Source organism: Lotus japonicus, chromosome 6 (genome assembly GCF_012489685.1).
Source record: "Lotus japonicus ecotype B-129 chromosome 6, LjGifu_v1.2".
Lineage (NCBI taxonomy): Eukaryota > Viridiplantae > Streptophyta > Magnoliopsida > Fabales > Fabaceae > Lotus > Lotus japonicus.
Window position 1 is genome coordinate 47,652,150 of NC_080046.1, and position 69,400 is coordinate 47,721,549.

General features: G+C 37.5%; 8 protein-coding genes and 1 long non-coding RNA gene across 12 annotated transcripts; 5 read left to right on the forward strand and 4 right to left on the reverse strand.

Annotated features, from left to right (window-relative positions):
* Positions 1-1,981: 1,981 nt before the first annotated feature.
* Positions 1,982-10,165, forward strand: LOC130723051 (DEAD-box ATP-dependent RNA helicase 53, mitochondrial-like). Its single transcript, XM_057573975.1, has 7 exons — positions 1,982-2,490; positions 2,735-2,862; positions 3,017-3,428; positions 4,172-4,270; positions 4,407-4,631; positions 6,905-7,066; positions 9,325-10,165. The coding sequence occupies exons 1-7, from the start codon at positions 2,125-2,127 to the stop codon at positions 9,745-9,747; spliced, it is 1,815 nt and encodes a 604-aa protein (XP_057429958.1). The 5' UTR covers positions 1,982-2,124; the 3' UTR covers positions 9,748-10,165.
* Positions 10,166-10,467: 302 nt separating this feature from the next.
* On the reverse strand, positions 10,468-14,790 carry LOC130726781 (disease resistance protein RPV1-like). Of its 2 annotated transcripts, XM_057578086.1 has the most exons (5): positions 13,889-14,789; positions 12,417-13,521; positions 11,897-12,169; positions 11,277-11,783; positions 10,992-11,185 (listed from the first exon to the last, which is right to left on the reverse strand). In XM_057578086.1, the coding sequence occupies exons 1-5, from the start codon at positions 14,383-14,385 to the stop codon at positions 11,126-11,128; spliced, it is 2,442 nt and encodes an 813-aa protein (XP_057434069.1). In that variant the 5' UTR covers positions 14,386-14,789; the 3' UTR covers positions 10,992-11,125. The 2 variants fall into 2 exon arrangements, with proteins under 2 accessions (XP_057434068.1, XP_057434069.1); XM_057578085.1 differs by having other exon boundaries at positions 10,468-11,783; positions 13,889-14,790.
* Positions 14,791-23,349: 8,559 nt separating this feature from the next.
* On the reverse strand, positions 23,350-27,585 carry LOC130723401 (disease resistance protein RPV1-like). Of its 2 annotated transcripts, XM_057574441.1 has the most exons (5): positions 26,761-27,585; positions 25,346-26,450; positions 24,825-25,097; positions 24,205-24,711; positions 23,900-24,113 (listed from the first exon to the last, which is right to left on the reverse strand). In XM_057574441.1, exons 1-5 carry the CDS (start codon positions 27,255-27,257, stop codon positions 24,054-24,056), a joined length of 2,442 nt encoding a protein of 813 aa, XP_057430424.1. In that variant the 5' UTR covers positions 27,258-27,585; the 3' UTR covers positions 23,900-24,053. The 2 variants fall into 2 exon arrangements, with proteins under 2 accessions (XP_057430423.1, XP_057430424.1); XM_057574440.1 differs by having other exon boundaries at positions 23,350-24,711; positions 26,761-27,581.
* Positions 27,586-28,047: 462 nt separating this feature from the next.
* Positions 28,048-29,267, forward strand: LOC130724697 (uncharacterized protein At4g04775-like). The gene is made up of 2 exons (XM_057575981.1): positions 28,048-28,743; positions 28,826-29,267. Exons 1-2 carry the CDS (start codon positions 28,588-28,590, stop codon positions 29,147-29,149), a joined length of 480 nt encoding a protein of 159 aa, XP_057431964.1. The 5' UTR covers positions 28,048-28,587; the 3' UTR covers positions 29,150-29,267.
* Positions 29,268-29,694: 427 nt separating this feature from the next.
* Positions 29,695-32,196, reverse strand: LOC130725445 (uncharacterized). Its single transcript, XM_057576672.1, has 4 exons — positions 31,195-32,196; positions 30,587-31,103; positions 29,977-30,503; positions 29,695-29,883 (listed from the first exon to the last, which is right to left on the reverse strand). Exons 1-4 carry the CDS (start codon positions 32,194-32,196, stop codon positions 29,695-29,697), a joined length of 2,235 nt encoding a protein of 744 aa, XP_057432655.1.
* LOC130724105 (uncharacterized) lies at positions 32,022-33,028 on the forward strand. Its single transcript, XM_057575278.1, has 2 exons — positions 32,022-32,609; positions 32,691-33,028. Exons 1-2 carry the CDS (start codon positions 32,243-32,245, stop codon positions 32,945-32,947), a joined length of 624 nt encoding a protein of 207 aa, XP_057431261.1. The 5' UTR covers positions 32,022-32,242; the 3' UTR covers positions 32,948-33,028.
* Positions 33,029-35,491: 2,463 nt separating this feature from the next.
* Positions 35,492-38,800, forward strand: LOC130724106 (uncharacterized). The gene is made up of 7 exons (XM_057575279.1): positions 35,492-35,640; positions 35,905-36,008; positions 36,090-36,119; positions 36,285-36,386; positions 36,795-36,902; positions 37,508-37,562; positions 38,383-38,800. Exons 2-7 carry the CDS (start codon positions 35,917-35,919, stop codon positions 38,449-38,451), a joined length of 456 nt encoding a protein of 151 aa, XP_057431262.1. The 5' UTR covers positions 35,492-35,640; positions 35,905-35,916; the 3' UTR covers positions 38,452-38,800.
* Positions 38,801-42,929: 4,129 nt separating this feature from the next.
* LOC130722485 (probable polygalacturonase) lies at positions 42,930-47,495 on the reverse strand. Its single transcript, XM_057573228.1, has 5 exons — positions 46,958-47,495; positions 44,553-44,673; positions 44,216-44,390; positions 44,002-44,072; positions 42,930-43,703 (listed from the first exon to the last, which is right to left on the reverse strand). The coding sequence occupies exons 1-5, from the start codon at positions 47,267-47,269 to the stop codon at positions 43,060-43,062; spliced, it is 1,323 nt and encodes a 440-aa protein (XP_057429211.1). The 5' UTR covers positions 47,270-47,495; the 3' UTR covers positions 42,930-43,059.
* Positions 47,496-48,236: 741 nt separating this feature from the next.
* On the forward strand, positions 48,237-52,278 carry LOC130723479 (uncharacterized). 2 transcript variants are annotated; one of them, XR_009014292.1, is made up of 4 exons: positions 48,237-48,523; positions 49,275-49,469; positions 50,037-50,137; positions 51,383-52,278. It is a non-coding gene; the product is annotated as an uncharacterized LOC130723479 (long non-coding RNA). The 2 variants fall into 2 exon arrangements; XR_009014291.1 differs by having other exon boundaries at positions 48,240-48,523; positions 51,915-52,278.
* The last annotated feature ends 17,122 nt before the right edge of the window (positions 52,279-69,400 follow it).

The following is a 69,400-nucleotide window of genomic DNA, read 5'->3' on the forward strand; positions in this document are numbered from 1 at the left end:
ATAATGTTTCTTGATGTAAATAATTATTTTAGGGTTAAATATATTTTTGTCCCTGACTTGTACACCATAATCTAAAATATCCTTATATATTTCACAGTGGCAAGTTCATTCACGTGAAAAATCGACAATTCTGAAACTGATTTGAACCTGTCATGAATTGGTCTAAAACTAGTTCAGATCTGATGCTAAAATACGAATTGATCTGGACATTATTTTATTCTTAATTTTTAATTTTTTTACTACTTATATAGGATGGACAATTTTTAATAATTTATAATTTAATTAGTCTAAATTTTTGAAAATCTTGATCAAATATATTTCATATTATTGAAAATAATAATAATAATATAATTTAATTACTACCTGTTCATTTACGATTTGACCAAGTTAAACATTTGAACCTTGAACTAGTGTCTCGAGTGGACAATTCACTTTTCCTAAGACATTAGTTATCAATTATTGATAAATTCTCACACACCATATTACATTACTAACACAAATGATAATATTTCTTGATGTAAATAATTATTTTAGGGTTAAATATATTTTTGTCCCTGACTTGTACACCATAATCTAAAATATCCTTATAAAAAATTTCATAATTTTTAGTTGTTGAAAAAATGTGATTGATTGAATATAGTCCTTAAAACGTTTTAAAATATTTTTGAAATGTTTTTTACCCACTCACCGATCAACTTAACAATCTTAGATTCTTAGTCAGATATATGTGCCAACGTGTAACTTTCACATCAATTCTAGTCCTTCAAAATTCTCTTTTATCAAATCTATTTCTCTTTTTTCTCCTTTCCTCTTCCTCCTTCCACTCATCACCCATTCTCCCACCATTTTTTTCAATGACCCACCGCACTCAAACTATGAGGGTTCAGTTGGCCTAACTCACAATATTTAATTCTAACTTTCGTTTATAATTAGAAAGGGTTAAGCTGACGCTACTATGGCTATGTTTGGCATGTTTAGCTGATAAGCTAGCTGAAAGCTGAAAAGCTAGCTGAAAGCTTATAAGCTAGCTGATAGCTGAAAGCTGATAAGCTAGCTGAAAGCTGATAGCTGAAAGCTGAAAAGCTACGTGATTGAAACAAAAGTGTTTGGTAGAACTAGCTGTTAAACAAGCTGAAATTGTAAAATGACATAAAAGGACATACTTGTATAATTATTTTTATATTTAACATTACTTTATTTTCACATTAATACCAATATGATATTAATATTAAAATTATTATCACTTTAAATATTTTTATTAGCTACAGTTATATATCATCTTAAAAATATAATATTTATTTTTATTAATATAATATTTATAATACTTGTGGTGCGCAGCGGTGTGGCAGGAATGGTGGCGGAAACTGCATACGTAAGTGTGAGGGGAAAATAAGTTTAGTGTTTTATAAATATATAAGGGTAATGGTAGAATTTTAATAAAATAATAAGGATAAAAATGAGAATAAATTTAATAAGCTATAAGCTTTAAGCTATAAGCTACCTGAGATAGCTTATAGCTTAAAGCTTTAAGCTACTAAAATAAGCTCCTTCACCAAACACTTTTGAAGAGCTTTTAAGCTAGTCAAATAAGCTTTAAGCTAGTCAAATAAGCTATAAGCTAGCTGAAATGACATGCCAAACATAGCCTATGTTTCCGTAGAGTAGCTCAAGTAGTAGGAGTTGGAGATATGTGGGTTAGGTAGGGGAGATCCAATGATCGATTCCTGACGAGTGTAATTTATCTTTCCGATGTAAAAAAAAAAAGTTGCGCTACCATTGAATCATTAGTTCATTCAAAATTATAGTGAATCAACCCAACACTACATTTTTTGTGTGCTTCTGCAAATATAGCCCAACAGTTTCGAGAGGACAAATACATAGCCCAACTACTTTACCTCTTAAAAGTATTTTTTTAATATTACTTTCAAAATATAAAAACCTCTTGTTTTTTATTTTATTGTTTGCATGCAATTTCCTCATCGACACGAAACACATTTCCAAATTGAGTAGACTTGCCCACACAGGATCCAAACCCCTAAAACCCTCTGAAATTTCAGGGTTTATCACACAGTCTCGTTCCTCAAACCTTGGAACCAAGAAAACCAAACCCTCCCATTTCTCACCATGACGACCACGATCCTCAGAAGATCCTCTTCCATCTTCTCACGCCGCTTCTTCGCCGCCTTCACCTCCGTCGAGGCGCTCCACCTCCACCACCGCCGCAGCCTCATCGCCGCCGTCACTCGCATTAACGGGCTCTCCGACCTAGGAGCCAGAGCATTTCACGCGAAACCCGGACTGTTGAACTTCCACTCCTCGCTGGTTTCTCCTTCTGCGCAGCCTGCCTTGGATCACGATTACGCGCACGAGAACGATGGCTTCACTGCGAACAGCAGCGATGAAGGACTGGAGATTGCGAAGCTCGGGATCTCGCAGGAGATCGTTGATGCTCTCGCGAAGAAAGGGATCGCCAAACTCTTTCCCATTCAGGTAAGGTCATTGTGACTAGCATCATGAAATCAGTTTGTATATATATATATATATATTTATGTTTTTGAATTTTTGTTTGAAGTATTTTGGGGTGAGAAAGAAGGCAAAAAAGTGTTTGTTTCGCAGAATTTCTGGAAAATCAATCCATGCTTCATGTTAATCAAATTTAGTAACTCTGTTTGAGGCCCTTATTATTATTATTGTTACAATGTTAATTTTATTATCATCATAATTGTTGTTGTAGAGAGCTGTGCTGGAACCTGCGATGAAAGGGCAGGATATGGTCGGTCGAGCTAGAACAGGAACTGGGAAGACTCTTGCTTTTGGGATACCCATCTTGGATAAGATTATTCAATCTAATGCTAAGCATGGGTTTGTTATTTTTGTTCCACTCATCTTACTTTTACAGTTTTGTTTATTTAGTAGCCTTATTTCACTGCCTGAAGGTAGATCTGATCAGGTAAGGGGTAGTATGCAATATTGATTTTTGTCTAACTATGCATATTTGTGTGGCTGATTATGGCAGGCAAGGAAGGGACCCTTTGGCTTTGGTTTTGGCACCAACCAGAGAACTTGCGCGACAGGTTGAAAATGAGTTCAAGGATGCCGCACCTAACTTGAGCACAATCTGTCTTTATGGGGGTACGCCCATCAGCAATCAAATGAGGGAGCTTGATTATGGTGTAGATATTGCAGTTGGCACGCCTGGTCGAATTATTGATCTTCTTAACCGAGGTTCATTGAATTTGAATGCTGTTCAGTTTGTTGTTCTCGATGAAGCTGATCAGATGCTTCAAGTAGGATTTCAAGAAGACGTGGAGAAGATCTTGTCGAGGTTGCCTCCACAACGTCAGACTCTCATGTTCTCAGCGACAATGCCACCTGAGATAAAGAATATCATCCGCAATTACCTAAACAGCCCCCTAACCATTGATCTTGTGAGTATACAAGTCTGTTAAGGCACCAGGAGGAGAAAAGAAAGTATAATGCAGTTTTCAAATGTTACTTTTTTTTGGGATTGTGCTTATCTGGTATGATATGTGTGGGCCAAAATCTGTTTTGAGGATAATTGAAAAATACCTAACATAAAGTCATAAATGTAAGGTTCGGGCTCAAACAGGAAATGGATTTTAATTAACAAACCTTCTTGAAGAGAACTTGTATTGCAGAGTCTCCAAATTGAGGTAAAAGTTTAGTGTATGAACTTGGAAAGCTCATGTAAGACTCAAGAAAAGTCCTATTAAAAGACATTGAACTATTATGATGAAATACAAATAAATATGTGGGTTTTGATGGCTGTGTTCTCAACTTAAAAAAATGTAGGTTTACAGTTTTGTGGCTGTTTGGATAAATATCTTACTGGTTTTTACTCAATGGGGATTCTCTAAAAATGATTATCAGGGTATATATAATTTAGGTATTTTACTACTGCATGAGACCTTCATTCTCTTACTAGTTAGATGTTTAGGTAAATCTGATGGAAATTAATGGTTTCTTTTCTTGACATATGGTACAGGGAGTTGAGTGTTATCCTCTACATGATTTTGAATGCTTTTTATTTTATAGGAATGAATATGAAGTAGTAATGTTTGAGATGGGAAGTAAATCTGTTTGAGATTGATGTGCACAATTCATATTGTTGATTGTTATTAAGTTAATTGGGAACTTATTGGTACTATAGGTTGGAGATTCTAATCAGAAATTGGCAGATGGAATTTCGCTGTACTCTATTGCATCCAGTGCATATACTAAAGCGGGAATTCTTGCGCCCCTGATAACAGTATGTCTTCTTATTTGTACTTTCTAACGATTTTTGTCTTACCTATAGTTAATGATTGTTACAAGAATTGCTATTCAAGTAATCTAGTGAGTAGACATGCTTTTGTTTCCTTTCCTAAAGTTATGCCCTTTGATAGGAACATGCAAATGGAGGAAAGTGTATTGTTTTCACTCAAACCAAACGTGATGCTGATCGATTATCATATATGATGTCAAAAAGCCTTAAATGCGAGGCCTTGCATGGAGATATTTCGCAAGCACAGAGGGAAAGAACTCTTGCTGGCTTCAGAAACAACTACTTTAATGTTCTAGTGGCAACTGATGTTGCTTCACGTGGGCTTGATATTCCAAATGTTGATCTTGTGAGTTCTGTTTGTGAAGCTTTTTATTTGAAAGAGTGCGTTATAATATCATATTCTATTCATTGTTTATTGATAGATGATTTAGGTTCAAGAAAACCTTACTTTCTACATGATGGTTCCTCCCCTGTTATTACCTTTTTGTTCTTAATATATTTGAGATATTTGTCAACTCTATATTGGCATGGTGTGTATGAAGGGGTGGGGGGAGCCATAAAAAAAATAAAAAATACTCCTATATTTGGGATATTATTTTAATAACTGCATTTTCCAAAAATTGGTATGAAAAGAGAAATCTTTGGGTTATGTTTCCTTTAGATTTACTTCTCTTCACTATGATGATTCTTTGTTGTATTTCTTATTCATAATTCTTGGTGAATTTGAGATTTCAATTTCTCTCAGAATCTACATTTTTCTATGAACCAAATAGACAGAGAGACTAATGAGCAAGAATCCCTGGTGCTTTTACTTGATTCTATCTCTTCTCCTGCAATCTGACTTGTAGAATTTGGAGTTGTGACTAGTTCATATTTTCTTCTTCTAACCACAACGGTTGCTTTTGCTTTCCCTTCACACTTGGTAAAACTGTTAGATATCCTTAATTCAGAATATATACCTTTGGATACATAAAGTGCTTCCACTTGGATGAAATCAATAATTTTTTATCCCTGGAGTTTAGTCATTAGTGAACATGGTGTGTTTCAATACCAAACTATTTTTGTGTGTTTTGGAAAGCATGGAGATTGAAATGAAATTGCATGATATTTTTTTAAAAACAAGTTCTTTGAAATTAAGATGTGTAAGTATATATTGGGCGCATTGTGTTCTATTACTTGCGACTTTGAGGAAATGAAAATATTGAAAGTGTCCCATAGCAAATGGTGAGGGAATTGCTATTAGATTTTTTTTATTGAATGAACCCTCAATTTGGTCTTTAAGGTGTCATTCAGAATAGTTATCCAGAGATTTTTCTTATCAAATTAGTCCTTTAAAGATTAAAGTATCACCATATTACTCAACCAAATACTTTTCACAATATTAATCCTTCATAAAATATTTGAAGAATTAATGTGATGACCCCCTAATGTTTATAGGACCATATTGAGGGTTACTCATTTTTTATTTGGTGTACAGTCTCGCTGTATGTTTTCGTTATGAAGGGACCAATGTAAAGATTAGTAGACAATAAAGAAAGAGGTCTGTAACTTATGTCTTAGTAAAGCATCATCAAATCTATACCAGATGGTTCAGTTGTGAAGATATTTAAAATATATGCTCCATTGTGAAATGAGCTGGTGGGTAAAAGAAATTGATCTCCACTGGAACTTAAGTCGGAACGTAGTATTATTAGAGCCTGATTCAGAACATATATGGCAGAGGAGATGAGGTTGGTGGCCACATGATGACTGGATTATCTCTGATAGTCTGATTGATTAACTATTTAGAATGTTTTGAGTTTTTATTGACTTCTTACTGGATTCTTTACATTATCCTCTTGGATTCATTTTCGTATGGATTTCAAGGCTGTCATGGAAGAAATCATTAAATTGACTTATAACAAATATTTTGTGTTTCCTCATAATTTTTATAAGTTTGCTTTACAAAATGAATGGTGCATCTTCAACAAAAAAACTGTGCTCTGCCTGCTCAATGACAACTGTTAGAAAATACTGTTTTGATTTGTATTTGTAATCAGGCTGTAATTGGTAATTACCCACCCTTTTTCTTATATTATTTGTTGTATATATACCATCTTACACGTGTGTAATTACAACACGATTTCTGCATTGATCCTTAATGAAATTATTGGGTGTCTTCAGTAACCAAATTGATAGCACAAAATCTTCAAAAAAATAGATCCTTCTTTATGGTATTAAATGAAAAAAGAAAAGGAAAGTAATAGATGCTTGATCTCAGTTTTTTAGTTATTTACTTTTTATTTTATAGAATGTGCGAATTGGCATCTTGGATGCAAAGGGAATCATTGAATTTAAAGAACATGCATCATAAATGGTCTACGAGAATTTTTCACATTTTGGCGTAAATTTATTGCATATTATTTTATGGATTCTGTTTATGGTGTTATAAATTACCAAAGTACAGAACATATGCAGCTTCTGATTTGCTGCACGCTGTCGGAGGCTTTCTAATGTATCTTATCCACTTTAATCTTTCATGTCTTCAGTTAATATATTCTATGTATGTGCAAACACATCGACATCCATTGTTATTTGATTTGTTGGCATGCAAATTTTTGACCCAGTTTCCTCATATAGGTAATACATTATGATCCTCCGAATAATTCTGAGATATTTGTTCATCGATCTGGACGAACTGGGCGGGCTGGTAAGAAAGGAGCTGCTATTCTTGTTTATACAGAAGTTCAGTCCAGGGCTATAAGTACTATTGAGCGTGATGTTGGATGTAAATTTACCGAGGTGATCCCTTGCTTCCTTTACATATTCATCCTTCTATCTTTTTTGTTTGAAGTTGTTTATGACTTCTTGTTATTATTTTCCTAGTTTATTACTGCAGAGATATGCGTTAGAAAAAATATCTGCCATAAATCCCATCTCTGAACAGGAAATGAACATGCAACATTACATATGTTAGAAAACTGAGCTGAACATTCATATTTTCTTATTAGTTTGGATGGAATCACAGAAGATAGTTTTTATTTTGGCCAAGGTTTTCCACTAGCGACCACTACCACTTTTATAATTTTTGATATAAGTCAAGTTGCTAGCCTAAAATTCTCAATCTGAATCTAGTACTCCTCTATATCTGTCAAGCTAGCAAACTGCTGTCTGTCTGTCCCTAAAGTGAGGAATTCAGTTGATCAGTTCAATAATCTTTGGTATTGTAGCTTATGTTGGATGTTATCTTGATTGGTTCAAAGGATTTATGTACATGTGAATCCGAAGTCAATTGGTACTTTTCCTTTAGCGTGCATAACATAAATAGGGAGGGGGAGGGGCAGAGCTGCAAAATTCATAGTAAAACTTTGTTTTAAGATATGGCAGATTTTCGGTAAAGAACTAGGTTTCGGTTTCTTTTCCGGTAAAGAACTAAGATTTGGGGACCCGATATTACTCCAATGCAGAGTGCACATTTCCTTATCAAAATCTGTGAACTGAAATCTAAATTATACAATGTAAACTTCTTTAGCTTTAGGTTTTATTTTAAGTATTAAAGAGTTTAAAATATACATTGAAACTTGCTTTAAACCAGTGTTGTCAAATAGCGGCTATAGCGGCCGCGACCCGCTATAGCGTAGCGGAAATTTGGCCCGCCGCAATCGCTACGCCGCGACATCGCGGCCACCGCGACAAACGCGATTGCGGCGCAACTCGCAATAACGCCGCGATGGGCAAAGCGGAAATATCGGGTGGGAGTTAATTTCATGCGTGATTTGAGGGAATTTTCAATAATGGCACCGCTTGGAGAATGTAATACCACCGACTGATTTAATTGGATGCCAATTAGTGGAAGAAAATGGCACCGCTTGGAGAATGATGCCACCAACTGATTTTTCTAAAATGGCACCGCTTGGAGAATGTAATGCCACTTCTTTTTTTCACACTCTATTTTCTTTTCTTTCCTTTTCTTTTTTCCTTCCTTCTTTCTTCAAATTTCCAGACTGTTTTCTTTCTTTTTCTTTTTTCATTTGTTCGCTATTCACAATTCAAACTTTCAGAATTCAGAATCTGTTTTTATGTTTTTTCACTCTGCTTTCTTTCCTTATCTCTTTCACATTTTCTTTCTCTTTCTCTTTTCACTTGTTCGTTATTCACAATTATCTGTTTTTTTTTTTCACTCTGCTCTCTTTCCTTATCTCTTTCACTTCGTTTTTTCTCCACAGTTCCGGTTTCTGTTTTTCATTTATTCACCCTCTGTTTTCTGCTTTTTATTCTGTCTCTGTATTTTATTTCGTTCTTCTTTTGTGACAAGCTATTTTTGTATAATATTTTACTTATTTTAACCGCTATGCGGTTACCGCTATTTGCCCGCGACGCTATCCGCTAAATGAAATAGCGGATTTTGGCCTCGCCGCGATTTTCCGCGATCGCGATTTGACAACACTGCTTTAAACCTAGTAGTTGTAGCCGAGGTTATTCTTGGAATCTGAAGAGCAAACAGTTGACAGAGATATTTGTTGTAATATATTAAAGTCATGCCCGAAGTACGGATTAGTTGGAAGTGATCTTAAAAGAGCTGATGTTCTCTATGTTTGCTGCGTAATTATTAACTGGAAGGTGAATTGGTATCTCAGTTTGTAGGCAGTGGAAATAGCTTTTATGCACATCTCTAAAGGAGCAGCAGGACTTCTGAATTCTGATTAAATAAATAAAAAATTGAACCATTTTAACAAGTATGATGATGGCTAGATTTATATGTAGTGAATTCTCATTTTAACCAAATTCGATTACCAGAGAAATGGGTCTTTATCAAACCTGATAATACATAGAGGTATATTACTTGCCTTTGATGTTGAGCATGTTGTTTTAATTTTATTCCACATGTTCACGTATACATTCTTTTTTTAAGCATGTGAAAGTTGAATTCTTACCTGCTACTATAATTATTTTTCTTGGTTTTGTGAGTTACTTTTCCCATCCACGTGCTTACATTCTGTCACTGTTTTATTTTGTATAATGATCAATTGCTTGCATCTTTTTCCAAATCTTTTTGTCAGCTACCAAAGATTGATGTTCCAAGTGGATCTGTAGACATGTTAAGTGGCATGGGTGGTGGTCGATTCGGCCCTTCAGGAGGTATGAGGTCTGGTGGTCCAGGTTATGGTGGTGGTTCTGGATTTAGCCGTTCTGGAAGTTATAGTAACCCTGGATTTAGCCGACCTGGCTATGGAAATTCAGGTGGGACGGGAAGATCTGGTGGTAGTGGTACAGGCTTTGGTGGCAGTTCTGGATTTGACCGCTCTGGGAGTTCTAGTAACCCTGGATTTAACCGAACTGGTTATGGGAATTCAGGTAACACGGGAAGATTTGGGGGATTTTCTGATAACTCTTCTGCTAAACCAACATTTGGTGGACCTAGCTCTGGTAGTTATGGTTCAAGCCAAAATCGCTACAGTGGTTTTGGTACTTTTGATGACTGACTCAAACAATGACAGTTACGATAGTGGAAGGCCATTTTAACTTCTGGCAAATGTACAATGTTGGCTTCTTCCATTGTTTAGTTTACTGTCTTCGTCTATAATTTCCGGCATTTTGTGTCGTACCTGTATCACTTGATGTCGAGAAAGTTTTAGCATAAGATTATAGGAGATTCTATTTTGTGGGGCATTAGATTTTTCAGCTCAACTGGAACTCTAGTGTTACTCATTCCGTCCATGTAAAAAGTATCCTCTGCGTGTTCAACCTCTGCCATGAATTTTTTTGGCTCTTTTAATGCCTTCATTCTCTTTTAAGCAGCTTAGTAGACTGTGATTCTGAACTTGTGTATGTCTTGGCAATTTTAAAGAGCCAGCTTTATAAAGCAGTGGTGTTCTAATTTATTTATTAGCCGTTCCTGGATATACTTGATGGGCAAAGATTGAAAATTTAAATAGGTACCGTGTTCTGCTGTTCATATTATAGTTGTTACATTTTACTATATAGTGAAATTCTCTTCTAACTGATATGTAATATTATCTTTTAAGTTATTCACTTATTTGTAATGTTATCAACAATTTGTTTTTTGGCCACACATTGGGTTACTTTCAGTAATTAGTTAATTAAATGTTCATCAACCATCCGGGTGACTTTGTTGGTTTAGACACATTCATAGTCATTGGATCATAAGGATCTCTTGATTAATAAAATGGGGCTGGTAGAAATTGATGTTCAACAATAACATGATGGTATTATTTTAACATTTTCTATTTTCGATTGAATTGCTCTGAAGTTTGTCAAGGATTTGAATCACTGCTTCCATGGACTTTTTTCAAAATCAAAACCCAATCCAATTTAATCCGCGACGCTTGAGCATGGAGTGAAAGCCGAATAGTGTGTCCTTTCTCCTCTGCATCTCTTTACATTCCTGAAACTCATACATAAATTTGAAATCCTCCTTGTATTCTTCAAAGACATAAATGAGGGACCAACTTGGAACTCCCATTGTGGTCCTGTCTTCGGCACCCATTACCCTTTCAGAGCCACATGGCATGGGGTACTTCAACTCACATAAAATCTCTACTTGATTCCATTCATGTTCTGGAAATGCTGTCTCCTTTTTGCATAACAGATCACACAAAAACATTTGTTCTGTCATTCTTTCTGCAGAAAATATGTAGTTACATGAAGAACTTAACTGCTTGGTGCCATTGATGAGTACACTGAACTTGAAATCCAATATCATATTGTCTTTATACACACTTGGCTCTCCAGCACAACATAGAGCTATATCGGGAAATTTCTTTATGAACCAGAAACACATGGATGATTCCTTGCTTCTGAGTCCATACAAATTTACGGTCCCATCTAGAATCCCTTTAATCATGAATCCAAGAACACTACCCGCAGGTCCATGGGGACTCCACAAAGGTCTTCGTAATTCTATGAAATTATTATGAGACATGTTAAGAGAATATACATCAAGTAACACCTCTTTGCCTTCATTATAAACAAGCATTGATTTTGAAAATACCTGTGTCCTTACTTTTTCTTCACCCTCGAACAACTGAAATCCCCCACAATCATAACTCATTATTACCTCAAGTTTAGGCAATGTATGGACATTGCTTGGTAACTGAATTAGATTCTTGCATTCCCTCAAGAACAATCGTCGGAGTCCAACAAGATTTCCAATTGAGCATGGCAATTTATCTATGGCAGTCTGGTCTAAATAAACATCTTCAATGTTCTCCATCACTCCCAATACTTCTGGGAAGCTCTTAAGACGCGAGCAGCCTCTCAAATCCAGAGTCTCTAGAGATGGCAAATTGATGAAGGGCACCAACATTTCTAGTTGGGTGCATCCTTGAGCACTCAATAACATGAGTCTATTAAGAAACCCCACTGAGCCATGAATCTTAATTAAATTAGAACAATAGTCAAGACACAATGCCCCCAAATTTGGTAGCCCAGACAAGTTAGGTAGTTCAGTTAAGAATTTGCAGCCTTCAAAATCAATAAAGTTCAAGGACTCAAACACCTACAAAACAAAAATTAGTGACTCATTATGAGCTTTCAATTGGACATCCATATTTTTCTTTATTAGAACCATGGAATGTGTTCAATATATAAAAGGACTTTGAAAATAGATACCTTAGGTGATTTGAACGATTGAAGACAACTTTCAGGGAGGCTAAGTATCACAAGATTCTTGGGATTAAAATCAGCTGGTAAAGATAGTGATGGATATGCACTCCAGTCTAAAACTCTAAGACTATTTGGTAGATTTTGAGGGCCTCTAGAGAAACATGCATTTGTAACAATGAGAATTCTTAGATTTTTCATTTTCTTGAAGGCTTTTCCATTCCACTGCACTTCTTTGTCTTTGCATAGGTTGATGACCACAACTTCAACTGTATCAGTCCCCTTCAAATCCAAATCATAATTTAAACAGAATGTAAAGTTTAGCAATTACATCTACATACTTCAATTAATTGCTAATTCTAAACCAGAATGTCCTTTTCTGCTATAGTGGTAAAATTTCATCAAATATTTCAAATTGAATACAGAGAAATAAGAATCTAGTCATTTAATATATACTAGTCAAAATGTGTATTATAAAGGAAGGCAAAGAGAATAAATGACATTGATATTTTTTTAAGTTCCAACATACCGTATTTTCTTCCAAAACATTAACTATGTCCTCGGTAAGCCATAATCTACTGCGTTTTCCAGGCTCCATTGTTGATTCCAGCCTTACGATTTCTCTGCCCATGTCTTGAATTAAGTCATGCATTTTTACACAACCACTTCCATCAATTTTTATGAGAGATTTGTCATTCAGCACTTGCATTCCATTTTCCGCATTGAAACCATGTAAGTTCAGTATTTCTTTGATATATCCCATTTGGTAAGAGTTGAAGAAACAAGCTATGTCAAGAAAAATGCCCTTCTCATCTTCCTCCAAAACATCATAGCTAACTTTAAGTATTTCATGGATGTCTTTGTGAAGAATCGTTTCATATTTATCCAGTGCAGATTTCCATACACTTAAACTTTTGCCAAACAAGTAAGAGCCTATCACCTCCAAAGCCAATGGAAGGCCTTGAGCATAAGAAACTGCTCGTTTTGAAATATCAGCATAATCTGGAGAAATTTCTTTATGTTTGAAGGTATGCCAATTGAACAACTCAAGTGCTGTTTCATCATTTAATTGTTTCACCTCATATAATTTCACTACCCCATGAGTGGCCAGCAAATGCTTGTTTCTTGTTGTGATTATGATCTTGCTGTCAGAGCCAAACCAATCATGTCCAGCAAGTGCTTGTAACTGCTTCTGGTTGTCAACATCATCAAGAATCATAAGAACCTTCTTTCGATGAAGCCTCTTTTTTATCATTGATATTCCTCTGTAAACATCTCCCACTTTGATATCCTTCTCCCCCAATACTTCAGAAAGTAGTGTCTCTTGAAGTTGTGCAAGACCATGATTAATAGCCCTTTGTCTTATGTCTGCAAGAAAACACAAACCTTCAAACTGATCAGCAATCATGTTGTAAACCGCACGAGCAATTGTCGATTTACCGATTCCACCTATTCCATGAATGCCAACCATGTTGACCTCCTCATCAGAGCCAAGTCCTAGGAGAGAAGACACCACTGCTAGCACCGGAGACTCCAGCGCAACCGGTTTATCAGCAACATGTAAAGGAGTGCGATTAATCTTTTCTGAGACCTCTTCCACAATCTTTCCAATAAACTTGTATTCTGATTGAGACCTGCACATTATAGAAACACTTTTAAATACATATAAATTGAAATTGAAGATTTAAATGAGTTTACTTCATTGATAATCATAGACATATACAAGTTATTGTACTTAACACTAATAGCGTGTTTAGATTCATGGTAACGCATAATTCAAAGTACGGTAACTCCACAAAGTTACACTTTATAGCCCTTTTCCCTATAAGTGATTATGAGACTACTTTTTTGCATAACCAAACACGCAAAGTGTTTGCTACATCTAAACTCTCACCTATTTCTTTTGCCTTGTATATTGATATGGATTTCATTAGGCAAACAACAATAAAGGGGGTACTAAAAAGATATGTCTATAAAAAGGGTGGTGTGAGAGCTACGTACCCTTGTTGGAAGTGCCAACCAGACACATTAGCAGCTTGACATAAAGCATCCCTCCATTTTTGAACCTTTCCCTTGTCATCTTGAAACCTCTCCTTATGTTTTGCCAAAGCATCTTTGTAAGCCCCACTTTGGTGGCGAACTTGTGAAGGATCCACACCATAAAACACCGGCAAAAACAACCGTCCTTGTGCCTTGGAGCAGTCCATGATCATAACAAGTTCATCCAAGCAATGAGTTGAGGATGCATAGTTCTCAGAGAAAACAGAAATGAAAATCCTAGACTCTTTAATGGCATGGAGAAGGGATGGTGTGATTTCTTCTCCTTTGTTTAGCCTTTCATCATCTATGAAGGTATGTATACCCTTTTGGTGCAGAGAATTGTAGAGATTGCCTGTGAAACCGTGGCGGGTTTCGCTGCCTCTGAAGTTGAGGAAGACATCATAAGTCCAATCACAGGTGAAGGTAGATGGAGAAGGTAGTGTTGTTGGGTGTGTCATTGAATAACTAATTAGGAGGAACAGAACACCCTTTTGCCTCTGCTTTTTCTCAAGTTTTAGGTGATAGATGAAATGATGAAAGTTGAGCTCATAAATAGCTTAAGCTGCTGAATTGACACTGCAGTGGTGTGGCCAATGATTGGTTGTGTCTTTCATCACCATCCTTGCTTACTTTGTGAATTGGCATCACAATCTCCGCGTTCACTTGGCGCTTAGTAGTAGATAGCGGTCTCCTCGTTGCCGCGGCATGTCCTGTTCTATAAGTAAGCTGTTGGACTATTTTTCTTCGAGCTAATATTCAATTACACTTGAAAAATAGTAGTGATACATACTAGAGACAAATGAGTGGTATGATAAGTGATTTAATAGAAATAGAGAACATAAATAGGAAAAAAAGTTAGATCAGATGATATGTAAAAGAAACAAGAGTGTGAACATATCAAAGTTCGCTTATTTGGTTTTCTTATTTCCGGTTTTCATTTTTAAAAAAAAAAAGCGAAAACCCAGTTGAAAACACGTTTGGTTGATATTTAGAAAATGTTTTCTTCAAAAATATTTGGTAAAATATGACCGAAATAGAAAATAAATAAAAAATCGTTTTTCATTTTCAGCGAAAATGAAAATGAGTTGTCACGACCGCGACCATCACTGCCTCCACTTTCATCGTCGTCATTGTCACCGCTGCCATCATCGTCATCTGCCACCACCACCATTGCTACTACCACCATCATCGTCGCCTCCACCACCACCGCTGCCATGACCACCAACTAGTGAGATGAAAAGTGGTGACGACGGAGGTTGGTGCTGGTGGTAGTGGCGGTGGTGATGGTAGTGTAGCGATGACACTGGTAGTGAAAGTGACGACGATGGTTGGGTAGAGGCGGTGGCGGTAAAGGTGGTGGCAACGAAGGCGGAGGAGGTGGTGGGTGAGGAGACGGAGGAGGTTGTTGTGGTGGTGGCGGCGACAAATACAGTGGTGGTAGCGGCGGTGGTGGTGGCAGCGACGACGATGAATGTGGTGGTGGCAGCTAGGACTGTCCATGAGGGTCGGAACCGAACCAAACCTGAGCTAACCAACGGTTTTTTACTGAATGGGCTAGTTCGGTTCGGCTGCGGGTTTGGTCGGTTCGTTTTATTGGTTCACTTGGGTTTGATTGGTCGGCTTCAGTTTGGGCTCCAGCCCGATCGAACCGACCGAAGTAACAATGTAAAAAAAAGGTCCAACCCAATAACTCAATGAGGGAGACTTAAAAAAAACCTCTCATATATAACCCTAGGCTTAACTGCTTAAGAGATTCATCCAGAAAAGACACTCTTCTCCAATCTCTCTCAACGTCGCAAGCCTCCACAACGCCGTCTCTCCATGTCGCCGCCCTTTCTTTCTCGAACCCAGCCTCCACACTATCGTCTCTCCACACCACAATCGCACACTTATCTTCTCCTTCTCCCACCACTCAACAACCCTAGCCTTCTTCTCTAAAATACACCATCGCAAACTCTAAGATCCACCGCACTACCACCTCATTCTCCGTCTACGCGGTCCAGCATCGTCTCCTCGACCAATGGAGATCCAGCGACGCCACAACCTTTTCTTTTTCTCAGGTTCAGCGCCGCCACCACGACATGAAGATCCAACGCCGCCACAGAGACCGTTCGATCTCCTCCTCTTTTGATGAATCAAAACCCCAACTTTTTCCCTCCATCCACGAAGTTCGTCATCCCAACACTAGATCTGCATCGCAGTGACGTTGCCAGCGCCTCAGATTTCTCTATTGAAGATGATGATTCTCAAGATCCGTTTCACTTGCATAGGGTTCTTCCATCTTTTTTCTTTTGCTTTTTCTTTTTGAAATATATGTTGATTAACTCCAGATCTGTATTTTTTTCAAATCCTCATCTTACATTATTTTTTTAAATTTTTTTCTGGATCTTGAACCCGCACGAACCCACCTGCCGAAACCATAAACTATCAAAACTGAACTCAATTTACCCGTGGTAACTGGGCGGTCGGTGCCGGACCTGGTTGTTGGGTGATTTTAACCCGCTGAAACCGATGTTATTGGCCCGAACCCGTCCGATGGACAAGCCTAGTGGCAGTGATGGCGAAAAATAAAAATGAAAACAAAAAGTCAAAACAAACATGTTTTCTAAATTTGAAAATTTGAAAATAAAAACTATTTTCAGAAAATGAAAATGGAAATGTTTTCCCAAACCAAATAGGTTTACACTTTTACTTCATTTCCAATTTTACTTTCTATTTATCTCTCTTTTCTTTTGATCATATCATTCATCAAATCTCTTTTTATTTTTTTTTATCTTTTATCTTTTCTTCCTATCTTTTTCTTGTCTCAATTATTATACTCTTTTACTATTTAAGCATACATTATCCATTCTTATTATATTGAGGACATTGCACCGACCTCCCTTGAGATTTATTGATATTGTGTTGACCTCTCCTAGAATTTATAATTATAACACTATTCCTCCATTATTCTAAATTGTGTATAAAGAAGGGGAGATTAATGTATTTTTGTAGTTATTTGAATTTAAAGAAAGCAAAGGGAAAATAAAAGGAATCAAAAGATGCCCTCACCAAGCTCGCTGTTAATGAGAGTTGGGATTTGAAGCTCTGGTCTCAACCACCAACAACAGTGATATCCCTGCTCTGTCAAAGCGTTATTAGCTAGTTTGTTTGTTATTGTCTTTCTTTCCTACTGTAACAAAAAAAAGAGTAAACTTTTCTCTTCACTTGTTTGGACGGATGGAAAATAATGAGGATAAGAGTGCGTATAATATATTATGACAATTTTACCCGTAGTTACCATTTAAATTATTTTTTTGTGTATTCAAAATGAAATGTTAAGAAAAAAAACTAAATAAATAAAATGGGCAGTGGCACTAGACCTACTGGTAACTTTTTTTGGGGTGTTAAATTTCTCACCCTACCCAACCAAATTCCCACCTAACCTAATAAATTAAATCCCCAAAATACCCTCCTTCATTTTAAACCCACACCCCTTCCCTTTTACTTTTCCGGCTTTTTCCGATAATTAGAACCTGAAAGCCATAAAATAGATTCCGGGAATTAGATCCTGGAATGTTTCAAAAGCTAGATTATGTAGTACTCTATGTATTAGAACCCGGAAGACATAAATTAGGTTCCGGGAATTAGATCCCAGAACGTTTCGTAAGTTCGATTATGCATATTATTCTGGGTTTTAGAATCCCGGAATCCATGTTCATTGTGCTCCGGGTTTTAAATTCCCAGGAGTTAAAACTCGAAATCTTTGATGGATGGTTTCCAGGATTTAAATTCCTAGAATGCAGTTCGATAGGGGTTCCGGGATTTCAAATCCCATAATGTACTAAATTTCAGGGGTATTTTAGACAATCTCCACTTTATAGTGGGGTGTTAAATTGGTTGCTTGGGGTGCCAAATTTAACACCCTTTTCTTTATGAATAAAAAGCTCAAAACCCACAAAAGTGAATGTTCTTCAAAGCCCCATTACTTCACGACAGAGCACCTTGCTTCACGACGAAGCTCTGAACTACGGTGTGAAGGGTATAGGGTCGGCCCAACACTAAATGAGGCATAAAGCAAACTTTAAAGTGAGATATTTTTACCTAAAAAATAATTCTTTATCAAACTGATGTAGGAGTATAAAATGATTTAGGAGTACTTTTTTTCTTTCCATGGAGACTATTGGGCTTGGTTTTTTGAACTGATGCGTTGATTTTTATTTGAGACATTCTTTACAAAAAGACTATTAGACTTATCACATGAATGAGAAACCTTTTTTACTTAGTAATTTTTTTGGGGCCCTAAAGCCCTTTCTTGGGCCACATGGGCCTTGGGCCGTCCCTGGAAGGGTAAGCCGTTAGTAAGAAACATCAAGGAGAACAGAGTGTTGACATAGTGAATAACATGGAGGAAGAGTTTCTGTATATTATGTTTTTCATACCCTAAGCTATAGCAGCTACATACACATATAACAGTAAAAATAGTCAATTAAGGACTCTATTTTAGGAAATATACTATCTAAGGTAAATATTGTTTTTCCCTTAAAACAGTGGATATAAATTGATTCTAGAAAATCTCTAATTATGCCTTAATTGAAGCTCACGCCAACACTCCCCCTCCAGATGGTGTATATTATCTTTGATGCCCATCTTGTCAAGTGAGTTGTGGAATATCTTGCTGGAAACTGTCTTTGTAAGTATATCAGCTAGTTGGTCTTCAGATTTCATAAAAGAAAATCGAACTATCTTGGTTTCAAGGTTCTATTTGATGAAGTTTCGATCCACCTCAACATGTTTGGTTCGATAATGTTGAACTGGATTATGAGAGATATCAATTGTTGCCTTGTTATCACATAATAAGTTCATCTCTATACTAGGTGGAAAACACATCTCAGTTAGCAATCTCTTAAGCCATAGAAGTTCACAAAGTCCTTTTGCCATTCCTCTGAATTCGGCTTCAGCACTAGATAAAGCCACAACCTTTTGCTTCTTGCTCCTCCATGTCACCTGATTTCCTCCTACAAAAGTAAGATAGCCTGATGTAGACTTCCTATCTGTGACTTGCCTAATCAGCATATGTGTAACCATCAATATTTAAGTGCTTATTCTTAGACAACACAAGCCGTTTTCTAGGAGAGGACTTTAGATAACATAGAATCTGAATTACGGCTCCCATATGATCTTCACTAGGACAATGCATAAATTGACTTACAATACTAACAACATAAGCAATGTCAGGTCTAGTATGAGACAAATAAATCAACTTACCAACCAATTTTTGGTATCTTTCTTTATTACTCCCTCCGTTCCTTTTTATTTGTCTTTCTAGTACAAAGCTCTTCCACCAAGGTATTGCACTTTTAGAGCTAATTTTCCCATTTTACCCTAATTCAATTCAATATTTACTTTATCTTCATTCATAGATTTTTTCTCTCCAATAATTAATTTCCTAATTTTCCCACAACACTCTCTCTCATATCATTAAACTATTTCAGGTTTCAACAACATTAATTTTACATTGTCTCATGCACTCCTCAAAGAAAGACTAAAAGACTTCAAAAAAAAAAAGGAAACGCAGAATTGTGCACTTGATAAACAATGAGTCTTCAAATATTGCAATGAGACCAATGAGTCTTCCACTCTTGCTTTTTCCATCAGATTTTTTTAATTGTGCACTTGATAATTCACCATGTGTTTTCTTTTTATAGAATTTTAAGTCTTCAAATGAATTTTTTTTCCTATGACAGAATTTAATGCTACACTCTTTTTTTTTGTGTAACATTGGAATTTAAAACTATATTGGGAATATTATTTGAATTCATTTATTTTTTAAATTGAAAGGCTAGTTTCCATTCAATCAAATTCTACTGCAGTTTTTTTTGAACCACTAAGTATCATGCAATTTTATGATGTGATTATATGAAATGTACTCCATAATTAACCGCAAAGTAACATTGGAGTATGTATTTATAGTCAAGTTGAATAGTCATATGAATAATTAAAGCTAAAATCAGATTGGACAATGAAATTTTGAAGCAAGAAAGACAACACAGTTTTCAGGAAGCTCATTAAATTCAATTTTCCACTACTAAACTTTGAATGGAATAAATGAGATTGTGTTAGGGGTATAATTGGTACAATGTAACCTTAAATCACCAAATGACAAATAAAAGGAAACAAAAAAATTGTGCTAGAAAGACAAATAAAGAGGAACGGAGGGAGTACCTGGCACCTGATTTGCATACACTCCAAGCTTGTGATTTTGGACCATTGGTGTATCAGCTGGCTTGCAGTTCAATAGTTCTACCTCTAAAAGTAATTCCAACACATATTTTCTTTGAGCGAGGAATATACCTTTCCTTGACCTAGCCACCTCAATTCCTAGGAAGTACTTGTGTCTCCCAAGATTCTTCATCTCAAATTTTGTGGCCAACTGCTCTTGGAGTCTAGAAATCTCCTCCACATTATCTCCTGTAATAATCATGTCATCAACATAAATTATCAAAGTCGTTACTTTCCCCAATCGGTGTTTCAAGAAAAGAGTATGATCCGAGTTGCATTGATGGAAGCCATATTTTCTCATGGCCAAGCTAAATCGACCAAACCATGCACGTGGTGATTGCTTTAGTGCATACAATGCTCGTTGCAACTTACACACAATTCCAGTCTTTGAAGATGTGGTGTAACCTGGTGGAATATTGATGTAAACCTCCTCCTCAAGGGATAAAGAAAAGCATTCTTCACATCAAATTGGTGCAATGGCCAGTCTAAGTTTGCAGCAAGGGACAACAAAACTCTAACTATATTTAATTTAGACACCGGTGAGAATGTTTCTTGATAATCAATTCCATATGTTTGTGTATATCCCTTTGCCACAAGCCTCGCCTTGTACCTTTCAATTGATCTGTCTGTTTTGTGTTTTATGGAAAAGACCCACTTACATTCCACTGTCTTCTTCCCTTTTGGCAATGAAACGAGAGTCCAAGTTCTATTCTTTTGCAAGGCTTCCATTTCATATCATGTGGCTAGAACCCAGTTTGGATCCGTTAGAGCTTCTTCTATTTTGTTGGGGATGTGATGTGAAGATAGGTTGTGTGCAAATTCTTTGAGAGGCTGTGATAATTTTTTAGTAGACCCATACTTTGAGATGAGATATCTTGACCTTTTCCTTCAAAATCATGTGAGTACCGATTTGGTGGCTTACAACGATTTTATCTGAAAGTTGAATATAACTCGCAGAAGTATCCAAGTTAGGAATATGAGAAATTATAGTAGGAGAGGTACAGAAACTTACCTCAGTCATATTCCCAGGAGAAGGGTGATCTGGTACAGAGAAGTGGGGGGTTTCAACTTCAGATTGTTCAGCCTCTTGAGTAATACAGATTCAGCCTCTTGAATTATACCAATATTTTGTCTTTCCTCCAAATTAAGGTTGCGTTCCCTTCCCTGATCTTCATCGGTTCCAATTTTCTCACAAATCATCTCTTCATCACGACTTTTTTCCAAATATTCTTTTCATCTTGCATCTCCCCCTGAAAAGAAGAATTGGAGTCTGCCGGAGGAAAGAAAGCTTCAGATTCCAAGAAAGTAACATCCATAGTGACATAGGTGCGTTTTGTGGTAGGATCATAACAACGATATCCCTTTCTGTGTGTCCCATAACCCACAAAAATACAACGAACTGCACATGGATCAAGTTTTGTGCGTTGATTTTGGTGAAGATGAACAAATGCAACACACCCAAATACCCAAGGATGAATCAATAGAATAGTAGGCGAGGGAACATACATAGAAAGAACTTCTAATGGTGTTTTAAAGCTCAACACCTTTGAAGGCATAAGGTTCAACAAATGCACTGATGTGACAACAGTATCTTCTCAGTACCTACAAGGCATATGTGCTCCAATTAGAAGAGCATGAGTTGTTTCTAAGATGTGCCTGTTCTTTCGTTCTGCAATTCCATTTTGTTGAGGTGTTTGGGAGCAGGAGGTTTCATGGATTAGACCATTGTTTCTGAAGTACTCTTGAAACTCCCTATTGACGTATTCTCCACCATTATTAGAGCGGAGAATCTGAATTTTAGCTGAAAATTGCGTCTGAACCATCACATTGAAGGACTGAAAAACACCAAACACATCATTTTTATGTTTCAGCAAGTACAACCAAGTCATTCGGGTGCAGTCATCGAAAAAAGTAACAAACCAACGAACACCAGAGGTAGTTGTAATAGGAGAGGGTCCCCACACATCAGAATGAACCAAGGCAAAAGGAATTTCACTTTTATTCTAACTAATTGGATACGATACACGATGACTATTAGAAGTCCCACATTGGCTAGAAATAGAGCATAGATAGCCTTTATAAGGGTAGTGCAAACCTTAACTCTTGAGCTAGCTTTTGTGGTTGAGTATAGGTCTCCCAATTTCTAATATGGTATCAGAGTCTATCCTAGATCCATTTGTTGTTTGTTGTGGAGACCTCCCATTATTGGGCCACCCGTTAGTTGTTGATCCCATGTTCCAGGTTGTTCAGTCCTGGACGTGAGGGGGTGTGTTAGAAGTCCCACATTTGCTAGAGATAGAGCATAGATAGCCTTTATAAGGGTAGTGCAAACATCAACTCTTGAGCTAGCTTTTGTGGTTGAGTATAGGCCTCCCAATTTCTAATAATGACTTTTGGCTAACATGTAAGTTTGACATTTAAAATCTGAATCAAGTAAGTTTGACACGGGAGGAACACTACACTGTGGTCATTCACCACCGAGGTATCTTATCTATCTCACTGTCTTTCTTCAATTTTTTCAAAACATTATGCGTTTTGTTTTCTCTTCAAATGAATTCAAGTAGCTACAATAGAAGCAAATCATTGCTTCCTGTCCTGTGTGATCATCATGTAAAGAAAGTTATAGCATAAGAATATAGTACATTCTATTTTGTGGGGCATTAGATTTTTCAGCTCAACTGGAACTCTAGTGTTACTCATTCCATCCATGTAAAATGTATCCTCTGCGTGTTCAACCTCTGCCATGCATTTGTTTGGCTCTTTTTAATCCTTTATTCTCTTTTAAGCAGCTTAGTAGACTGTGATTCTGAAGTTGTGTATGTTTTGGCAATTTTGAAGAGCCAGCTTTATAAAGCAGGTCTGTTCTAATTTATTTATCAGCTGTTCCTCGATATACTTGATAGGCAAAGATGGAAAATTTAACTAGGTAGGGCGTTCTGCTCTTTATATTATAATTGTTACATTTTACTACATTGTGAAATTATCTTCTAACTGATATGCAATATTATCTTCTTAGTTATATGTAATGTTATCAACAGTTTATTTTTTGGCCATACATTGGGTTACTTTCAGTAATTAGTTAATGAAATGTTCTTCAATGTAGTTCGATTAAAGATCACCTTTCCGGGTGACTATTGGTTTAGACACATTCATAGTATGCATTGGATCATAAGGAACTCTTGATTAATAAAATGGAGCTGGTAGAAATTGATGCTCAACTATAACATGATGGTATTATTTTAACATTTTCTATTTTCGATTGAGTTGCTCTAAAGTTTGTCAAGGATATGAATCTCTGCTTCCATGGACTTTATTCAAAATCAAAAGCCAATCCAATTTAATCCGTGACGCTTGAGCATGGAGTGAAAGCCAAATAGTGTGTCCTTTCTCCTCTGCATCTCTTTACATTCCTGAAACTCAGGCATAAATTTGACATCCTCCTTGTATTCTTCATAGACATAAATGAGGGACCAACTTGGAATTCCCATTGTAGTCCTGTCTTGGGCACCCATTACCCGTTCAGAGCCACATGGCATGGGGTACTTCAACTCACATAAAATCTCTACTTGATTCCATTCATGTTCTGAAAATGCTGTCTCCTCTTTGCATAACAGATCACACAAAAGCATTTGTTCTGTCATTCTTTCTGCAGAAAATATGTAGTTACATGAAGAACTTAAGTGCTTGGTGCCATTGATGAGTACACTGAACTTGAAATCCAATATCATATTGTCTTTATACACACACGGCTCTCCAGCACAACATAGACTTATATGGGGGAATTTCTTTCTGAACCAGAAACACATGGATGATTCTTTGCTTCTGAGTCCATGCCAATTTACAGTCCCTTCTAGAACCCCTTTAATCATGAATCCAAGATCACTACCCACAGGTCCATGGGGACTCCACAATGGTCTACGTAATTCTATGACATTATTAGGAGACATGTTAAGAGAATATACATCAAGTAACACTCCTTTGCCTTCATTATAAACAAGCATTGATTTTGAAAATACCTGTGTGCTCACTTTTTCTTCAGCCTGGAACAACTGAAATCCCCCACAATCATAACTCATTATTACCTCAAGTTTAGGCAATGCATGGACACTGTTTGGTAACTGAATTAGATTCTTGCATTCCCTCAAGAACAATCGTCGGAGTCCAACAAGATTTCCAATTGAGCATGGCAATTTATCTATGGCAGTCTGGTCTAAATAAACATCTTCAGTGTTCTCCATCACTCCCAACACTTTTGGGAAGCTCTTAAGACGCGAGCAGCCTCTCAAATCCAGAGTCTCTAGAGATGGCAAATTGATGAAGGGCACCAACATTTCTAGCTGGGTGCATCCTTGAACACTCAATAACATGAGTTTATTAAGAAACCCCACTGAGCCATGAATCTTAATTAAATTAGAACAATTGTCAAGACACAATGCCCCCAAATTTGGTAGCCCAGTCAAGTTAGGTAGTTCAGTTAAGAATTTGCACCCATCAAAATCCATAAAGTTCAAGGACTCAAACACCTACAAAACAAAAATTAGTGACACATTATGAGCTTTCAATTGGACATCCATATTTTTCTTTATTAGAACCAAGCAATGTGTTCAATATATAAAAGGAATTTGAAAATAGATACCTTGGATGATTTGAACGACTGAAGACAACTTTCAGGGAGGCTAAGTATCACAAGATTCTTGGGATTGAAATCAGCTGGTAAAGATAGTGATGGATATGCACTCCAGTCTAAAACTCTAAGACTATTTGGTAGATTTTGAGGGCCTCTAGAGAAACATGCATTTGTAACAATGAGAATTCTTAGATTTTTCATTTTCTTGAAGGCTTTTCCATTCCACTGCACTTCTTTGTCTTTGCATAGGTTGATGACCATAACTTCAACTGTATCAGTCCCCTTCAAATCCAAATCATAATTTAAACAGAATGTAAAGTTTAGCAGTTACATCTACATACTTCAATAAATTGCTAATTCTAAACCAGAGTGTCCTTTTCTGCTAAGAGTGGTAAAATTTCATCAAATATTTCAAATCGAATACAGAGAAATAAGAATCTAGTCTTTTAATATATACTAGTTAAAATGTGTATTATAAAGGAAGGCAAAGAGAATAAATGGCATTGAGATTTTTTTAAGTTCTAACATACCGTATTTTCTTCCAAAACATGAACTATGTCCTCGGTAAGCCATAATCTACTGCGTTTTCCAGGCTCCATTGTTGATTCCAGCCTTACGATTTCTCTGCCCATGTCTTGAATTAAGTCATGCATTTTTACACAACCACTTCCATCAATTTTTATGAGAGATTTGTCATTCAGCACTTGCATTCCATTTTCCGCATTGAAACCATGTAAGTATAGTATTTCTTTGACATATCCCATTTGGTAAGAGTTGAAGAAACAAGCTATGTCAAGAAAAATGCCCTTCTCATCTTCCTCCAAATCATCATAGCTAACTTTAAGTATTTCATGGATGTCTTTGTGAAGAATTGTTTCATACTTATCCAGTGCAGATTTCCATACACTTAAACTTTTGCCAAACAAGTAAGAGCCTATCACCTCCAAAGCCAATGGAAGGCCTTGAGCATAAGAAACTGCTCGTTTTGAAATATCAGCATAATCTGGAGAAATTTCTTTATGTTTGAAGGCATGCCAATTGAACAATTCAAGTGCTGTTTCATCATTTAATTGTTTCACCTCATATAATTTCACTACCCCATGAGTAGCCAGCAGATGCTTGTTTCTTGTTGTGATTATGATCTTGCTGCCAGAGCCAAACCAATCATGTCCAGAAAGTGCTTGTAACTGCTTCTGGCTGTCAACATCATCAAGAATCAAAAGAATCTTCTTTCGATGAAGCCTCTTTTTTATTATTGACATTCCTCTGTAAACATCTCCCACTTTGAAATCCTTCTCCCCCAATACTTCAGAAAGTAGTGTCTCTTGGAGTTGTGCAAGACCATGATTAATAGCCCTTTGTCTTATGTCTGCAAGAAAACACAAACCTTCAAACTGATCAGCAATCATGTTGTAAACCGCACGAGCAATTGTCGATTTACCGATTCCACCTATTCCATGAATGCCAACCATGTTGACCTCCTCATCAGACCCAAGTCCTAGGAGAGAAGACACCACTGCTAGCACCGGAGACTCCAGCCCAACCGGCTTATAAGCAACATGTAAAGGAGTGCGATTAATCTTTTCAGAGACCTCTTCCACAATCTTTCCAATAAACATGTATTCTGATTGAGACCTGCACATTATAGAAACACTTTTAAATACATATAAATTGAAATTGAAGATTTAAATGTGTTTACTTCAAATTATTATACTTAACACTATTAGTGTGTTTAGATTCGTGGTAACACATAATTCAAAGTACGGTAACTCCACAAGCTACACTTTATAACCTTTCCCTATAAGTGATTATGAGACTACTTACTGCAGAACCAAACAGGCTAAGTGTTTGCTGCATCTAAACTCTCACCTATTTCTTTTGCCTTGTATATTGATATGAAAAAGATATATATGTCTATAAAAAGGATGGTGTGAGAGCTACGTACCCTTGTTGGAAGTGCCAGCCAGACACATTTGCAGCTTGACATAAAGCATCCTTCCATTTTTGAACCTTTCCCTTGTCATCTTGAAACCTCTCCTCATGTTTTGCCAAAGCATCTTTATAAGCCCCACTTTGGTGGCGAACTTGTGAAGGATCCACACCAAAAAAAACCGGCCAAAACAACCGTCCTTGCGCCTTGGAACACTCAAGGATCATGACAAGTTCATCCAAGCAATGCGTCGAGGAGGCATAGTTCTCAGAGAAAACAGAAATGAAAATCCTGGACTCTTTGATAGCATGGAGAAGAGCTGGTGTGATTTCTTCTCCTTTGTTGAGCCTTTCATCATCAATGAAGGTGTGGATACCCTTTTGGTGCAGAGAATTGTAGATATTGCCAGTGAAACCGTGGCGTGTGTCGATGCCTCTGAAGTTGAGGAAGACATCATAAGTCCAATCACAGGTGAAGGAAGATGGAGAAGGTAGTATTGTTGGGTGTTCCATTGATGTGAGAGCAAGAAAAACTAATTAAGGAGGAAGAGAACACCCTTTTGCCTCTGCTTTTTTCAAGCTTTTGGTTGAAGATAAATGAGATGATGATGAAAGTTGAGTTCATAAATAGCTGAACTGACACTGCAGGTTGTGTCTTGCATCACCATACTTGCTTACTTTGTTCGTTGAAGATTCTGCGAAGGTGGTGGGAACTGGGAATTGAATTGGCATCACAGGTTACGCGCGTGTTGACTTGATGCTTAGAGTAGTACATCGCGATCCTGCATGAGTTGACTTCACTTGAGTTAACACAACTTCTGTGTTCACTCTTGGAGACATTGCAGTTGCAGTGAACTTTCTCTTGAGATTTAATAATATTACATTGATTTTTCATAAGATTTATAAGGGTCGTCTAGACGATCATGATAAATTTTAGGTTAAATAACTCATCATTTAATTATATTGAGAATAAGTAAGTTGAAATTTTTATATTTTATTTATTAATTTATCTCATACTCATTTATCTCTAATGTGATTGGATGGTGAGTTATTTAAGCCAAACTTTTTCTTGGGTCATGTAGACAACCCTGATTTGTAATTACACCATTAAACATCCATTTATTATTCTAAATGGTGTACGAATTTGATGCTTTTAGCTCTTCACTATTTGATTTAAAAATATTAAAGCTTAAGAGTTTACCATGAATGTATTCATATCTAATGGTAATGGTAAGCAAGTTAAACTTTTATATGGAAGTGAATACAAGTTCAAATTTGGAAGAGACATATAATATAGGGTTAAATGTGTTCACCGTCCCTGAACTTTGAGCGAGATCTGGTTTCCGTCCCTCGCCGGAAAATCTTCCTAACCCCATCCTCAGACTCAAGTGTTTGTACGGAAACCGTCCTTGCCGCCGGTATAGCTCCGGCAGCCGTGCACGTGGCCGTGCCACGTCATTTAATGAAATGACATGGCATTTAAATAAAAAAAAAATCTTTTAAAAATTATAATTAAGCCCTCTGATTTAACCATAACTAAACTAAATAATCCTAAAACTAATTAACCCTAAAACCTAATTAAACTTTACTCCTTCAAAATCCCCAAATCCAAATTAGGGTTCACCATCTTCTTTCCCTTTCCCTCTTCCCTTCTCCATTGAACTGAGGCTGCACCTGCACCATCGATTTCTTCCCTTCTTCATCTTCTCTGTCGATTTCTTCCTATCTTTCCTTCTTGTCCATCGAATCCTCTTCTCCTTTCACACGATTTCCTATCTTCTCCGTCGAATCCTCTTCTTCTTTCACGCGATTTCCTGGGTTTTCTGGTTCGTGTCCTTCAACCATGAGAAGACCGTGTTCATCTGGTTCTTGTGCATCCTCGAGCACTTACTCCATGCCTCCAAGCGGAATCTGTGCTTGTGGGGAACTAATTGTGTACCTGACATCTCACACTCCTGAAAATCCAGGAAGACATTTCTGGAGATGCAGGAATTTCAAGGTAAATTATCGCCTCTCTTTTTCCTTTAATCTGTCAATTTGAACTGCTATGTTAATCTGTCTCATTTTCATTGTAATTAAAGACCCCCAGGGACTGTGGTTTCTTCCTGTGGGATGAGGATGCAGGAGTCCAAAGTTCAGGAACACAACGTGTTGTTGATATGTTGAGGACAGAGTTGGAAGATTCAAAGGACAAATTGGATGAATTGAAGAAGAAATTGGAGGATACAAAGATGAAATTTGAGGACACAAAGATGAAATTGGAGGAAAGCAAGAACAAAATTAGCAAGCTTCAAAGGAAGCTTGACTGTGAGCTGCTGAATAAGAAAATGGCCTTTGCAGCCATATTGATTGTTGTGTTAGCTTGGGTTGTTAGCTTTTGCTTCCTTTATGGAAGAAAAATGTAATCTGAGAAGGGAATGGAGGTTATGTTGATGTTTTGGAAGTTATTTGGGTAGGTTGGTTGAGTTTAAGTAGAATCATGTAATGGAGTTTTTATTGTAACAAGTTCCTGAATTCAGAAGAAATGGCAATGAAATTGTTTCTTTTTTCAACATTGTTTTGATGTATATAATGTCTCATTTGTAATTGAAAGGTAAAAAGAACTAGAAGACACATAAAGTAAAGTGAAAGAGAGAATCTTTGACTAATGTAATGCCAACAACATCAAGCTTCATAATTCAATGTCAAGTGGTCCACACATCCACACATTCAGAATACAAAATGGTTCTAAACAAAGCTTAAGTGGTCCAAATTACATAAAAAACAACAGCAAACACTTCAACCCATGTGCTTCCTAAACGATATCAAAATGTGCACCCATGTGGTGTCAAAAGTAATGCCAACAAACCACAAAATATTCCCACTTGGTCTGTTCACATTAAATATCTTTCAGCCCTCCATTATTGCTCCACAACCGAGCCCTTACTAACCACAACAACCTTCAACCCTCTCATTTAGCAACTTGAGATTGGAGTGCCTGCACAACTTGAGATGGCTCCTCTTGAACAGCAGCAGATCCACCAGCAGATCCACTTCCACCACCAACATTAGATGGCCCTGCTCCATGAACATAGTGCAATCTTGCCATGTCTTGATCCCATTGTTCCCTTAGCATGGCAGGTATTTCATCAAACTGGATCTGATGTTGAACAATATGAATATTAATCATTATTTTTGATGAGAAACTTGTAGATCTGTTTAAAATAAGACCACATGTTATAAGTTTACTTACATTTGCATCTTGTGTGGCATTGATGACCTGAGATGCATCCTCTTGTGTTTCAACTGGCTGAGATCCTTGTCCTGCTGCAACTGGATCTTGTCCTGGTTCAGACCCTTGTCCTGCTTCTGGTTCTTGACTCTCCACTGGATTTGGGCATCTCCTTGAATTATGGCCATGCTGACCACACCTACTGCATTTGTGTTTAGCAACAGTCCTGCTGAGTCTTGTGCTACCTAAATCTTCAAAGGGGTCCCTTCTTCTCAGCTTCTTAGGCCTTCCAGGCCCTCTCTTCTTTATGGGAGGAAGTATCTCAGGGTCATTTGTAGGCTGCCATAACTCTTGGCCATTGATAGGAGTGATCTCATGCCCATATGTAGCTTCATATGCAGCTCTCTTATAGTATGGATGCACAAAATCTTCTGGTTTCATCCTTTTACATGCTATGGCAGCCACTGCATGCCTGCATGGTATGCCAACCAAATCAAACAGATTGCATGTGCATGAACTTTTGCTCAAGTCCACCACAAATCCCTCACCTGTTTGCAACATATTGCAGGATTAGGACAGCCATTATCCATGAAAGTAAACAATGTGTATAAATTCTTATTGGAAACCATACCTGATACAATGTGCTTCACTTCAAACCTCCATTCTGAGGACATTGTTGGAAACCAATGAGAAGCCTTATCAGTCTCCCATGCTAACCTCCTCAAAGGCTTAGGCATTACCTCCCCTCTATACTTGTGAAACTTCTCCCTCAAGGTTGCAAACCTTCCCATCAAGTATGTTCTGATCCAGTCCATCATGGTCAGAATTGGCTTGTCCCTTGCCAATAGAATTGTGGAGTTGAATGACTCTGACAAGTTGTTCATGAGCACATCACACTTGGGGTAGAAGGTGAAGTCATGCTTGCACCAAGTCCTGGTAGGTATTCCCATCATCCACTCCCATGCTGCATTATTTTGTTCCCTCAGCTCCAACATTTTTGCTTCCCACTGCTGGCGATAAGTAGCCTTTGCTGCTGCCATCATAATGTTTCTAATTACAACCCCACCTCCAAACCTCTTTTTGAAGTTTGCATAAAGATGCCTCAAACAAAACCTGTGTTCAAATCCCTCCAAACAGCTCAGTAGCCCCTATTAGCATGTACGCAAGCAGAAATTCATAATCATGTAGTATAATGAAATAAGGATGAACATGATAACAAAGAAAGATAAATTACTTTACCTTCTGTTGGTCAGATATGAAGATCCACCTTCTATCTGGACCAATATCAAGCAGTAGCAGATCAAGGAACCACTGCCAGCTTTCCTTGCACTCTGACTCCACTACAGCAAAAGCCAAGGGAAAGTTTTGGTCATTAGGATCCCTTGCTACAGCACATAAGAGAATACCTCCATACATTGTCTTTAGATGACAACCATCTAATCCAATAAAGGGTCTACAACCCTGAAGAAATCCCCTCTTACAACCTTCTAGACACATATAGAATCTGCCAAACCTAGGTTGTATGCTTCCAGCAGGATTCTCCAACTGCATTTTGCATGTATTTCCTGCACAAACCCTCCTCAGTTCAGCACTGAATTTATATAGCAATGTGTATTGTTTGCTTGCATCTCCCTCAACTATCTGCAAAGCAAGCTGTCTTCCCTTCCAAGCTCTATACCTTGTGATGCCAGTGGAAAAACCCAACCTCATCTCATCAACAACATCATTGAGCCTCATTGTCCTTGAACCCCTCAGTTTCTCCACCAATTTCTTAGCAACAAATTTGGAAGTAGCATTCTTATTGTTGAATACTCTGGCACAAGTATGAGGGCCACTCAATGTCTTAATTGCAAAATTTTGTCTCCCACCCACTTTGCTACACATCATAACCCATTTACAATCCTTCTTGCAAGCAGCCCTAACCCTGGTTGTGTCATTTTTGGGGAAATAAATGTCCCTTCCCGTGAGAACAGCATGGTCCTTAGCAGCAACCTTAAACTCTTCCAATGAAATAAATTCCATACCTACTCTAAAGTTAAATTCTGCCCTCATATCCTCATCATGAAACCTCATACTCCTGTTCCTCACAATAACATCATCATCATCACCTTCAGACATACTATGTAACTCTTCATCTTCCCAAGTAGCCTCCATTTCATGGTCACCATCAAAAGCATCATCATATTGAGGAAGCACATTTTCTGCCCCACCACCATGTACTTCATAGGTACCTTCTTCCATTTGCCTTATCTGCTCATTTAACAAAGCTTCAGCAACACCAACTGGTATGCCTTCAAATCCGTCATCATTAACCTTTGCAGCTCTTTCCTCTTCACTATCACTGAAATGTACAGAAGCTGTGGAATCCTCAGTGTCACTTGATGGATTGAAAGAATCATCATCTTCATATACATCATCAAATGTAGGATGTTTTCCATTCTTCTTTCCAGTAACAACCACATGCACATTGCCAACAGTTGGATCATTGGCAGCAACTCCATCAGCAATGGGATCATTGGCAGCAACTTCATTTACATCTCCATTTGCAATGGCATCATTGTCACCACTAGCATCTACATTTGCAGCAGCATCTACATTACCATTATCAACAACGGTCTCCCTTTCATCATCACTATCTAGAAGCAACAATACAGGTAACCTCTTATTGGACTTTGACTTGAGAACATTGCTTCTTATCCTATCAGACTTCCTCACTGGCAACTTGAATTTGGCAGGCCTCTTTGTTGGAGAAAATTTTTCAACACAAAAATTATCAAGACCAGGTAACTTCAGTGGTGCATCCACTTGCTTCTTGGATGGAGGTTTAAATGGCTGGTTTTTCTTCTTTGGAGGCTCCACAGCCACTTGCTTCCCCTTGTTCTTTGGTTCTTTTGCTTCTCCTTTCTTCTTTGTAGCCTCCACAGCCACTTGCTTCCCTCTCTTCTTTGAACCATCCAACTGCTTGTCCTTATTCTTTGGATCACCTGATTGAACTTTCTTGGCTTTCTTCTTTGAACCATCAAGTACCCTGAGGAGATCAATTGGAGTAGTTGGCAGTTCATCAGGAGCATGCTTAACAAAGAGATGTACTTCCCCCCTCTTTACAGCATATTTACCCAACTCTATTGCCTCTTTATCAGTGGACAAAGGCCTGAAATTGTGAATTGCAAAATCCTCGTCTTTCATCCAAAACACCTGGAACTTTCCTTTTGTATACCCCAGCTCAGCAACTACATCAAGACTCTCAAAATAACTCCACCTATCACTATCAGCATCCACAGTGTTTTCTTTGACATCTACGTAGTGCAACCTTGGCTCCTCAACAAATTGTCCAGAGTGATGAATAATGGCTTTGAAAGCCATCCTGATAGAAATGCAGATTAATTACATGCAACATCATGATAGAAATAGAAAGGACAAAGGAACATAATGCTAACATTGGAGTCTACAAATTGATGAACAACAACCCAATGCAAGAATGCATGACCCGACACAACCAAAGCCATACACCCTACCAAAATCGTAAGAACAGAGAGATAGGCAGAAATAGAAACCAAGGTAGAAATAGAAACCATGTTGAGCTACAAAAGAGATAGGCAGAGCAGAGGACACACTAACCTTCGTCTCCGTCAATTCCAGTCGCCTTCCTCGCTGTCGCCGCTGTCAAAGTTCGTCGTCGCCGCCGTCAAAGTTCTTCGCTCTTCGCCTGGGATAGAAAGCTAGGTTTCAACTGAGAGAGATTGAAGGGTGGGTCGAGAGATGGGTGAATAGTAAGGGGTAAATGTCAAGTTTAGATTAGGTTTTAGGGTTAATTAGTTTTAGGATTATTTAGTTTAGTTAGGGTTAAATCAGAGGGCTTAATTATAATTTTTAAAAGAATTTTTTTTTTATTTAAATGCCATGTCATTTCATTAAATGACGTGGCACGGCCACGTGCACGGCTGCCGGAGCTATACCGGCGGCAAGGACGGTTTCCGTACAAACACTTGAGTCTGAGGATGGGGTTAGGAAGATTTTCCGGCGAGGGACGGAAACCAGATCTCGCTCAAAGTTCAGGGACGGTGAACACATTTAACCCTATAATATAACTGTTCCAAAGCGAGTGACAACGATATCTACAAAGAAAAAAAAAATGTTTGTTGTATAACTTGGAGTTGCCGTGTTTATATGACATCTTTCTTATTTAATTTGTAGTATTTGACTGACTTCTAAAAATTGTTAGGGACCAGGGAGGAAAGAATGGTGAGGTATGGTTACACATGGATACAAGACTGGTTTAAATTTTCCTTTAATAACATTATACTCTTTCCGTTCTTTTTTAACTGTTATTTTAGAAGAAATTTTTTGTTTCTATTTAACTGGCGTATTGATGTTTTAAGATCTATTTTGTCAATTATACCCTTACTAGTAAGTGAAAATTAAATTCTTATTACATCAATTCAAAGTCTTGTCTAATAAGTGGAAATTAAATTACAATGGAAGTACCCAAAAGAGCTTTCAAAGTTACATAAAAAAATGTGTTGACGTCATTCATAATTGAAGAGTTAAAATTCTATAAAAAGGATTAGTAACAAACATTAGAATTAACAAGTTCTAAATAAAAAAATGGGAGGGAAGTGAATTGTTTATTTCATTGGAATTGGAGGGAGGTTATAAATGTTTATTGCTACTAGGGAGAGAAAAATGATAAATGGTTTAATGATATGAGAGAGTGGAAAAAATATTAATTATCCACTATCTTGATTGGAAAACCATATAACTTCATGATTAGAATGTGAGATGGTAGAATGGAAAGAAAAAAAACTCAAATAACTCACTATCTTGGTTGGAGAACTTTTTACTAGAATGACACTTCAAAATGAACGGAATAAGTAATGATTTTATACAAAAGGGTAAAATGGTAATTAAACATATACTCATTCTTATCACTATTACTTTTCCTTTTATTATCTATTCTTTTTCTTTTAATTCAAATAACTTAAAAACACCTCATTTTTATCTTATATTCTTTTCTCTCATATTATTTCCATTCATATTCTTTCTTCTCATTTTTTTCTCTTCATATGAAAGTGAACATGTATTTTAACTGAAAATGAGTTCACAATACAACAAGAATTTGAAATTAGCAAATAAAAACTTTCAACACTAGTTTCACTTAAAGTAAAATACATGTTCACATATAGAGTTTTAAGCTTTTATTTTCCGATGCATTATAAAAAGAGTTTTAAGCTTTGGATGTGAAACAGAAATGATAGGGAAGAAAATAAGAAAATTAAATAAAAGGAAGACAAAATGAATAGAAATTAAGTGAATTTAAGGAAAAGGAAGGGAAAATAAAAGGAAATCAGAGTAAAAATTTCTCTTCACTTGTTTGGATTGATGAAAAAAAGAAATGAGGATAAAAGTGCATATAATATATTATGACAATTTTACCCCTAGATACCATTTAAATTATTTATTTTGTGCATTCAAAATGAAAGGTTAAGAAAAAAAAAACTAAATAAATAAAATGGGTAGTGGCACTGGACCTACTGGTTACTTTTTCTTTTCTCCAAAACCCCATTACTTGACGACGGAGCACGGTGCTTCACGACGGAGCTCCGCTGTAGAAGAAGGTTAACTGCGGTGTGAAGGGAACAAGGAGAACGAAGGAGGAACACTACACTGTCGTCATTCACCACCGTGGTATCTTTATCTATCTCACTGTCTTTCCTCAAATTTTTCGAAACATTATATGTGTTATTATCTTCCAATGAATTCAAGTAGCTAAAATAGAAGCAATTCATTGTTTCATGTCCTGTGTGATCATCATGTTCCAGAAACTTGCTCTGTGTGTTTATTTGAATTATGAAGCAAATGGTTTTTTGTGATTCATTATATACATATATATACATATACAAGTATAACTGATGGATGATTCATAATTGGCTTGGCTTATGCTTTTACTAGGACCCTTTTCAAATGGGTACCTTACGCCACGAAAAAGTTCAAAAATTTGAAGAATTTGTTGATAAGCGCTTGAAACCTGATATTCTTCATGCTATTGCTCAGAGGTAAACTGTTCACTCCTCTGGATTTTACATCAGGTTTCACAATCTTTACATATTTATTTTTCTAATCTCTTTATATTGCAGGGACAAGGTCTTTGAACAACAGAAAACTTTGTATCCTTTTTCACTCTTTTATCATATAGACTTATATTTTTTTTTAAAGAACACATTTCAAAATATATCTGATTCATGTGAAACATGGTATGTTACTTAAAGTCCGCTTTATCGATATTGCATTCAATGAAGGACCATTGTTATGCTTGACTTGTACCCCCTCAGTGCGGATTTGCGAAAAAACATTGAAAACCTAGAGAAGAATAGTGTAACCAGTCTAAGAACTTTGGTCAATCTTGGGTCTGAGGTATACCTGCAGGCAGAAGTGTAAGTAATCAACCATTCTTCATGATTTCTTTTGATTGTTTTAAAGCACATTTGGATAATGTATATTATCAGTTTATCACCAGTATGTGTGAACCATGTTGTTCCTTCATCATATGATCACTTTTATAATCATTAATCACCACCATTTTATACAAATAATCTTTTAGCATCCTTCTTCACCATGTTATCTAACTAAGATTTGTGCTATATGGCTCTAATGTATACTCTCCCCTCGTCCCCCCTCCAGGATACAATTGGTATATTGAAGTTTAACCCTAGATCCTCCGACAAATTAATTGCTAGTGCTTTTCATCCATAGACTTATTATTAGATCTTCCTTGTTTGGCCTTTAGTTCTGTGATATATACATCTCTTTCATATTTTTTCTACTTCATCAAAACTTTACAGGCCCAATACAGAACACATATTTGTGGATGTAGGATTGGGATTCCATGTGGAGTTTACTTGGTCTGAAGCTTTGAAATACATAGAAAAAAGGGAAGAAAAGATAGCCAGGTATAAGCTTTTCATTTAACATATCTTGCTTACTTTAAACTTGAAAGATTAGTCTGTTTATTATGGCCTTCCAGGTCTTCTATTTTGAAGTTTATGCAACAGTATGACTTGCTTCAATTATTCAAATGACATCGAAATTGACTTTTAAATCGATTGCAGTCCAAGATTGTCATGTTTTTTGTCAAGCATACTCTAAAATAACCACCATGAGTTTGGTTATCCATCTACATGGAGCACAATGCTAAAAATGGTTTTCTATTGTTGAACCAATCGTGAAGTTCCGGATTTTTTTTTGTGCGGATTAAATTGAACCAGTTAATAGTTATGCTGAAAATTGAACTGGTTCTTCCAGTTCATGATTGGTTGGTTCAACAGTTTATCATCCAATTCTTAGATTACCAGTCTGATAGGCATGAGCAAACAAAGTTACGGCCTTGAAATTGTTCCAGTTATGGTTTCTGTGTTGGTAAATTTCTCATGACCATTGTGGGCTAGTTTATCTCCATTATTCTCTCTTTTTTATGCCTTAAAATACTCAATTAATTTTCTTTTGGTTGAAAATGTTGTTGTATATTTAAACTTAAGGCATGGCTTCTATCATGCAGGCAGATAGAGGAGTACACCCAGTTAATTGCATCAATTAAAGCCCAAATTAAGCTGGTATGTTCACGGTTTTCTTCAACTCTTTGGCTTCCTAATGCTTGCTACTTCATGCAATGCTTCTCATGTAAGGCATGTTGTTTGTCAAATAGATATTACATAATAGTCCATATGAGCCAGCCTACTTGGCTATCTCTAGTTCACATGAGATAGGGAAAATGCTCATGAACCCTAGCTTAGGTGGGTTGGGGAAAATGCTCTCAAAGTGCCAAAAGCTATCGGGGTTAAAAGCAGATATGTCGGGTTAGGGCCAACCCATGGGTCAGCCCATTAAATTTTAAAAAATTAATACTCCTCTCAAAGGAGCTGGCCTTATGCATTAACAGTAAGCCTGCAGATGTGCTATGCATGCCAATTATCAAGAGCAATAACTATGGATATTAAAATATGATCTAATTATTGTTGTATTTCTATTTGTATTGATATAAAAAAAAAGTATAGCTACTATTTTTGAAGTATCCACGCTTCTTTGGTCGTTGCTATTGTTGATTGGTTAGCATTTTAGCATATACATAGACTAGTTGCTAATCAGAGGGACAGCTCATATAAGTGATGTGCTAAATTTATTATTTAGTGGTTGGTCCTAACCCACTTCTCTTAGCTTTTCGGCCCTATGGGTTTTTTACCTTGACCAATATGGGCTAGGGCTTAGTGGGTGTGCAGGCCCATAATTATCGCTCTACTTCTGAGAGTATCAAGGTAAATGTTGGGTAATGTTTGACATAATTCTAAGATAATATATGAAAGTTGTAATCTGTTTTATCCAAATAATAATGATTTTACTTGGGAGTTTCAAGAACTTTTCACTGTTTCAATGCAGGTTTGCGAAGGGATTAGAGAACTACTTGAATTTCCAGCAGAAAAACCCTTACCCGAGCGGATATTTTGATAGTTACTGTCTTACTGAGTATATACCAAATTGCTTAATCTTTGCAGTCACAAGTGCTATGGATAAGTGCAAATATGTGTGAATCCTGACAGAGATTGATATTTCGCCAGTCTGGAAGACTGCATCTCTTTTGTGGCTTAAGTTGTCTTTCTAAATTCTAATTAATTCTTGTTGGTCATGTTGATTGTAAAGGATATGCATTTGCAATCACAAGAATTTGAATGACTAACCGTGAATAGTAGTAACATGCAAGGCATCCAAGTCCTCACATCTATGATTTTCTGTACTCAAAACTTGGAACTAAGTTTCTGCAAATGCTTATCTACAGAACGAAGTGTGTGTTTGCAAACACATTCCAACTGATGATAACGTCCGTTTTTCTAATTCAACAATTTCTTCCGTCTCACAAATGTGGCTTTGGAATGCCCAAGTGGCTAATTTTCTGGAATTTCAAAAGTACGTGTAGATATACCAATTGTTGTTGAACTGTGTTTAATAGTCCTGGTGATTTCCTGTGTTTGGTATAGTGCCATCACTCACGCCTCAGCTTCCTTCATGAGATATTCTACGATGATTTTAATTATGATTAGTTGATTACAATACTAAATTTTCTACGTTACTTCTATTCCTCATTATTTTTATTGGAAATTTGTGTATTTAAAAGTTCAAAACACACTTTACATGTGTTCACTGTCGAAAATAAATGCTACCATCTAACCTAGATTGTATCATCCTTGTTTAGTGTGTTACCCCCTTTGATTAAAAGCTTGCCGTCCATTATTTAATTTCTGGCGCCCACATTTATGTTATCCACTATTTTGTTATTCACAAAGTCTTTGCCTATAAATACAAAGTCTATTTCTCATATGAAAAAAACACATATCAGCAACATTTCCTCACCTTTCTCTCCCTTCTACTTCCTTTACTCCTTGGGCATAATAAGAATAAGAAGTTAATCTCGCTAATTCTATCACCCGATTTATCGGAAGAGGTTGTTTAATCCTAGGGGACCCGTATAAAACTCTCAATGACAGCGAATTGATTTTCGCGACTCAACTTGTTTTATTGCAGGTTCTGGTTCGTAAAGGTGTATTGTTTGTGTTGTTGCTGTGATCATATTAATAGATCGCCACTATATAACTTGTTGAACATTTTAGTATTTTAAACTATTAAAATCAGCCCCATGATCACCCCTCATAGTCGCGTTCTATTTCTAAAATGTCCTTTTAAGTAAGAGTCTCAAATATTATCTACTTAGATTTAAAGTGTAGACAATATATAAATTCACACACTAAAATTTAACATCTTTGATTATGTTTTAAAAAAAATATATTTTATTGTAAAAATTAAGAATGAATCTAGACCCCGTAGAGCTTATTTGGTTTTCAGTTGGGTGAATGGTGATCTCGTATTTCGATGTTTCAAATGGACTTCCTAACTGAAAACCAAATAGTCGCCGGGACTTTGATTTGATATGTGAAGTAACAAAACGTAAACGTAGTTGGATATTTTTATAAATTGTGTAAATTGTAGTTATAATTGCAATAAATAAAATGAAAGGGTAGAAACGTGTTTTAGGTTACAAATATAAGTGATTAGTCTCAACACCAAATTCCACACTTGAAGGAGAGTTGGGTTTGGCACCCCACCTATGGGGCTTGGCACCCCACTTTATTAAATACGGAATTTAAAATTCCGTATTCTCCCTATTGAATACGGAACTTAAAATTCCGTACTGTATTTAAGCATGCGTGTCACATTTTCAACCACTCATTATATACTAAAACAGATACGGAATTTTATTTTCCGTATTGATAAGGAACTTTAAATTCCGTATTTAATAAGGTGGGGTGCAAAGCCTAAGGGGTGGGGCACCAAACTCAATTCCCCACTTGAAGCCATGGAGGACAAAGTTGCTGTTTCCTTCATTGTTTTCATCTTCCTCTTCACCATCATCTCCCACGCCCGCTATCAACTCGACCGCCTTGCCGAACTCAAACCTCTACCACTCACTCACGGCCTCCCTCACCGTCCGTTGCGGCCATCCCCCTGCGACCGCAACGACGCCATCTGGCTTAGAGGCGCCGCTCGCCCACCGTGTATGAGGTCTCACGGTGGGGTCCCGAGGCTCCCGGAGATGATCGTTCGCTACAATGCCCACAGTTCACAGACATCATCATCATCATCAACATCGTGAACCTGTTCTGGTTTTGATGCCAATGATTCGATGATAGTGAAGTTTTTTATGTTTTTGTTAGTATAAGTATAACCTAATGGAATAATACTTTGTTGCTGTTGCTGCTACTACAAACTATTATACTGGTTGTTGATGATAAATGAGTATATGTTGGACTTGGATTACCTTCACCTTGTGATTGTGGTTTGCTTGTAGTTATTAGCTAATAAACACAGAAAAATCAATGATTATCCCCTAATGGTGAGTGATCGCACTAAACGGTAAACGATTGACTGCAAAATGCGCTTTATTCCTATTAGTGAGAACCCTCACCTTATGGTTAAGAGACGAAGTGAGCTAGTCACTATGGTTGGTGATTTTTTGATTTTGAAAGCTTACTTCGCATACTTTGTAGTGAGGGATATCTCATTTTTAATTGAATATGTTATAGTGCTGGACTTTATTTGCTTACAAAAAATGGCACATTTTAATGCAAACTCATGTGTTATTGGTACTACTACCACCAATGACTTATTTAAAGACCTGCTTTCCGAAACTCTTCCATTTATCCACCCAGAAGAATGCGTTCATAAGTGATATGGGAATCTGGCTCAATGGTAGAAAACAGTGGGATTTCAGATGGCGTAGAGCGTTGAGTGCACGAGAACAAATTTTAGTAGAAGGACTTCACCAAGTAATTGAAGGAGTGACACTACAGGAAGGTTCACTTGATAAGAGGATCTGGATTGCAGAACCAGATGGTGCTTTTACAGTGCAGACCGCCTACAAGATACTTCAAGCACCAACAGTGGGGGAAGTTGAACCTGTGTTTAATGAAGTCTGGAACTCGAAGGCACCCTCAAACGTATGTGCTATCATCTGGAAAGTGATGTGGGATAGGATACCAATGAGGATAAATCTGCTGAAACGAAAGGTAATTCGCTCTATTATCGAAGCACGCTGCCCTTTATGTCTTGAGAAAGATGAAACGAGTGATCACCTCCTAATTTCATGCCCCTTTGCTGACAAAGTCTGGATAAATTGCTATCGATGATTTGGTGTGAATACTGCATTACCAGGATCCTGTAGACTTCATCTCTTACAGCACTACTTTGTTGGCTTCAATGCGAAACAGAATGTGTTGTTCAAAATCATCTGGTTTGCTGTGACTTGGTCTCTATGGCTGATCAGAAATCAGATTATTTTCAGAGGAGGGATGGCTAAGGAGGATGCGGTTTTAGAAGGAGCAATTACCAGAGCCTGGCACTGGGCAACAGGTAGAATGAAAGGATTTCAGTTCTCCATTTATGAATGGATATCCCAACCAGAACTGTGCATAAGGATGGTGGGTTAATCCCTGATACAGGAATTGAATTTCAATTCAATTTGGGTGCACTGGTATTTTGTTATTTCCCTTGACTAGTTTTGAATGGGCTGGTACTGATTTAAGCCAATCTTGGCTTTTGGAATGGTGCCTTTGGGACATAATTAGCCGTTGACAGGGTACTTGGTTGATTGAAGAAAGTGCTAGTGTGTGTTTCTCTTCTCTGGAGGTGTTCTTCTGTTAATTTCGCCCTGCCTATGCTCTGCTTTCGATGGGTCTTTGCTGCTGTACCCCTTGATTGTAGGCACTTTGTTAGCTTCTATGTATTTACTGTTTTAGCAATTGTTCTTTCCCCTCTTTTCTGTTTGCTGTCTGCTCTTTCTTTCTCTGTAACCGGGTGGCACCCCTTGTGCCTTTTAATTCAATTTTGGCTTATCTAAAAGAAAACCAATGACTTATGCTTTGATTTGGCTAATTTTCTCAACCATACTGAATCTGCATGAAGAACAGGATTGCTCCTCCATGCCCATTAGTGCTTATTACAAAATTTACAACAACTTAAGTCTATAATGCATCCTAGTGGGATCCATGGATGGTGCATGTAGTGAAGCCTGATTGAGGGTGCTTACAATTAGGGTTAGCACACATTTGCACCCTAAATTATTCTTAACCAATATTAAAATAAATAAATAAATGGATAAAATGGACAAAGGTTGGGTACATATAAAACATTACACATGTGCTAAATCTGGGCTTAGAAATCGCATTCTTGTGAGTTGTGACCATGTTTCATGACTTTGATTTTACAAAGAACTCTTGTGATTAGTGAATATCGACCTTTTTTGTTTCCATCTATTATTATAGAATTAATGACTAATGAGCAATTATTACATACTGAACCACCTGATCATCAACCATCAAGATTTCAAGGTTTGGCTCCCACAATTAATGCATGAATTTGACACATGAACCTCAACATTTGACTCAATTTAGATGCATATTATATCATATAATTCAAAAGGGGGCTTCTTGCCTTTCATTGTAATAAATCAAATAAAATAGCACTCAATTACTACTATAATACAATACTCAGAAGGATGGAAATTCTCTAATCTCGGGAGAAACTGGCACATGATCCAGTCTCTTGGCTGCTGAGCTGAGAGCATGGCCATGGGCTAACCTGATGAGCAAATCCAGACACATCAGAACACTTCCAAGGGGGGGATCTAGGTCCCGACATGCCGTGAAGGTTGATTTCAGAGAGACAGACATCAGTGAATGGGGAATTTTTCAATCCTTTTATCAAACCTGCCTGAAGAACCCTCACACCCCAAACATTCGTAATTGTGATACCTTTAACAACTGGTAGAGCATTAGGGTTAAATTTTTCATCTGGATGGTCCCCAACATCACCTGCAATTTTTATACCCTGCCTTGCCTCCTCGATGTAGACATGAGACATTGTTATGTTCTTGATAAGCCCTCCCCTGCCACTGTTTGTCTTGATGTGGATACCAACTCCCATGTTGAACAGGTTGATGTGCTCAGCAAGTACATTCTCCACCCCACCGGAGGTTTCGCTTCCGATTGCGATTCCCGCAAATGGAGATGATCCTGTTATACGCCGGATGGTGATACCGTAGCTAGGGCGACCATATGCAATTCCATATTCATCCCACCCACTCTTCACAGCCACAAGATCATCTCCTGTAGATATATAGGAATCCTCTATGCAGACATTGGAACTTGAATCTGCATAAATGAATTGAATAGATGATTGAATATAAAGGCTTTATTTACTTGTCAAACCACCCCAGGGTAGTTCCATGATAACTACATGACATTTGACAGTGTTATATTACTTATTTATACTTCTATTCAGCAAGCAAACAACAAGTATAGGTCTTATATCTTGATATGATACTTGCCAGCTCTTATGCTACTTATTTCTACACTTAAAGAATCAATATTTCACAACTTCAGTGGTTTATAGGCTATTTGTCACTACTACAATGATTGCACTAAGATGGCTTATTTAGACAGTATTTACCTGGATCAACTCCATCAGTATTAGGAGAGTCACGAGGAGCCAAAATTGTGACATATCGAACAACAACATTGCTGCAAAGAAGGAAGGAAGTTTGAAATTAGATTCCAGGAAGAAAGCTACGCCTCTTTGATCCCTTTTAGTGTGTCTTAACATAGTTGTAATCAAGAAAATGAAAATATTGTAAAAGATTAGTATAAATTTGACTGCATTATACCTGCAGTAAACAGGGTGTATATTCCAGAAGGGAGAATCTTTGAAAATCACATTTGATATAATAATGTTTCTGGAATTCACAAATTCAACCAGGTTAGGTCTTGTAAATTGTAGGGTTCTCTGCCTCCACATGTTCCACCACACATCTCCTTGCCCATCAATTGTCCCATTCTCACCTGTGAAAACATGAGTAAAGAATCCCATCAATTAGAAAGGCATAAATAAACTTGCACACTTTAAAATTATGGCTATGCAGTAGCATTTTCATTAATAAATCACAAAATCAGGTCAGAAATGATTTTTTTTTCTTCAGAAAGTGTGAAAAATTTGATACGAACCTGTGATGACTACATCTCTGACTCCATCTCCGTGGATAAAACTCACATATCTTCCTCCAGGGCGTTCCCTTCCTCTTCCATAAGATGGTAAAGGTGCAATTAAAGGCCAATTCCCCAACTCCTAAAGAATGAAGAGAGGAATAACATTAAAATGTGTGGTTAAAAGAAACAAAAAACTCTGTTCATCTGGCGCTTTCTCATTATCATGTATTCTTTTTCTCAGATACAAACAATTAACTGTTTTAAAAGGAAGAACTTTGAGCATTCACTTCAGATCTTATTCTTGCAGCATAACATAAGAATTTATGATTTAACATATACACATTCCAAGTGTGTTTGATTTTGATTTTGATAGTTTTAAGTTTTAACACCGCGTATCTAGAATTTTGGAACACACAAAGGTCTGGAACTGATTCCACCTGGCAGGTACTTTTGAGTATGAATCTATAATTGATTTTGCAGAAAGGTCATAAGTAACTATGCATTTTGCAGTAGCATGGTGAGATCAATGATAATATGCTGCTTTTAAATTAAAAACTGCTACCGACACAAGCACACACGAATTGTACTCAAAATTAGCTTTTACATCAATTTATAAAATAATACCCCCTTCACTTCAGATTTTGTTATTTAAACAAGTGAATCATATCTACATCGTTCATGCACTGGCATAATAAGGAATGGCAAAAGAAAACAGCTGTCACACATAGCAATTGTTAATGCTATGACTACCATGCACATGCAGCAATGCAGAACCACAGACCCACCATTACTTTTCATCCTTTCAGCCTCAGGCCCACCATAATTCATGGAGATGGATTGTTTCCGACAATCCATTATCTATAAGCCTAACTCCATACAACCAACCAACCATACATCATCCATATACCAATTGACATAACTCATAATACATATTACATAACCTGAAAACCTAGCAGACACATGAATCATATAAAATTGTTGCTCCTTTGATTATTCTCGATTTCTCATCATTATATTTTTTACCCCACAAGTATTGAACCATAAAGTTTTCTTCTCAGCTGAACGGCTTTAAATTATAGTCCACATTTAATTGCGTGGGTCTGCTTAAATTTACAGAAAATAATCAAAATATGCTGTCATTTGGCAGTTTGTGAAGAGTTCATAACATGAATGAAAACTATTGCATACCAATACCTATTAGTCTTTATCACTTTGATTTTGGTGTCAGGTGGGGTCTACGTAATGCTCAGAGAATCAGATCACTAATGCTAAAAGAGGAATTATATCATGTATCACAAATTGCTCAGACAATTTATATTCATCAAATGATAATCTAAAATAATCATTATTTTAGTAGTATTCATCAAATTCATCCAAAAAGACAAATATTTACTAATCCACGTGTTATTACTTTAAGTTTACTAATCTTTCACAAAAAAACTAATAAAAATATATTCTAAAAAAAAACTCTTCATGTGCAATTCGGTCTTAAACTTAATTATGTCTGCGATTTCATCAAATCGTTTCTCGCTTCGCATTACTTCTTCTGATTGTAATTGGGACTGCTACAAAACCGACACACTTCTAAAATAAATTATTATAAGAGAATTAATAAGATCTCAACAATTCACTGACACCCATTGACAATTTTCCTCACATGTTGATTAGAAAATTAATTCTCTAGATTGATAATAAAATGGTACACTTCTATAGTAAAATTAAGAAAATCTTAATTGTTCATTATTCAGTTTTTTATTTCTAATAAAATACATTATTTACTTAAATTGTGTCAAATCAAATCTAAACCCAATTACCCAAGTTGCCAAAAATCATAACCAGTTGAAATGTTTGGAAACCACAATCAATTCTTTGAAACCCATTCAACTAGGTTACAAATTACAATCAATTTTAAGTTTTAACCACTTGAAATGATATGTGATTATTTGGGTGCACCACTAAAACAACATCAATTCTACATTATCAATTCCACTTGTCACAACAAATAGTTATTTCGTGTTAAACATAATCAATTCCGAGATTTTACAACCGAATTTCATAACAACACTACCTTACAAAACCCACTTTTTTCATAAAGATATCTAAACACAAATCACATCATTTTAGGCTTTTAGCTTAGATTTACCAACCCAATTTTACTAGAAACAATTTTCGTCTGAATCAATTTTGCTAACCTTAATCCAAACACACACTAAACAAAAGAAGCTAGTAAAAGAAATTTTTCAAGAAGTGATTCTAAAACACATTCTCCATGTTTGAAACCCATTTTATAATTAATTGATTCAATTCTGAAGCTGAAAAATCAACAATTATAGTGAGAAGTAGTACTAGTATAGCTTCAAATTTTCAAAATGTGAACAGTGATTATAGCTAGCTAGGTAGAGACGAGAGAGGTATCTATCTACCTGTGTAGCTTTGATAACAGCACCAGCAGCAAGATAAAGAGTCATGTGACTGGTAAGATTGAAGCTCTCCGTCAAGTAAACCCCTGGCGGCACGAAAAGCAGAGTCCCACCGCGCCTCCTCACGTGCTCAATCCGGTAAATCGCCTCCCTGAACGCCTTCGTGTTGAGCGTCCGGCCGTCGCCGACACCGCCGAAATCGGTGATGGAAATGGTGTCGGTGCGCTGGCGGTGCGGGACTATGCCGGAGCATGTTACCGGGTCGGAGTAACCACCGGCGAAGCAGAGGGAGAAGAAGAAGAGTGAGAGAAGCATGTCTTGGAAATTGGGATTGATGGAGGAGAGGGAAGTGGAGTGGGTGTGGATTGATGAGGAGGATGTAGCAGCATTTAATAAAGCAGTGCTTGAAAGAGAGAAACGAATCTGTCTGTGAACTGTGAACCTCTTTTTTTCACCCTTTGATCAATTAATTCGAATTTTAATGGATAACCTAAAGCAAATAGTAAAATGAAAAAAAGTATATAGAAATGAAGTTTGGAAATTTTCCGATGAAGAAAAAAAAAATGAAGTTTGGAATACCATTTATCAGATTCAGTTAGCTAACTAAACTTCCTCAACCATAAGGTTTGAGGTATGATCTCACTATGAGAATGAAGTATATATTTTAATTATCATACCACGATATCACATGACCCCTATAGACTCATATTAACCCTTACCTTCGCTGAGTTAAAAAAAAACTATTACCTTCGCTCTATATTATTTTTATTTAAGGGTGTAACATAAAGAAGAGTAAAATGTCGATTAATGATACTATTATTTGATTAATATATCTTATTAATATTATTTTAGTAATCTTAATAATATATAAAGCCTATCCACCAAAGTGGGCCGTACTGTAATTTAATTTCCACATGTCACAACTCTATTGGTTGGTTTCACCTATTTTCCACATGTCCTTAGCTGATTGGTCCAAATCCTTGCATTTTGATTGGTCGAAATCATTGAATCATTAATTAGAAATGTCAATAGCACACGGTTTTGTCTTTATTCATACATGGTTTTGTCAATATTAATTAGTACCCAGTTTTGCCCACATATTAAGTAAATATTAAATTTTTAATTAAAAACCAAATATGGCTTCCGTAGGATAGCTCAAGTGGTAGGAGCTGGGGGACATATGGGTTGGGTAGGGGATGGTCCAGGGATCGATTCCTGACGGGTGCAATTTATCTTTCCGATGTACCAAAAAAAAAAAAAAAAAAAAGGAACAAATATGGAAAAATAAAATGAGCTGCCGTTTCAAACCTCAATTCATCTCTTCCAGTTTACCCTCACCAACGCCGTCCCTGTCATTCCTTTCTCCTTCCCCCTCTTTCATTCTTCTTCCTTTCACCCTCTTTAATTTCACTTCTCTCTCTCATATTTTCTCTCACCCGTTTTCAATCTGATTTGAACGCATCCAATGAGGATTTCTAACAGCAGATTCAATTCTCTCGGAAGCGTTCCTTCGTCATCGATGGCCACCTCCTCAGCAGCTTCAAATTTGTTCCTGATTCTAGCGACCAGGTTCATTTCCTTCTTCATTTTTTATATTTCATCGATTTTTTCTGTTCTCTCAACCTTTTATTGTTACAATTACTATGTTTGTGAATTGAAATTACATAGATTCGGTGACTGGTGAAGATTGAAATTACACAGATTCCTCTTTTCCTTCCCGAGATGCTCTTTCTCGTGGCCATGAACCCTCTGTTCGCAACTTGATTCTTTCTACCTGTATTAATTTGTTTTTGTTACTCTATGCTTATTTTGGATTCTGGGTTTTTTTTTTCTCTTTGGGTTAAATCACTGGAAATTCTTTTTGCTGGTGCAATGCTAATGGAATATGCCATGTCATGATTATGATGTGTAATTTGAATTGAAAAGGATACTCAATCTCATAATTTGAATTGACCAGGTGCTTTAATCATTTCAAGGTACGTTTTTTTAGTTCTCCAAATCTTCATGAAGTAAGTTTGGGTTTTTATTGTTCATGACTTCTGGTGGCTTTTGTTCGCATCTTGATTCCTTCGTTTCTGGGTTCCTTTTTTCATTGTGTTGAATCACTTGCAATTACTCTAAATTTGAATTGTTTGAGTCTATGAATTGATTAATTTTTTGTATGTGTTAGGTATCTGTCTCTCATGTAAAATCTGTCCAGTTCCTTTTACCTTTTTTTTCTGTGAAATCTGTACAGTTCCTTTTACCTTTTAACAATCACTAAGGTGTATTTTCTTCGGTAAATAATATTTTCAATGCGTGCATCTGTGCCTGTTTTCAGTGCTTTGAAGGAGGTTTGATCTTTCCAAAGTGAAATATGACGTGTCTGATGGAAGGTGGATCAAGCTTCAGAACCCAAGTAGCAAGAAGGTTTAATCATTCATTCCCTCTTTGGTTTTGGCTTGCAGTTGTAGGGCTTGAGACTGCATGGTGTCACTATGACATCTGAAGCAGTTGAAACTGCTTCCATTTTCGGGTACTATTTTCATTTTCATTGTCTAATTTTCTTAATCCTTGTGTGCCGCCACCATGGTAGGCAGACCTACTAAAAACCTTAATCCTTCATTGTCTTTTCTCTTAGACTTTAGTGTTTTTGAATTTGAATTTGTTCTTGATCATAAATTACTCCCTCCATTAATTGATTACTTGGCTGATAAGTTTAATTTAATCATTTATTAATTTTGAATTGAAAAGGATACTTAATCTCTAATTCCTTTATGCTGATTCCCTAATTTTAGTGTCCATTTGTTGATTTTGTTTCCTTATATGAATTGCTAAATTTAATTTATTCTTTCCATTCAAAACAACTTTTTAAATTTGAAATTCTATCTCTTAATCACGCTCAATTAAATCTGATTTGTGTAATAGCCGCTCAAATGCAATTTAAAATTCCAATCCTATTTTCCCCGAAAATTTTGGCCGTGCGTTTTTTTGTTAATAGCAACATCCTATTTCATCCCTCCATCTCTTCCCTTCATCTGGCTCCAGTGTTCTCTTTCCATTTGCTGTAAACTCTTTTTTTTTACTGTTGCTCTCTATCTAGGATTGTTTCAGATTTCTGGTGGTGGTGCTCGCTTCAATGCAGGGGCAAGAAAAGAGAAGAATCGACATATCACAGTTGCAGTTTAGCTGTTATGAAAGAAGGTAAGGCTATAACAAAATAATCTCAAAGTAAAGGTAGCCTCACCTGTTTTCTCTATGGTTCATCTTTTACAAGCCTTCCATTCTTTTATGTGTTTTCTTCTTTTATTTTCCTAGCTGTGTTTCCTCTCTGGCTTATTACCCGTGCATTCCTTGCTTTTATGAAGCATTAGTTTTTCATGACTAATTGATCTGCTCATATTGTGCTGCAACTCTTAATTATAGTTAGCTTTTCTCATGTTATGTATTCGATCAAAAATATAGATTGTTGATGAGGGAGGGATCATCTGTACTTTGTTTCTGACTTGCTGATCTGGGCTGTTTCCCTTGCAATAATTTGCTAGATAAAATGCATAGATGCACCGATTAGTGGCTCAAATCTTCATAGTATGAAGTGCCCAAAGGAGCAGCTTGGCTCTCTCTCTACGATCCTGAGGGCTCGACCAAGGCTTCCGCTTTCGCTTGCATCTGATCAGTAATCTCATGATCGATGAGATTGGTGTTTGCTTCATTCGTATTTAACCTTTTGATTCCTCTTTCCTCCACCCTCTTTTTTTTTTGTTTTCCTTGCTATAATCATGCCAACCTCTTATGAAGAATTGTTGTTTTGCCTTTAAATGTTGCTTCTTTGTGCAGAAAAGGCCAATTGTTTGTGGATGAAAAACATGTTTTTGGAGTTTTTGTATCTCTTAAACTAATAGCATTGAAATACTAAAATTACATTATATAAATATGAATCCATTTCATACAACAAGAAGTTTAGGACCAATTTAATATGTCAAATAATATATTCTGAAGACCACATAGTGTATTATACTGACGGACTGATCATAGTATAGCTAGCACCATCCACTTCCAGATCATATAAATACTGAGTTAGTAATTTAGTCACCATCCACTTCCACATCCATTGGAACAAGGCATTATAATACTATGGTCAATAAGAATTGACTACTTATTGTGTTGAAGTTTTGATGCCATGTTAGCTTATTATCAAAAAGAAAATCAAATTATTGACTACTACTATAAGGCTTCTTATATATATAGCCTATATTGACTTTATGTTCTTAATTGATCGGACTAATCACACAAAGCCTCCTTATTTTGATTCTCTTGAATGGTCTAAGTATTGCTTAATTAGATTTGTTGTCATTGGTTCTCAAGCCAGTCTTACTTTTTTTTCATTTATGAGAAACAGAGTTTGTACTTTTTGTTTATATTAATTATCATCCATATTCATTTTTACAGCTTCTTCTTACATCAATTCTTAATGATGCATTCTTGGTTCCTATTCTAATGAGCCCTATGGGAACTGATGATTTTGCACTTTTCAAGTCTTTCCATTGGCTAAGAGACCTTGAATTCAAGCCTACTTTGAGGTTGCTAGAGTCACAACTCACAAACAAATTGTTCAGTGTATTCTCACATAATCTCAACAACGTTCTTTTTGGTTTTGTTTATATATGGTTTTAGAATGGGTAAACGCGACCAAGAGCCTGAATGATGTGATTGATGAATTTATCCATCCATTTGCATAGACCAATAAGTCTGGTCAAGTTGTTAGAACCATGTTCACTGATTAGCTGGATTATGTTGTGTTTATGTAATTCTTGCTCTGGTAGTAGCATTAGAGAAATATACATGTTTTCATAGTATCGTTGCAGTAATTATTCTCTTTCAAGAGTATCATTCTATCTATCAGTATATAGAATCAATGTTTTGCTTTAACCATCATCATGTTCTATGATACATTGGACTCTCATATTGACCATGCATGCAGGAAGATGGTTGTATGTCATCAAGAAGAAGAAGCAGCATGAAAAGAAGGTAGATAATTTAAACTAGGAGCCGTGTTGATTGGTCCCATAATTTGAAATCATCAAGCTGCTAGAGGGTAGATAATAATCTAAGATTTTTGTTCAATTCAAAAATGAGTGTTGGGGGTAGCTAAATTAGTGTAGCACTTTAAGTTCTAATGTATTGCTGATCTATCTAAGTGAATAGGTGATAATTTGTGATTTTGTTTCCTTCTCTGTTAATGTGAAATCTGCCGATGGGTTTGAAATTCTTCTTGGTTGTTTGTATAAATTTTTCCTATCTTTTTAGTGCCAAGACTTAAGGCTGGAACCTCATTCATTTTTCTATGATGCGTTGATCTATGATAATCTAATATATTGTACGTAGATTAGAAAAAAACATATATTTGACATTTGTTTATATTTAAAATACGGAGTAAAAAGTCTCACAGTTAGGGGGAATACTTTACTTGAAATTTAAATTTACATTTAACTCTAAAAACAATTCAAGCTCTGTTCTATGGAAAGTTCAGCAAAGTGTCTTTCATTCAAACACTCTTATGGAATAAAAAAATCTAAAAATAAAGAAGGTGAATACTTCAAATACCAGGTTGTTCCAAAATATTATTTTTTTAGGTTTTTTATTTTATTTTATCACCTCAGTTATCTAATTAATCATTTTAATTTGTACTTTATGTTGACATTTTCAAATCTATGTATAGACGATGATTAGTTGCAAAATTTGTGTTTGTTTTTTTCTTGAAAAAAAATCCAACGAAATGGTAAATTTCTAAATGATCATAGTTGTTTACCATATCTGATATTTGATGATGTGGATTAGTTTCAAAACAAGTTCATAGTAGAAGAGTTTAACTACAATAAAGAAGAAATTGCAACTAAACATGCATTCTTTCTAAATATGATGATAGCTGAATAAAATGGTGTATATGACAACCTCATGTAGTGAGTGTTGTCTAATAATGGCGGATTTTTCTTTTTGTACGGATATGGGAGAATAGGAAAAAACTTTCGTTTGGAATACTTTATATGTAACCATTCGTTCAATGAGTATGATTATCTGAATGTAGCTTCGAGTGGTATTGTTTCATTGTTGTTGCCCGACGGAAGAACCAACACATTCAAAATGTTGCATTCCTTTTCAGATTGATGAAAGAACTACTTGCAACACCAAACAAAGTAGTATAAGGGCAAATTTACTTAGGATGAAGCTCCTATCGATGAAAGAACTATATTGCTTCATTGCGTGCTAAATTGATCATTTAGGATGAAACTCATATGTTAAATTAGAATTGTTTCGACGCACTAGATAGGACTTTGTGAGATATAATGAAACAAGAAGATGAAAGCAACATGGACAAGCCATTTGGCGGTAAGGTTGTAGTTCTTGGTGGTGACTTCAAACAAATTCTTCCGGTCATTCCAAGAGGGGGAAGGCAAGACATTGTATCGGCTGCAGTTAATTCTTATGATCTTTGGAAACATTGTAAACTTCTAAAGCTTACTAGAAACATGAAATTAGGCACAATATGATCACCATAACATGAATCAGAGATAAGAAAAGTTGTTGACTGGATTCTCAAAATCGGTGATGGTGATTTCTATTCAAATAAGCGTGGTGAATCAGATATTAAATTTCTAGCAGATCTTTTAATATTCAAGTGAAAATCCTCTTCTCGATCTGGTTGATTTCACATTTCCCAATTTGGTGCAGAACATGAAGAATGACAAGTTTTTGGAGGAACGATGCATATTGTGCCTTACCTTGGAATCTGTTGAGACTATTAATGGTTTTATCCTTGAATTACTTCCAGTTGATACTGATGAGGACACTGAACAAGAGTCAAAGTGGTTTACTACTGAGTTCTTAAATGATATTAATGCTCTGGAATACCGAATCACAAAATAACATTGAAGGTAGGTGCTTCAATAATGCTTTTAAGAAATATAGATCAAGCAATCAGTTTATGCAATGGGACGCAACTAATTGTGTCTGATCTTGGAACAAATGTTACACGTGTCACTGTCTAATAGGAACTAACAATGGAGATGACATTTTCATTCCAAGAATGGACATGGTGCCATATGACTCAGGTTACCCGTTTAAGTTTGAAAGACGTCATTTTCGATCGTTTTATGCTTTGCAATGACTATAAATAAAAGTCAAGGCCAGTCATTGTCCTACGTTGGCCTATACCTTTTTCGCCCATTTTTCACACATGAACTCAAAAATATTGGAACAGAATGATAAATCTCTAAAGGATCATAGTTGTCTTCCCTATCCGATTTTTGATGATTTGGAATAGTTTCAAAACAAGTTCATAGTAGATGAGCTCAACTACGACAAACAAGAAATGACAACTAAACACACATCCTATCTAACAAACAGTATGGAAGGGTGTATATGACAACATAATGCAGTCAGTGTTGTCTGATAGTGACTGATTTTTCTTTTTGTATGGATATGAAGGAACTGACAAAACTTGCAACATCAAACAAGGAAGTTTAAGGGCAAATTTACTCATGCGTGCCAAATTGATCATTTGGAATGAAGCTACTATGTTAAATAGGAATTGTTTCGAGGCACTTGATAGGACTTTGCGAGATATCATGAGATAGGAAGATGAAAGCAACATGAACAAGCCATTTGACAGTAAAGTTGTAGTTCTTGGTGCATGGTGACATCAGAAAAATTCTTCCGGTCATTCCAAAAGGTGGAAGGCAAGACATGAGTTCTTGAATTTTTATTTTTGAGTTTGAGTGCAGGGACTGCGGGAAGTAGTTCTACTGGGTAAGTGAAAACTTAATTTAGATGATATTGTTTGATTAATGTATGTATTGGAAGCTACTTCTCATTTGTCTGTTTGATTCTTCATTTTACCTAATAAATTATGTTTTGCAACCATTTGTTTTTAATTCTTTATTTCTCTGCTGATGTTTTGGTTGTGTTTTTTTTACTATTCATTTAATCTAATTTCATATATTATTTCCCCTTATTCTGTAAGAACATTAATCCAAACTCTCTTATTGTGTAATTTGTGGGTACTGTAGAACTATCATGATTTTTCTGCAAATCTTTTTCAAAAGGGTTTCAAACTATACGAGGTTCCATAGTTAGATCAATTTCTTTTTGTTCCCATAGTCTATGAATGAATTTTGGTATTGCACATTATAGATCTTAACTTCTCTATTTGACTGCCATCTTGGCTGCCCTATTTTGTGTTGTGGTGTACACATAGTCTATTTACTATCTGATAGCCTTATGGGGCCAATAATGCTCTGAAGGTGTTTGTTAAATTGCTTGAAAGGGATGTCATCATTTTGGATTGCTTGATCATGGTCATCGTGATCTCATTTGGAGAAAAGATATGGGTTCTTTCGGGAAATTTGATATAGGCGCGCAAACTTAAAATGCTTCCTTTTTTCTCCCTGAAATTGTTGTGGTTCTTCTTAATTCTTTGTTTGGGTGGTTGATAGTAGAGTGTAGTTCTTCATGTGGATTTTCATCCATGGGTGGTAGGAATAGGATTGGAGGAAACAAGAAATCTTCTGGGTCAGTTATTTTATGTTGTAATTTAGCGATTATCACCAAATTGAGATAAAATTAGTGCAATGTAACAAAATTAATAACATTTTGTGCCTAGGTGAGTCAAATTAATGAGGATGAAAAATGAAGACAATGTACATAAACCTTTTCAAGGGAAGTAGTAATACTTGGAGGTGATTTTAGACAAATACTACCTGTAATAACTAGAGAAAGCTGACATGAAGTTGTGGAAGCTACTGTAAACTCTTCATCATTGTGGAAGCATTGCAAAGTTATGAAATTGTCTAAGAACATGCGGCTAACCGCAGCTAAGACAACTGATGAAGCAACGGAAATCAAAGAATTTGCATATTGGATTATTAAAATTGGAAATGACGATCATCCTGATTCCAGAGTAGGAGAGTATGATTTTCAAATCCCGACAGATCTGCTTACCCCAATTAGTCCAAAACTATTAATGTAATTGATTAAATATACATTTCCTGACCTTACACACAAAATAAAAGATCCGCAATTCTTTAAGATAGAGCAATATTGGCCCATACACTGAAGGCTGTTGAAATGATAAGCACTTACATGCTTAACATGATAGTTGCACCAGAACATGAATATCTGAGCTCTGACTCTGCCTTGCGATCTGATGAGTATTCTGAAATCCGAGGTACTCCACAGAATTTTTGAACGACACTAAAAGTTCAGGAATCCGAAACCACAAACTATTATTGAAAGTTGGTACTCCAATCATGTATTTGAAAAATATAGATCAAGCAACATACTTATGCAATGGAAACAGGTTAATTGTGGATGAACAAGGTGAACGTGTTATTGGTGCAACTGTTATCACGGAACAAATGCTAATGAAAAAGTGCACATTTCAAGAATGAACTTGATTCTTTCTTATTCCAAATTTTCAATTAAATTCAAAAGAAGAAAATTTTCAATTGTAGTATGCTCTACGATGACCATAAACAAAAGCCAAGGATAAACATTATCTCAGGTTGAGATCTTCCTTCCGAGACCTGTCTTCACTCATGGTCAGTTATATGTAGCTCTCTCTCTCTCTCTCTCTCTCTCTCTCTCTCTCTCTCTCTCTCGAGTACGCTTAAGAAATGGTCTTGAACTTTATATACTAGATGAGTCGGACAAACAACATGTCAGTACTGAAAATGTAGTGTTTCACGAAGTTTTTGGACATGTTTGATGTATACAACTCAATTTCATGTATTTATTCAATTTTTCTCTACATATATTATCATACAGTTGACTCATACACGTTTGACTTATTTATAATTTAAAAATTACATATATATGAAAACTAATTTATTTATTAAAAAAATTCAACATAAAATTCCGTGCAGCGCACGGGTTATCGTACTAGTAAAATATACTAATTTACCTTGGAGAGAAGAATGTGATAGATAGATAATTGTTGTGGTTAGTTATATAAAGGTATATGTGAGATAAAATTCATTAAATCAAAGTTTATATAGAAAAAAATTGGCTTAATCCTCATATTAGTCCCTGTCTTTGTGTCGCCGTCTGAACCAGGTCCCTGATCGGAAAAATTTGTGGATTAAATCCCTCTCTTTTAAAAACGTATGGAGCAAGTCCTCACCGGAGTCCGGAGCTCCGACGAGTGATGATTTAGCGTGCTGACTGTGTAAATGATGCTTACGTGGATTTTAAAAATAAATAAAAAATAAAAAACAAATTACATATCAGAAAATTAAATTAAATTAATAAAATTAAAACCCCAATTTTTTTAAAACAATTCAACCTCCTCAATTTTTTACTTCAGGGTACTTTAATTAACAAATTTTCTCCACCTTCTCATATTTCTCCCTCTCCCATCATACCCACCCACCATATCATCTTCAACAACATATCATCTGAAATCATCCATCTTCATCTTTGTCTCATCACCCTTCATCAATTTTGGCCAGACATCATCAACTCAACCTCCACCATCAAACCCCACAACCAGATAAGGTAAAATCAATAATTAAAAATACCCTAAATTCTTCATATATCTAAAATAAAGGTACTGGCATAAGGGAAAAACCAATTTGAAGGGAATAAACCAGAAGATAAATATTCAAAGCTAGTGGGAGATGAAGGCGTAAGGGCAAAACCCAATTTTGCTAAGTTTGACTTTAAAGTTGCAAGCTTTATTTCCATGGGCATCAAAAATAGTGGGAGAGGAGATGAAGGCGGTTGAGGCTTGGTCGCTTGGATCTTGTTTGACCATACCTTAATTTTGATCTTGCAAATCATAAAATCAACTCATGCACATAAGTAGGAGAAAACCACCCCGTTCAATTAAAAGGAAACCCAGAACTAGCATTAAGAACCCAGAACAGTGCACAAACCAACAGAGGAAACCCAGAACAAGGATTCAAAACCCAGACACACATGGGTATTGCTGCAGCCTGCTCAATCTTCTACCCACCTCACTGCAACCCCATCCACCGCAACCCAGAATTGTTTTGTTCTTTCCTCCTTGCACAAATCTGGGTTCATCTTCGATGAAGACGCAGCTCACGACAGAGGTCTGGGTGTTGGTCGCGACTGTTGGCGCAGCGGTGCACAGGTCCTAGGTCTCTTCGATTTGGCTCCGATCTGCCTCCCTGAAACCAAACCCATAAGCTACCTCCGCCGCTCCTTGCCCAGATCTGACGATTCACCACCACCGCGAAGTCGCCAACCAACACCACTCGCCATTTCCTTTCACTTTTTCCTTTTTTCTCTCACAGACAATCAGTTGCAGTCGGTTGCAGGTTTTCAGGGGTAGAAGGTGGGGGTTGCAGGTGGTGGTGGTGTCGTTTTCATGGGTCTTTGATGATGTTGATGGTGAAGAAGAAGATTAAGAAGATGAAAGAGGAGGAGATGAATTTGGGGGTTCTGGATGAATTAGGAAATTAGGTTTTTCTTTTTTTGAGAAGATGAAGGAGGAGATGAATTTCTGGGAAATGAATTGATTAATTTTGGGTTTTTTAATTAATTCGGGATTAGATTTTTTTAATTAATTTTGGGTTTTTAAATTAATTTATTTTCCTTATGTGTAATTTTTTTATTTTTTTAAAATCCACGTAAGCATCATTTACACAGTCAGCACGCTAAATCATCACTCGCCGGAGCTTCGAGCTCCGGCGAGGACTTGCTCCATACGTTTTTAAAAGAGAGGGATTTAAACCACAAATTTTTCCGGTCAAGGACCTAGTTCAGACGGCGACACAAAGACAGGGACTAATATGAGGATTAAGCCAAAAAAATTTTAAAAATGCATTGAAACAAACATTTTGAAATATATGAATTGTGAATAAAACATATGAAAAGGGTGATAATAATATCAATAGCAAAGCAAAAATACGAACAAAAGGACTCTTATACCATAAATTCATAACACGACTAGTTTTCTACTGTATATTTATGTGCTAAACATTAACGGTTGTTTTTTGTTTTGTTTTTTATAAGCAAACACTAATGGTTGGTATTCCAACCAGTTCCAATTATGTGATAATGGACCTGATAATTAAAAGATTGGTTTCCATTAAACATTTTAGTGGGGTGCACATGATCCAATCTAAACCGACTTGACCAATATGATTGATCCGAACTGATGTGAATGCAAAATAATGAGTTAGTTCAGATTCACAAGTATAATCAAATTTGAAAGAAGAGGAATTGGTTGACCAAAAAAGAAGAGGAATTGAAGTGTTTGATTCGGATTGCGAATTCAAGTATATGAATTTCAATTTAATCCGAACACTCAAACACATATACCTTAAATTTTTTTAACCCAAATTTCTTACCCTTCTCTCCCTCACTTTCGTCTTCCACTTTGTGCCTTTGTTATGTCTCGCGAAATCAATTGTCCTAATTTCCTTCCCCTCTCTCTCATTTCGAAAAGAGAAGCCTCCACCCCGACTCACCACCGTCTTTGTATTTACTTGCGATGCCACCTCCTCGCGAAGTCAACGACCATCGCTCTCATATTCTCTCATCTGTTCATTTCAAATTTTAACTCCACCATCAGACGTAGTTCTCCTCTCATCTCCTTTATTCTGTTTGATTCCCTCATCCCTTGATTTGTGTTGTTCTAGTGCCTAGGTTTAATAGTTTTCGTGCTATATAATTGTGAGTTGTGAACATTGTTTCTTTGTAATATTGAGTCCTAATAAGGGTTTCTATGTTTGGGACTTTATCTTCTTCTTTCCTTATTGTCTTTTGCTACTTCTACTCCCAATCTCCTACTTCCATAAGGAATTTAATCAAATTCCTACAATGAGGTGAGGAGGAGAACAAACGAAGTTTGTATGCAAATGCTTCTATGATGTAGATTGATTTTTTTAGATATTTTTATAAATTTTATTATTTTATTGTCATGAACCAAGTATCCGGACCAACCAATTTATTGTCAATATGGATCGACTCATGTTCGAGTAAACAAATGTGAAATCCGACCTGAACCAATTCGATCACTTTTCTAAAATCAATGGTGCCCAAAAACGTGAAATCTAGGGGTGCACATGGGCCTGGTAGATCCAATGAACCCGCCCGATCCAACTCAATCCAATGACAAAATTGCGGGTTGAATTGGGCAAACGGGTCTGGACCGGGCGGGTCGTTACAAGCCCGTTGACCCGCCCGAAAAGGCCAACACCTGGTGGATAAGGACGCAGGTCCCAGCTGGAAGACGTGGGCCCGAGTTATTTTGTCTTATTGTATTATATGCATATATATATATTTGTCTTATTCTACATAGGGATTTGGACCCTACATGTAAGGCCCAAATCCATGAATATTCTAGATAAGAACCACTCCTACTATAAAAGGGGTGTCCTCACCTTGTACTAGACACATTTTTGATCATTAATGAGATATTTTCCTTATCCAAGCATCATTTATATTCTTTTGGCTCTGCTAGGGTTTATTAAGGGTACCTTTTATCTTCTTTAGACCTTAGACTAGAACATTGGCGTCGTCTGTGGCTCTTACTCAGTGATTATTCTTCTGCTGACGTGAGAGACATATCATTGGTCATGGAGACACGTTCTTGTGGTGGGCGAGCTCCACGTCGTCGTGGTGGGGGTCGTCATAGTGGAGGCAAGAGCCATGCTCCCATGGCAAAACCCGAGTTGGAGGGGGAAGCTTCTTCAGATGGAGCCTCGGTGGTGGTGCGATCTCATGCCACTACCGTTCCAGAGGTTCAGGTACAGCCAGGTGTGGCTGTTGGGTCAGGTCTGGATCTTAAAGCTAAGCTTCCTACCCCGGAAACGGACGCTTTAGGAGACCAGCAGGCTGACACACCTGCGCGGGCATCGAACAATGTGTTAGGAGCGTCCTCTGCTGAATTGAAGCAGGTGTTGGATACCATCCAGGCGGTACAACGCCAGAATGAACACTTGCAGGCTCAGGTGGAGTATCTCAACCAAATGAGAGATCTACCCCGCGAACAACGTGTGGATGCCGAGGACGTGGTAGACTTTCAGCCTTTTGCGCCCATTGTGGCCGCGGTAGAGATTCCGGAGTACCTGCAGACTTTAACGCTAGATATGTATGGGGGCGACATTGACCCAATTGATCATTTACGGTATTTCAATACCAAAATGGTCATTGGCGGGGCGACTGATGCTGTAAAGTGCAGATTATTGCCTTCCACATTTAAGGGCGTGGCAATGACTTAGTTTATAAAACAGCCTCCATATTCCATTTCAAACTTTACCGATTTAACGACTAAGTTCTTAATACAATTCTCAGCTAACCAGATTCAAAAGGCGACGCCGGCTGATTTGTTTAACATTCGTCAGAATGTGGGCGAGCGCATCAAAACGTACATGGCGCGTTTCAGTCGAGTCTCCGTTCAGTTAGAAGACGCCAGTCCAGAAGTATGTGTGGCGGCCTTTAAAAATGGACTTCGATGTGGATCGTTGAACAAAGACTTAACCAGAAGACCAGCTAGGGACATGATGGATTTGCGTGCAAGGGTACAGGAGTTCATCCTGGTGGAACAAGATGAACAGACCAAAAAAGATAGAGACACTTGGCGTGCTCAACCCGAAGCTAAAGCAGAAAAAGGGCGCGGCTCGAGAGAACAACGTCCAACCCATACGCCGCGTCAGCCTAGGCCCACGCCATATCCATCAGGAAGACAGGGGTTACAAGGTAACACTTGGCATCGGAATGCTCCATCTACTCCGGCAAGTCAGGGAGGAAATACGCCCGCCCAAGGGCAACAAACCAAGTTGAATGCTCCTCTCAGTACCATCTTGAGGGCGGTTGGACAGACAAATGTAGTTCAGTACCCACGACCACCTAGGCAACCTCCTGCAAATGTGGACACTACTAAGTGGTGTGAATTTCACAAAACCATGGGACACACTACGGACAATTGTTGGACTTTGCGCAAGGAAATTGAAAGGCTGATCAAAGCACAGGTCACTTGGAAAACTTTGTGTCAGGCGAAAACGCGCAGCCGGAAGCTGTTAAGGCTGCTAGAGGCGGCTCATCAAAAGGAAAGGAGATGGTAGAGGATTTGGGACTGCCTGTCGGGTCGTGCTCGTCGATCGCCGGAGGATTTGGCGGGGGGAATTTATCTTGCAGGGGAAGAAAGTGGTATGTAGAGGCGGTGAATTCAGTACATAAAGCTTACGAGGGGGAATGCTGGTTGAACCACACTCCTATCACTTTCACACCTAAAGACTTTGATCATGTGATTCCACACGACAATGATTCAATGGTGGTGACTTTGCGGGTGAACAATTATATCACCAAGAAAGTCTTCTTGGACCAAGGTAGTTCAACAGACATCATTTATGGTGATGCGTTTGAAAGGTTGGGTTTAAAGGATACAGATTTGAAGCCTTATACAGGATGTCTGGTGGGATTCACTGGCGATCGAGCCAAAGTCAGAGGATATGTGGAGTTGGCGACAGCTTTTGGAGAAGGGGAATTTGTGAAAAAGTTCCAAGTGAAGTATATGGTTCTTCCATGCAAGGCGACGTACAATGTTCTTTTGGGACGAGATACATTGAAAAGGTGTGTGCTATAATTTCAACCGCTCATTTAACAGTAAAGTACCCCGCCTGTAATGGAAAGATTGGAATCCTGAGGGTAGACCAAGAGGCTGCAAGAGCATGTTATGCAGAAAGTTTGGCGCTCTATGGTAAAAAGGCGGCCAAGGAGGCCCATCGAGTCACGGAAATTTTTCCACATGAAGATTTCAATTTAGATCCATGTGATGACTCAGAGGACTTGCGACCTCAGCCTGCAGAAAAAACAAAATCTATCCAAGTATCAGGGCGTGCTTTGAAAATTGGGAGCACCCTGTCAAAGGAACAAGAAAACCGGTTGGTTGAATTGCTCAAAAACAACCTGGATCTATTCGCATGGACGATCAAGGATGTACCAGGCATTGATCCTAGTGTTATATCTCATCACCTTTCAATACAACCAGGGGCGAAACCGGTGATGCAGGCTTGAAGGCGCATAGGCGAGGAAAAAGACAAGGCAGTGCAGATAGAAACTCAGAAATTACTTGAAGGAAAATTCATTAGGGAAGTCCAATATCCCACATGGTTGGCAAATGTTTTCATGGTGCGAAATGCAAATGGGAGGTTGAGGATGTGTACTGATTACACAAGTCTAAACAAGGTGTGCCCGAAAGATTCTTATCCTCTCCCAAATGTTGATAAATTGGTAGACGGGGCCTCTGTAAACGAAATGCTCAGTTTGATGGATGCATATTCAGGATACAACCAAATTATGATGCATCGCCCAGACGAGGAGAAGACGACGTTCATGACAAGTCAGGCGAACTATTGTTATAAGACAATGCCTTTTGGATTAAAAAATGCTGGGGCAACTTACCAATGACTGATGGACAAAGTCTTCGAAGAACAAGTAGGAAGAAACATGGAAGTTTATGTAGATGACATAATTGTTAAAACTGTAAAAGGGGACGAGCACCACAAAGACTTGGATGAGGCGTTTACACAGATCAGGAAGTACAACATGAGGCTGAATCCGAAGAAATGTTCTTTTGGGATTTTGGGTGGAAAATTCTTAGGATTTATGATCACTTCAAGAGGAATCGAGGTCAATCCTGACAAGTACAAGGCTATTGTGGATATGAAGAGCCCGTCGAATGTTCGAGAAGTTCAAAGGTTGACAGGGCGGTTGGCGGCTTTAACTCGTTTTTTGCCAAAAGCGGCGATAGGGCGGCACCGTTCTTTGCATGTCTAAAAAGGAACACAACTTTTCAATGGACAGAGGCATGCGAAAGTGCTTTTCAACAGTTGAAAGAGTTATTGGCCTCACCACCAATGCTGGCTAAGCCTACGCCGGGGATCCCTTTAATTCTTTACTTGGCAGTCACCGATGCGGCGGTTAGCACAGTTTTGCTACAAGAGGAGAGTAAACAGTACAAAATCATATACTTTGTCAGCCACACACTCCAAGGGGCGGAGGTGCGGTATCAAAAAATAGAAAGGGCGGCTCTAGCAATACTGAACACGGCCAGGCGGCTCCGGCCATATTTTCATAGTTTTCAAATAAGGGTAAAAACTGACATTCCCCTGCGGCAAGTTCTACAAAAACCTGATTTGTCTGGACGGTTGGTTAGTTGGTCCATGGAGTTGTCAGAATATGATATTGTTTATGAACCAAGAGGGCAGGTCACGATTCAAAGTTTAATTGACTTTGTAGCAGAGCTAACGCCCACTGCGGGCGACAAAGAAAATTCTAAGTGGATACTCTCGGTGGATGGCTCCTCGAATGAGTCAGGAAGTGGGGCTGGTGTGTCGATCGAAAGGCCAGATAGGATGTTGATTGAACAATCGTTGAAGTTTTAATTTCGGGCGAGCAACAATCAGGCTGAGTATGAAGCATTGATAGCTGGTTTGAGACTTGCCATCGAGTTGGGAGTACAGAAACTATATATAAAGGGTGACTCTCAGTTGGTTGTGAAACAAGTTCGTGGCGAGTATCAGGTGAAGGACCCACAACTGTCTAAGTATCTGGAAATTGTTCAAAGGCTTATGCAGGTGATCGGACAAGTTAGGATTTGTAACACCCCGATTTCGGTGGCGTCACTTTAGTAACCAAAAAGAAAATAAAAGCGGAAAACGTGAATATTTTTTTTTCGATCGATAATTGTGTAAAATGAATAAAGACTTGCCGAATCAATGAAACATCGACGGAAAATAAACAAGACTAATGTACAATATATATGCACACCCCACAGTAAACAGCAGCCACGTCACGAGTAACCTCCAGTGACGGAAAAGTAGTGCCTGACGGCAAATATGTACAACACAAAATATAAGGTCAGTATTCGGAATACAGTCCTCCAAAAGAAAGTAGGTCAGCCCAAAACAGCCCGAAGACCTCCTAGATCCGACCAACTCCCTGTGACTCCCGTAGAGAAAACCACACAAAAAGCTAATGATCGGGGACCTACCCTGCCCCAGAATGAGAACAAAAACTGAAGATCAGAGCCTCGACACTGAAGGTATGAAAAACGGTAGAAAGGGGGGGTTTGAATAACGTTTTCAAGATAAAACTTCCACCTTAAAGATTTTAACAAATCTTTTCGAGAACTAAGTGCTAAAGATGAGAGATAGAAAAGCACACAAGGATTTTATCCTGGTTCATTTGATAAATCACTCAAGCTACTCTAGTCCACCCGTTAAGGTGATTTCTTCCTTCTTAGAATGAAGGCAATCCACTAATCAGGTAAAGTGTTACAACTGCACTTGAAACCTACAAGTGACTAACAATTACACTGACTTAGCTCACACTAAGATTCACTCTCTTAGTCTTCTCTAGGATCCGATCAACCTTGATCTCCTAAAGGAACTAAACAAACTGTTTATCAAAGAAATGTTTACAGGAGATTTGCTTCTGAAAAGCTAATAGTAAACACAATGAATTTCAGATGAAAGAATGCTTGAAGGTTTTTGAATATAGCTTGTGCTTGTGTAAATTCTTCCAACAGCATCTTTCAGACTTCAGCCTCTATTTATACTCCAAGGATTAGGGTTTGAACGCTGCATGGGAATGCTACCGTTGGAGGGCAGTTCTGGAAATTCCAGCTTCTGCTGTGGCTGAGAACGTTAGGTAGGTCGTCAGGATGGTACAGTTGCTTTTGTACTTGGATAGTGACTTGACCTTTAAACCTAGGAGACTTCTGATCAGGGGAATACTTCATGTTGGAACTTGTGAAGCCGGTTGATCAGAGTGAGAGGGAAAGCACAGATCCTCTGACCGTTGTATCTTCTGATTCTGAACTCAGAGGGAAGTACAAGGTCTTCAGAGTTTCTTGCTTCTGGACATCAGAGTTTCCACTATTCAGCTTCTGTATCTTTAGAGTCTTCTACACCATCAGAACATCTGAACCTTCAGTGTTTCTTGGTTATCAGAACTTCTGGATCTTCAGAGCTTCTAGTGACTGAGTCCACATCAGAGTTTGTGTAGCTTCAGACTTTCTGAAGCTTTTCCACTGTTCATATTGAACATGGTCAATGCGAAAGCGTTGCTTGGGTCACTCTTTATGCACAGTGCTTCTGATTTGTGTGGGATTGAATTGAGGTCAGAGCCTGTAAATAGCACACTCAGAAAAACACGTTAGAGTACCATAATTGTTCATATCAAAAGGTTAACTTGTAATCATCAAAGCATAGAGTTGTACTACTAGATCAAAACTTGATCTTACAATCTCCCCCTTTTTGATGATGACAAAACTAAGATTTTTGATGAACAATTCTTAAACATTAAACTGAATTCACTCAGAGTTTAGAGATATAGAATAAGACTTATCCTGATGTGAATAGTTTATCTTGCTCATTCTGAATTCAAGTCACTGCTTGATTCTGAGCTTAGCTCCCCCTGAATCTAATACTTGATGAAAACGTTAGAAAAGTCTAGATTCTGAGCTAAATAAAATAAGAGTTCAGAGTGAAAAACTTATGACATAGATGAAATAGAGTAATCAGAGCGCATAAGTAATCAGAGTCAACGAACAAGGTATCAGAGTCTTGGGTATCAGAGTCAAACTAAAATCACTTCAGAAGAAGTGAAATGTATTCCTTGTATTTGCCCAGTGACACATCTATGGTCATAAAAGTGGAACTCTTAAATTCTCCAAAAGAAAAATAAGTCACACTAACACATCTTACACATCAAAAGCTGGGTTGTACTCCCCCTTTTTGTCATAAGCAAAAAACCTGGGGTGTGAAAAACTTAGCTTGAAGTACAAGGTACTCCCCCTTAGAGAAGGTCTAAGTTTTAAGAAAATTAAAACGATGCATGAATCAGAGTTAGGCGAATTAAAGAGAAGAGTTAATGCAAAAGAAGAACGTTTACCACCGGCCAAGGGAGTAAAGATAAGGGTCAGTTACCAAGAACTTATCCTCGAGAAGCTGTAGGAGCATTAACTTTCAGAGAGAAAGTGAAGCCTATATAAAGCGATGGAGAAATGGTTAAGCTTCACAACTCGAGCAATTCCATCAAAGGAAAAATGGCATCATACATGGTAGCACTAGAAGAGCTCAGAAGGAAGGCCTTTGAGGAGGACTTGGTCCTTAATATAAGGCATCCAGAGGGTACAAAAACCATATCGGAGCTGACGAGGAAACTGCTAGAAGAGGAGCTGCGTCCAGAGTTGAGGAGTGATTTAGAAGAATTCCTTGCCTTCGTGGAGGAAGTACAAGAACTCAGCCAGCTTGAACTGAAGCTACTGGAAGAGAAAGAAATCATAGAAAAGAAGCTCAAGACTTCAGAAGACATTCTGGAGAGGGATGAGCTAAAAGACAGTCTCAACAACATCCAGTATTCACTGGATCGTCTGGAGAAGAATAGGTCAGAGCAGCGCCAGGAGTGCAAGAGAATGAGGAAGGATCCTCCATTCTAGACTTAACAAAAATGTATGATGTAAAAGAGAATGATTATGAATAAATGAAAAAAAAAATTTCAAACACAATGTGACAAATATATATATATATATATATATATATATATATGCAAAGATAAACAGAACTAACAAAGCAAAAATAACTAGAGAAGCTAAAGGAAAATAACCAGAGTTTAAAGTAAAACTAAGTTAAGCAAGAAAAACGAAGAGATCCTGAAGCTAAGGTTTATCAGTGCGACGCAGAAGTTCCATCATCATTTGCTTCATTTCTATCAGCATAGACTCATGAGTATCAAGACGTTGTTCCATGAGGTCGAGTCTGGACGAGCTTGACGGTGTGGAGCTGGAAGGAACATTCTGAGCAGCTTGATTAGCAGGAGTGGAAGCAGAAGCAGGCGGAGTAAAAACCACTGGTGCCAGTCTACGGGCTTCAGCTTCAGCTTCCAGTCGCTCTGCCTCTAATCTGGCTTGTTCAGCTTGAGCTGCTGCTTGACGTGCAGCTTCTTCTGCTTGTTCTTTCTTTCTTCTGGCCTCTTCAATAGCTTCAAGAAGCTTATGTCTCTGTTGTTGTTCATGAAGAGCCACTCTTCTGGCAAACCTTTGCTTTGCAGCTGCTATCCTCTGATCTCTTTCAGCAATGAGAAGACTCATCATAGCAGGAACCTGAGCAACTAACCAAGTACTCAGATTATCCCATTCCTCAGCAACAGAGTCAGGATTCTCACTCAGGTCAGTGTGACCTTGCACGTTGCGTAGCATCAAAGAAGCTTCTTGATTAAACACATTGATGCACTCAGAGAGAGAGGTGGGTCTGAGGTGAGTGTAGGGAACTCTGGAGAGATATTGGTCTGGAGAGGTTGGGTGATTGCTGCTGTGAGCTTCAGAGACACCTTGGGGAGAGCCAATGTCACAGGTTTGGACATGAGGTTCAGAAGCTCCAAGGTGTGGTTCAGAAGTTTCAACCAGAGGATTGGGTGATCTAACCGAAGAGTGGTTAGACACAGATTGTTCTGGGTCTGGTTGAACTGGCTCATGTTGGATAGGGTCAGGTTGAGCCTGTTGAGCCAAAGGGTCTGCCTCATGTAAGGGATTGGCCAAGATAGGTTCATCTGGGTCAACTAGACGTTCAGGTCTAGGTCCAGGATATCTCCTAGGGCTTGGACATGTGAGGTAATACTCTTCTAGGCTAGACACCTTTTCTTTTCTGACTTCCATGAATTTTCTAATGGATTCAGAGTTGTTGGAAGGGGAGGAGTCAGCAACATTGATTGGGAAAGAGACAGGAGTAAAGACACTTTGCGAATCTGTATCAGTGGTTTTGGCAACCAGATGTTCTGATGCTCTGGGGACAGAGTGATCAGAAGTTCTGGGTTCAGGTTCTGGTTGGTTAAGTTCTGGTTGATCAGGGATGATGGGTTCAGAAGTTAATGGGTTGTATTGGATGGTAATAGGTGAGGTTGGATCAGAGGGTCCTGTAGGTTGGTTCTGAAGCATATTCCAGAGAGGTGCTTCATTTGGAGAAGGTTGGAAAAAGGAAGACCTTGGTGAATTGGGTGGTGAAGTGGTTTGTGTGGCTGGTTGAGACTCTGGGATAGGAGTGAGTGGGTTGGAGGAATGTTTCAGCATAGCAGAGATAGGGAGTGCATCAAATGTATCTAAATCATCATCAGAAGCAATAACAGACTTACTTGATGATCGTGCTGAAGACCGAGTCACTCGGACAGGAGTCTCAATCCTTCTGATCACTTGAGCAGCAGGTTCCACACTTGTAGGCCTCACCACAAGTCTTACTTGTTTCTTCTTCTTCTTGGGAGGAGAAGGACCTTCTTTATTAGGACCAACATTACCAACACCACCAGCATCCGGCTTGATGGTTTCATCATGTTTCCTCTTTGGCTGGTCAGCCTTCTTCTTCTTCTTCTGAGAGCCATCAGATTCCTCAGAGGAGAAACTTTGCTCTTGGTAGGAGAGGGAAACTCTTGAGCTGGCGGCAG

What these genes read in the sequence shown, in the direction of transcription:
- LOC130723051 (XM_057573975.1), top strand. Translation starts at nt 2,125, where the DNA reads ATGACGACCACGATCCTCAGAAGATCCTCTTCCATCTTCTCACGCCGC. An exon ending in GCCCCCTAACCATTGATCTT is followed by an intron (nt 3,429 to 4,171) that starts GTGAGTATACAA and finishes TTGGTACTATAG; the next exon opens with GTTGGAGATTCTAATCAGAA. An exon ending in ATATTCCAAATGTTGATCTT is followed by an intron (nt 4,632 to 6,904) that starts GTGAGTTCTGTT and finishes TTCCTCATATAG; the next exon opens with GTAATACATTATGATCCTCC.
- LOC130726781 (XM_057578085.1), bottom strand. Translation starts at nt 14,385, where the DNA reads ATGACACACCCAACAACACTACCTTCTCCATCTACCTTCACCTGTGAT. An exon ending in GGTTGGCACTTCCAACAAGG is followed by an intron (nt 13,522 to 13,888) that starts GTACGTAGCTCT and finishes TATAATGTGCAG; the next exon opens with GTCTCAATCAGAATACAAGT. An exon ending in AATCGTTCAAATCACCTAAG is followed by an intron (nt 11,784 to 11,896) that starts GTATCTATTTTC and finishes TTTGTTTTGTAG; the next exon opens with GTGTTTGAGTCCTTGAACTT.
- LOC130723401 (XM_057574440.1), bottom strand. Translation starts at nt 27,257, where the DNA reads ATGGAACACCCAACAATACTACCTTCTCCATCTTCCTTCACCTGTGAT. An exon ending in ATGTTTTGGAAGAAAATACG is followed by an intron (nt 25,098 to 25,345) that starts GTATGTTAGAAC and finishes TTGGATTTGAAG; the next exon opens with GGGACTGATACAGTTGAAGT. An exon ending in AGTCGTTCAAATCATCCAAG is followed by an intron (nt 24,712 to 24,824) that starts GTATCTATTTTC and finishes TTTGTTTTGTAG; the next exon opens with GTGTTTGAGTCCTTGAACTT.
- LOC130724697 (XM_057575981.1), top strand. Translation starts at nt 28,588, where the DNA reads ATGAGAAGACCGTGTTCATCTGGTTCTTGTGCATCCTCGAGCACTTAC. An exon ending in GGAGATGCAGGAATTTCAAG is followed by an intron (nt 28,744 to 28,825) that starts GTAAATTATCGC and finishes TTGTAATTAAAG; the next exon opens with ACCCCCAGGGACTGTGGTTT.
- LOC130725445 (XM_057576672.1), bottom strand. Translation starts at nt 32,196, where the DNA reads ATGGAAGAAGGTACCTATGAAGTACATGGTGGTGGGGCAGAAAATGTG. An exon ending in TCATATCTGACCAACAGAAG is followed by an intron (nt 31,104 to 31,194) that starts GTAAAGTAATTT and finishes ACATGCTAATAG; the next exon opens with GGGCTACTGAGCTGTTTGGA. An exon ending in AGTGAAGCACATTGTATCAG is followed by an intron (nt 30,504 to 30,586) that starts GTATGGTTTCCA and finishes TGTTGCAAACAG; the next exon opens with GTGAGGGATTTGTGGTGGAC.
- LOC130724105 (XM_057575278.1), top strand. Translation starts at nt 32,243, where the DNA reads ATGCCTTCAAATCCGTCATCATTAACCTTTGCAGCTCTTTCCTCTTCA. An exon ending in ATCTAGAAGCAACAATACAG is followed by an intron (nt 32,610 to 32,690) that starts GTAACCTCTTAT and finishes TGAATTTGGCAG; the next exon opens with GCCTCTTTGTTGGAGAAAAT.
- LOC130724106 (XM_057575279.1), top strand. Translation starts at nt 35,917, where the DNA reads ATGGGTACCTTACGCCACGAAAAAGTTCAAAAATTTGAAGAATTTGTT. An exon ending in GTATACCTGCAGGCAGAAGT is followed by an intron (nt 36,387 to 36,794) that starts GTAAGTAATCAA and finishes AAAACTTTACAG; the next exon opens with GCCCAATACAGAACACATAT. An exon ending in AGGGAAGAAAAGATAGCCAG is followed by an intron (nt 36,903 to 37,507) that starts GTATAAGCTTTT and finishes TCTATCATGCAG; the next exon opens with GCAGATAGAGGAGTACACCC.
- LOC130722485 (XM_057573228.1), bottom strand. Translation starts at nt 47,269, where the DNA reads ATGCTTCTCTCACTCTTCTTCTTCTCCCTCTGCTTCGCCGGTGGTTAC. An exon ending in CAGAGATGTAGTCATCACAG is followed by an intron (nt 44,391 to 44,552) that starts GTTCGTATCAAA and finishes ATGTTTTCACAG; the next exon opens with GTGAGAATGGGACAATTGAT. An exon ending in ATACACCCTGTTTACTGCAG is followed by an intron (nt 44,073 to 44,215) that starts GTATAATGCAGT and finishes CCTTCTTTGCAG; the next exon opens with CAATGTTGTTGTTCGATATG.